The sequence below is a fragment of the Eschscholzia californica genome, unplaced genomic scaffold, assembly GCF_041429995.1.
Source record: "Eschscholzia californica isolate CP2 unplaced genomic scaffold, dmEscCali1.0.p SCAF_3, whole genome shotgun sequence".
NCBI lineage: Eukaryota > Viridiplantae > Streptophyta > Magnoliopsida > Ranunculales > Papaveraceae > Eschscholzia > Eschscholzia californica.
The window spans coordinates 25,805,778-25,877,866 of NW_028238420.1; the positions used below are offsets into that span (position 1 = coordinate 25,805,778).

The window sequence follows — 72,089 nt, forward strand, 5'->3', positions numbered from 1 at the left end:
TTCATGTTCTTACAACAAAGAATGTATTTTCCTCTGCTCCTCTAAATATGTGGGTCTTCTCTCGTCGGCTCGATTAAACTTCTAATCATGTGGTTTCTGCTTGCTGGATCGACGACCCTCGACAACATAAACTCTATCATTTGTTATGATAGATTGATATCATTATTCAATCAAAAAATCACATGGTAGTGTAAACAATGTTACTTGACTAAATCAATAAAATAGATCTCCCAACAAATTCTTTATGTATTTGGCTGATCATCCTTCACTAGAACAGAAATATAATTTAAGGGTGACATAGAGCCACTCAAAATGTAAACAAATCTGGGAGCTAATGTGAAATCAAAGACTAAGATTTTTCTGACTTGGATTTGACCTTAGGTGGCTCTAACATTTTCTATAATTTAATTCACTAATCAAGTTGAATTTAAAAATGTGGTTTTCTAGTCAGCAATACGTGGAGCCATAGTGCTGGAGCCATAGAAGTGGTGGCAACTGGCTGCTAATCAATTAGTGGGGATTAATAACTTCACCAGTATACTTACAACTCATTAAAAGCACCAATAATTCTAGTTTTGTCCTATTTGTCAAAGTCTTAGTTGAGATCTATATAATAAGTGCTCCTTCTCAACAAAAAAAAAAAAAATAGGGAAATGATAGAGTGACTTAGAAATTGGTACTTAGAAGGTGACATATTTCCTCATATAGAAATAAAAGCGGTCCCCACCGTAGTCAAACTTTGAAAAAACCTTGTCTTTTAGTGATTCCACATCAGCTGGGCATTAAAATGCCCAAAAAATTTGGGCTCTCTAGCATCTCCCAAAAAAATATAATAAGAGCTCCGATGCAAAACTTAAAAAATTCTTTGACTTATGTGTTGAGTCTCAGTTGAGATTCTCTTTCCTATATGATTAACTTGAGTGTTTCTAATTCAAGTCCTCCAATGCAACACTCTAAAAAAAATCTAATAGATACACATGTCACACATACATTCAATAGGAAAAAGTGGTTGAGAATGAAAAGCTTTCTATTGGTCCAAAAATTAAATTTGATGACTAGGACAGTTAAGACTCTCAAAAGATATCTCAAAAATAGAGTTTCTAGTTGAGATATCTTAGAGCATCTCCAATGGGACACTCAATCTCTAACACTTAGAGTGTCACGTATGACTTTTAGGAGTTTTTGTTAAAAAATCATCTCCAATGGAACACTTGGTTAGACACTTTATTATGAGTTGGACACATTTATTATAGAGTGTCTAGAGAGAGAAACTCTAAAATGAGAGTGTCTGCTTGAGACTCTCTAAGTGTTACTTTATAACTCCAACCAATAAAAAACTTTGCTTTTCAACTACTTTTTATCTATTGAATTGAAGAGGGACATGTGTATTAAGTAAGAGATTTTAGACATCTCCATTGGAGACCAAACAAATGTAGAGTGTCTCTATATTGACACTAGGAAAGAGAATCTTTATTTGACACTTGACAACTAGATTTTTAGAGTGTTTATTAGAGTGTCCCATTGGAGATGCTCTTAAAACTAAATGCTTCCACATCATCTTAAGATCTTAATTGAGTTTTGCAGTGGAGAGGTTTTTTCTCAAAAAATACTCTAAAGTCTTAGGTGGCACTTAAGATTTTTTTAAGATTGAGTCTTGCATTGGAGATGCTCTAAGGGAGGAGGGTATCTTTCCCCCTCCATCCAATGGTCAATATTTGCTCTCCCGTGTTTATCTCTAATGGTTGAGACTTACTCTCTTAAAGTTTGAGGGTTCAGATTTGATTAGAATTCGTCCAAGAATTGAGATTATAAGAAATAGCATCTTTTCAAATATCGCAGTTTTCTTTTGGAAGCCTTATCAACTGTGTGCATGCATAATAAGTTGTGTCTTTTCCTAGATAGAGAGTTTCAGATATTTTCAAAATATCGCATCTTTAAAAAATTTAAATTATTTAGATGTCTTTCCCTAGGTGGAGAGTTTTGTTTCTATATTGAGTAGACAATTAAGATCCTCAAAAAAAAAATTCAAATGTTTGAATTTTTTTTTAAGACATCTTAAAATTAAAGGCTTAAAAAATCAAAATGGTTCTAAGTGAGGCTTTAGAGTTTTTCAATTTGAGTCGTGCATTGGAGATGTTGTTGTCTATACTCACGAAAAAAAAGATCTACCAAAAATATCAAGTTGACCAAATTCTTTTGGGAGTATTTTTTTCTATTATTCAAAGCCACGTCACATATCCCAAATGAAAAAATTAAGTAGATAAAGGCATAAAGCACGCTCCACGGCCATCAATGTATCCAGTATAATCATTCATTAACATCACTAAAGAAAATCCAAAATTAAGTCTTTTTATATCTAAAATTTCGTCTCTTTGGTCTTATAAAACTAAAATGGTAAGTAGTGCATGGCTAAACTCTTTTCAGACCGAAGAGTTTCTGATATTTTTTGTCTTAATTCATTTTCTGTCGGAAAGTTTTATTATATTTGTTTACGAAGCGCATAATCAACTTTTTGCATGCATAATAAGTGTGTAGCGCCTAAAACATTATGTTCGAGTTAAATAAGAAGCATGAAAGGAATTCAAGATAATGCCATCTAAATGAGATGATTATTTATGATGTTGGAGAGTGGCTTTGCTAATATCCCTAAGAAACTAACTTTTTGTCCTTAGATTTTATTGTTTTCCGATGTTCGAATGGTGACTTGGTGGTAAGCTCCAAAAACATTGGGAAATTTGCACAAATGTTCCGATTTGGGTGACTTTGTGTCCTTCGATTTTATTGTTTCTCCTTGTTAGAATGGTGAGTTGGTGGTTCGGGGAAGTAACCCACAAAAACATTGGAAAATTAGCTCAAATGCCTCGATTTGGGTGACTTTGTGTCCTTGGATTTTATAGTTTCTCCTCGTTAGATTTGATCATTTAAATCCATAATCTAGTTCTAAAGAAGAACGAAAAAAGTGAAGAAAAAAGGAGGAGAAGAAGAAGATAACTCAGCTGTGGAGAAAAAAAAATGAGGGTAATCTAGAAATTATAAATTTTCATTTATATAAGGGTAAAAATGGAAGAGAAATGTCAAAAAACCTTAAAGATGGCATTTTTACAAACTTTCTTTAGGTTTTGGCAAAATTACTCGATTCCATCAAAACCGGGGTGTATGGGCCAAAGTACGTCACCAGGAGTGCCCCCAGAAATCCACGATTAATGGGCTTACACAGTGACGAAGCCCATGAATTGATGGTTGATGGACCCCACCCATTTATCTTCGGGCACCCCGAAGCAACGCCAAAGTACGAAAACACATCCAACCCTGGATAAAGAGGTCTGCCCTTACCTCAGCAGCAGACAAAAAATACAGAAGCGCATCCAGCTCGTGATAAAGATGTCCGACCTCACCTCCTCGCCAAACCTCCCTCCGTATATCCGTTAGGGGGGGCGTTACAGTCATTCAAGATGTCAGTATCTGGTATATACCCGTTAAGGGGTTACAATATCCGTATTAATGGAGACAACTCCATGCGTTACCACATTGAAGACGATAGCTCACCGTCAGGTTACAGTCGATCACCAACACTATAAATTGAGCAAGAAGAAGATGATACAGATCATCTGGCGATCAACGAATACACCCGACACCCAAACATTGGATCATATACAACACAACCCACTGAGAATCTACTTTCTCTCTCATACAGAGGGACCAGTTGGTCACTGACAAACAAACTGAGTACAGACTTAACACTATTATCCAACTTCCACTAAAACACTCGATCATCTGGTTATCACCGAACACACCTGACACTCGTCTAGCATTCCAATTCCCGAGCATCCAACCGATCACTTTCTCTTTCGTCGATCGTCCAAACCTCTTGCAAGATACATTTTTCTCTCCTGGACGACCAGATGACCATTCTATCAAGGAAGGGAGACCAGATGACCATTCTGTTAAGGAAAGGCAACCTATCTTTCTCTCTCCTAACGATCAAAGTAGGCAAGCTACTTTATCTCTCCTAGAGGTCATACCTTCTTTACATCACCCACGTGATTATCTACATACGAATACAAGGTCAGACCTTAAAGCTTTTCACTTTATTTATGATACGTACCCTCGAACAAGGCAAACCTTACCAGGTTGCCTTATCCAGAAGACAGACCTCACAAGCTGTCATATTATCTCCCCAACCAAGTCAGTCTACTCGCAGAGGTCGAGCTTCGACCACTCTGCCAGCTTGCCTAAACTCTGACCATTTTCCTCAACGGTAACATTTCAGGATATCACTCACGTATCTATTACTTCTCTTGCAAGCTTACTGACTTGACCGTCGGAGCCCCCTTAAGCCGGCACCATCCCGGTGTCCTAGGGATCTAATAGTCACGTGTGTTTTTGTCTCTTGTCACAGGTTAAGTCCAAAGACATCGTCAGTGCCCGTAAAAATATTAACAGGTGAAGGTTCGATTTCCGGTCAACGGCCCAGTCCTACTGACTTCATGACCCGCGATTTCGACCCCTCACACCAGGCAATTGAGAAAAATTCACAAAAACATTCAACCCTTAACTCGGTTAAATGTGCATGTTAGAAATTAATATTGTAGAATTTTCAGGATTGGGTTTAGATCCCTTTTTAACGAGAACAAGTGTTGTTTATATAAGTTTGAACACTAGTGGTAAATCACCGGTTGTAATTATACATTGATAAAACACGACTTAATGATAGCCACGTGGCCTGGCCGTTAGAAGATAATCTCGGCTTATCTGTTTATCTTTTGACATGATCGTATTTTCTAAACATAACGTCCACGGGAAAAAAAAACATGACCGTTTTTCCCTCCAATATTTTTCCTCATTTTATTTATGTTGGAAACATTTTTTTTCGTCAGGTTAATGTAACTACAGTTTGTCAACAACACAAAGCTGTTATTTCCATCGTTTTATTTTTTTTCCAATAAAGTTTTATTTCACTTTTGTAGCAAAAATGCAGGTGCCATTCACAAGCCCCAAAATTTTTAAAGGCACACTCTTTTATTTTGTGCTTCCAAAGGAACCGGGCCAAAAGGCTATTAGCGGGCAGCTATTTCATTGACTCGGGGTCAACGACCATTGACTCAAGTGCTCTATAAGCACCAGTTGTTAACGTGGGTGATGTTCACCTTCGTTTGCTTCTTCCATCTTATTCCAAAACAACAGGAAACCAATGTCCCCATCCTTCCCTTTTTGAATCCCCATTTTCACTCCCATCTGGATCAGGACCTTCCATTAATGGCGTCAATGTTTCTTCAATTGGCCTTAAACTTCCAAATCTCGAGATCAACGGCTCAGGATGATGATTTCCACCCATATGTTGCTTCTTTCTCCGAAGAAGTCTAGACATCGGAGAAGCACTTCTCGACTGATCCTTGTTCTTAACCTCGCCGGTGATAATACTCTCACTACATCTGCTCTTAGCGTTGAGAAAAACCCTTGTTTCCTTTCCATTTTCTTCTCATCCTTGCTATCTATTTAACTCTTACCCTTGTTAGAATCAATTAAGAACCAAATCTTGACAAACAAAAAAAACCTTCTTTTTTCTTCTTTTCAGATTGAAGTTAAGGAGAAATAAGAAATGGTAAAGACAGATTTCTTATTTCTTTCTGTTACTATTACTGCTATTACCACTCATTATCCCTCTTTCTCTCTCTTCTTTCTCTTTCTATCTCTCAGACTCTCAACGACAATAGTTCGTTAGCATGGGTTTCACTGTTGATGTGTTTACATTAGAAATCGATCTTGAAAACCCCTAGATTTCTGTTTGACTTGGATGACAAATTGAGAAGAAGGGGGGAAGAAAGAGTTGTCCGTCTGAGTCGTTCGAACAACTATTATGAGAGATGGATGGAGGCATTAGGGTTAACGTGAGTTGCACCGGTGCCTACAGAGTTGAACGGTGCTAATAGAAAAAAGAACTGCTGGGTCTGGTACTAATAGAGCCGCCCGCTAACAGCCTGTTGGCTCGGTGCCTTTAGAAACACCTTTCTTTTTTTTGGAAAGTATAGTCAGACTCTCTCATGAAATTGTTTACACATCGAAAGTAAAGTTTAACTTTCCTAAACCTTCTTTGTTGCTTCCCCAAAAGCAAAGGCAACTAAAGTACAAGTGTCCACGTATTTATAGCCGTTGGTTGAACACATTATATTCCCTAAGATATTGGAGTACAACCCATAGGTTGCCGTGGCCGAAAACCTAGCCAGCTAGGCTCATAACACTTACCAAAACTACCCCCAGGGCTACTGCTTCATATCAGTTTCAGTGAAGGGTTTTTCTGTCATTAGATATTTTATTCTTCTCGGATTCTCCCACAAAATCTAATTCAAAAGACAAACCTTCTCTTCTTTGACCTTATTCTAGGTTTCTTCTTCTCTGTTATGAAAACCTAGAAGAATATCATGGAGGATCTAAAACTTATTCAAAGGTTTGATTCTCTATGGTTCTTCTCCAACATCTTATCATCACCACCACCACCACCACCACCCAAACAATTTCTTCCACCACCACCACTGCCACCATTGCCTTCTTCTCCCCTTTCCAATGGTGAAAAAACTAATCAATCTGAACATCTAGACTTCTCCAAATCATCAAACCAGGAATCACCCAGAGTTTCAAATCCAGAAACAGAGTCATCTGATTTCACTAGCACTTATTGTCAGAGTTATACAAGTTTAGATTCTTATTCCGAATTTGAATCAGAAGCTGAATCAGAACTACAGGAAGCAGAGTCACCCATACCTCTAATGGATTGGAGCAGAGAGAAGTTCTTGTATGATTGTGAACTTAGTAGGATGAACTATATACTGGTTCCTGTAAAACCTAGATTTCGAAGAGGACGAAACGTATGTATGGAGTTGAAGATGCCTCCACTTAGTGATGGAATGGCTATGAAAAACCATCTGAAATTGTGGGCTCATGCTGTTGCCTGCACTGTCCGATAAACTTAAGCACTCTTGGCTATCTCCAACTGATAATCTTTAACTTTCTATTTGTTCTTGTAATTGGGAACAAAGATGAAGATCCTAATTCTATTCTTTCTTACAATTCTTTAATTTAATTTAACTTTTTTGGTTAGGGTTTGTTAACAGGGGTGTCAATGGTGGAATAGAAATATCTGTAACTAACCAATGATATGATCCAATAAAAAGTAGATTTTTATTTAATTTTCTTTCTCAAGCTTTCTGATTTGCTTTCATGATGTGATTTTACAAACAAAAGTGAAAGTCAGTCCTGAACAATTAGGGATTTAATCTAGTTTTCTTTCTTAGGGTTTCCTAATTGAGTTCACTGGAAGCTGCAAAAGAGTATTTGACCAAGAACTAAGCAAGAGAATTGTATGATTTAGGTATAATTTTCGAGTCTCTTGATGTCATTACATTATGGTAATTTTGGTAAAGTCACATTAATATAGACATGGGATGGGATTTTACATATGTTACATGATATAGAGCTTCATTACTATATTGGACAGCTAATACTTACACTTTATTAAGAATCATTCTAACAAGGGTGGTTGAGAAATTACTAAAGGTTTAGTCTTTATTGGCTATTGTCTCGGGCAATTTGAAGGTTGGAGGTCTATCTGTGCCCTTCCTCGAGTATTCCCTCCATCTCCTAGCCGCAGCTGCTGCTCGCTTTGCTCGCTCCTTTGTTTCCTCTTCTGCAATCAATGTCAACAATATAATAGCATCAACTACTACTGAGCGAATGAGTATCATGTTTCTGATGGAGGACATGAGTTTTGAACAAGGACAAAACCCAATCCGTGGGACAGAGGAAGAGTGTAAATATGTAAATAACAATTCTAAATTTTTGCTGCATAATGGTGAGTAACTAATAGATGATCATAGTTACTGTGTCTGGAGCTTACCTTCAAGTTTTGGGGATCTCAACTCATAATTGATTATGGTACTCAACTTGGCAGGGCAATAACATGGCCTTAGCCTAGAGACAGACTCTCAAGCCCAACTACTCGTAGAGCGACTAAGATTTCAATCAGTTAAAGCCATAAATATCAGGGTCCAGGGCAAACAAGTTCACAAGTATGCACAGCCCAGCGTCCCACCCCACATACAAGGCTGAATATTTTGCTAATATTAATACAGTATAATAGTTCTTAGAGAAGCTCCTACACTAAAGTAACTGGCTAACTTGTGGTACTTCTACCTAGAACAGTCAGGAAATGAAAAATTCGTAATATTATTAAGTTGAAGAGAAAAAACGATTATTCCTTATTTTGTTATGGGAAAAAATTTCAACAACACTGGACCAATGAAAAACTTTTTCCCCTTTTTCTCTTCTAATCTAGTTTCCTAAACAACAACATAACCGGAATTATTGTGTATCATGTGCAAGACCGACCAATCTAGAAAATCAGGGCAGAAATATAACATGTAGATCTATGTTAAATAGTTGCTGACTAAATGCAGAATAAGAATAAACAGTTGAAATTAATTTGATTGACAGAGAAGTCAAAGATATAAAACAAGAACAAAATGTACTTGAATTGTAAATTGAACAATCGTGGTACCTGAAGTTTCATAGTTTTTAGCCTTTCCCCACAGGTCACTCCAGTATGATTCCGATTTATCAGTGTCTTTTTTATTCATCATTCTTATTTTGGCCATCTCCTGCATTAAAGGTTATAGAATTCTAAAAATGAAAACTTCTCTATATGCATAAAATGCTTAGCTTATACTACTGATGCATGATTTGTAAATAAAAATGTGTCTGGGACACTAATATCCTACTAGTTTGATGTTATCGCAATAAACTAAAGGTACAGAATGAAGACTGATATGTCAAAGTAGGTATGAATCCAGTAAAGAATAGACAAATGAGACTGATACTAGTTTTAAATCCTATAATGAATGCTAAGCTATTAATTCACAAAGGTTAGATTTGCATACCAGGACTTTGGATTGGCGCTTTTGCCACCGAGAGCTTGCCTGTCACATTGGAAATTAATTGCTTTTCGTTATGCTACAGGTGAAAAGCATAACCCAGAAAATCATCTAAAACTGAATATCTAAAAGGCCTCTGAAGCAAGCCAATCCAATTAAGAAAGTATTGAGCATAAGTTCATCCCAACGCAAAAATATGTCTTGTGCTACTTAAAAGTGTGTTGGTACTTCGTGCCATATCAAACACTCTGAATTTGGTACTTCCTTACCATGGTTTTTGACTCTGATCCGTTTTGTTCATATTCATAGAAGAGAAGTTCTAACAAGTTATAGTTTGAACATACTGCCCTTTCAATAACAATTAGACAGGATATACATCACAACCAATAAGGTGAATGAAGAACTCCCATGGGATTTGACCACAAACATTGAAGAGTCTCTTCTTTGATGTTATCATTATTTACTTTTCTTTTCATGTATTTGTTTGTTGCTTTACTAATTTATAATTATTTTTTATTTCTTAATACTATGAGGTTCATAATACTGTTAGGAGAGTAATTAAGAACAATGTTATCTAGTACGCGGATTGCTCCGATTTTGGGGTACCGGTACGCGGTACGCTACCATGTGAGTATCGGGTACACTAGGGGTATACCTCCTCGGTACACCATTTTCTATCGCAGTACGTTTTCGACTATTTTCCTAGGCAATATATACTCTTTATGATGCATTTATAATAGATACACCTACTCCCAATCTAACAAGTTAATTATAAAAGTTCTTGTAGTTAAAGTACCCAACTAATCGAGTTTATAGATTTTTACAATGAGTTCGGGTTAATTTAGGCTAAATATTCCGGTAAGCTAATTTTGCATACTGGATCACAAACCCACCCAAGAAGGGCATGGGGTATCGGGAACGCGGTACGCAATAACATTGTTGAGTAAGTTAACTTATCTTATGCCCAAAACGAGTCCTACTGTAAAATCTTGGATCCCAAATTTTACTAACTTTAGTATGTTCAGAATAGTTTTCTATAAAAAAAAAAGAACATATGCCACCATGTTATGCATGAAAGAGCTCCTACTATGAATTTTAAATTGGATTAAATGACTTTGTTGAAGCTATTTGAAGATTTATGAATTTCAACTATGTACAATTCTAGTTGTGTTTTATCTATATTCTAAAGGTCGAAAACCTCTGGTTAATCTTCCGCCAACAAAATGTGTTTTATCTTTATTTTTATGATTGTAAACCTCCATTGAAGCTTCTATCACGCGTTTACATCAATCAGGGTCACTTACTAGCAATTATCGCAGATGAAACAAGTGATGCCACATGCAGTTAGTTATAAGACATGGATTTTATTGTTTGAACATAATGAATCAGAACAAATATTTGATTAACAGTGTAGCTATAAAGGCCCGCAAAACATTTTACTTCTCATTTTTATACAAATCAATGATGTTATAATTTAAAACCAATGTTCTCACGACACTTTGACTCTGGCACTTCTTTTATACCTTTCCCTAGGAATGACATGTTTACGGAGGATAAAAATCAAAACATGTTGATTCCCTCCCCTCAATTAGTTCAGAATAGTAAAGGTAAAAAAAAAAAATCAATGAACTTGATCCACAGTCCGGAGGCTAAAGAAGTTTGGGATGCCTGAAACCTTAGACAGGAGCCTAATCTAATGGAAGAGCCTGAAGTTCCTGAGCAAAGGGAGGGAATTGTGGAACATAATTCCTCATGCTATAGTATGGAGGATTTGGAAGGATAGAAACATCATATTTTGGGACAAAGCAAGCGATAAGAAGAAACAGTCGCTAACATACAAGACACCATATGCCACTGTCGTGGACAGCTGCAATAGGCTAATATTGTATTCTTTTCAGATTTAGTTTAAAACCTGGAAGCATTTAGTACAACTTTGCAATTTGGGGGTTTTCAGCTCGTTCTTTGTAATCAGGGTTCGTCTTTTATAAAGACCCGGTGGCTTTGTATGAATTTCTTTTTATTCAATCAAATTGTTCAGAAAAACAAGTCTGAGTCATCAGTCAATCCTGATAAAAGGATATAACAACAAGAACAGACCTGATAAAACCACTTCCATACAAAACTAATATTTATAGTCAATATCGGAACAAATGTGGTCTTACCATTCTGAAAACATCAGAAGAGGCTCCCATCCCAGCAAGCATCAGCGCGACCTAGTCATATAAAGTTCATGCTTTAGCCATGTTACCCTTAGCTATAATAAAATGCATATGAAAAATACTGAAAGCCTTCACCAATGTAATTTCCTTTCCTAATAATTGCTTGTGATCCAAGTGAAAACCTAACTGCAGTTACTAGTAATTGCTTAAGCGAATACGAGAGGGCATGTACCAGAACAGAAACACCTAATGGATATAATCATGTCACAATATTTTCAATAAGAAGGTTCGCGTAGTTTTTAGGAGCAAAATCTGATTCTCATTGCTTGTCATGAAGCTCCTGATTTCTAAACATGTCTTACTATGCTCCAGCAGCAACAAAATACTAAAAACAAGAAAGAGGAAGATTTTTTTTCTCTTTTTTCTTGGTTAATAGAGTTTTAGTTTATTAAGGAGGTATGGGCATAAAAATCTAGTGATACAAAAAAAATCAGGACATCCAAATCAATAATCATCAGTCATTTCAAGACACGAATAAGACTATGCTAACTAAGCCGAGTTCTTCCTTCTCTCCTTTATTTTTCGTACTTCAGCTTTACTTCTTATTTTTGGGCACGTAGAAGTTCTGGGGTTAAAATTCTAACATGAATCTTGGACCTTGGAATTTTTATAAATATAATATCTTTACTGTTAATCATGTCCACCTCTAGTACTAGTGCTTTTCATCTTTCCAGTTGTTTAGGAATTTGACTGTCCCGCTTTAGTGATGCAATGAAGTGATTTTGCGGTTCAGGCGTACACTATCCTGCCTCCCACTCTCTCAGGGACCACTCTCCTCTTCAAGCACTCTAAAAATAGTTGATCTTCTATAGCAGCAGTGTCATTCTAAAGTTTCGAGAAGTCTGACCGTGTTTCGTTGTTTTATTTTGCCTCTAATCTTTTGAAGACTATTGAGTTTTCGTGTTAAGTGGAGTGGAGAGAGCATTGAGTAGGTTCCTTACTCTAGATAAGAAGAAAAAGAACACACTAAGCATTATGGTGTAGAAGCGGTTATAAATCCTTTCTCCAGGCCATTATTTTTGGAAAATCAAAATAATTTTTCCACTTCCTCAAGAAAACCTAATATTTTACCAAACCTACTAAAACATATTACGGAATAACTTAAATCATATAAAGTAAATATGAAGTTCATTAGTATAAACTCTAACTTAATTCAAAATAGAAAAATTAAACAAAAATTTGAAACAATGGATGGATAAAATAGGCATCTTACATTTACTCTTTCTACCCGCCGCATTTCATCTTCAAGTAAAGATACTTGAGCAGCAGAAGTCCAATGAATGCAGTCAACTGGGCTGATAAAGCAGAAGATTAAGTTAATCACTTGCAAGGTTTTCACATACACATATGTTCTAACATTCTAACTAAACTGTTGATCCCTGTCGTGAACATGCCGCATTAGCTCAAATTGAAAGCAGTCGAAGTAACACAGGGGTGATCTAATGCATTAGCACTAGACTTGGCTAACGTGTATCAAACTTTCCAGTGGACAAACAGAACCATTAAAAGTTGCACAAGAAAAACAGGCATAACATAACTGCTAGATTTGCACACCGGTCTGGTTCCGAGTTTCGAGAAGATATATTAATTGTTTGATTTTTCAGGTCAGGACTACATCTGCTGAACATGTTAGCAATTATGCAGAAGGATTATGATCTCTGCAATGAAATTCCTATAAATAACATCGTGAGAAGAAAGGCAAACTGCGTGATATGGGTTCACTGTCTCTTCACTATGTTAATGCTATGTGGCACTGACCATAGATACCCTTTTTTTACCACTCAGATCCTTAAATACTAAGGAGCTCGTGTTGGAAACTTTGTTTACTGGACCTAAAGTGACATTTTGTACAGGCATCTTGTGTGATCTTGCAAGCAATCGTACTCGGAACATAAAATACAGCCTAGGTCAACGTGTTAGGTTTATAATGCAACAATGGTTGATCTAAACGTTAAAAAACAGTAAGTTTATAAAGGAACTAATAACTAAGACGATAAACAAGACATGTGTGACTCATCCACACAATAGATTTTTTTCCAGCCACCATATCCAACACCTCATACTGTATATCCATGTTGCATAGCTTTAGTGCCATTAAGAATTTATTCTCACACTCATACAACTTATGAGGTAAACTGAGACTAAGCGATGAGACATGTCAAATGATGAACATAATGAGATGCCTTCATCAATTCCACAGCAGGGAAACTAGTTAAAGATCTCCAGAAGTTGCGCCAAAATAGTTAATAAATGGATATTTACGATTCATCATTAAATAATTGTGCCAATTTCTTTGTGAATGGATATTATGGATTCATATAGTAGTCATATAGACATAGTATATTGTCTACTGATTTCCTGTCAAGAACAAAATTCGCCAAAAAGTAGTTGATTAACATTACACTATATATCTTCTAATTTTATTTACGTGAACTATAAAACTAAGGAAGACCTCTAAAAAAAAAAAAACACCGTGATCGTAGCTCAGTACAGCTAAATCCTGGACTTACCAGCTATCAATAGCCTGCTGAACCAACTCAGGATCCCCATATTGTTTGCAAACTCTAGCTCTCCCGAAATCTTCCTCGATTTCAAATACATCTGAAGCTACATTTGCGCAATTTTTGCAACCTGCGTACAAGGAGTATCAGACAATGATTTATAATCCATGTTCAGGATCTGTAACTGGAAGCACATAGAACATCTTATCCATCACACCAAGTAAGAAACATGGATTTCTATTTTTAATCATCAATAATGAAATCCAATGCAGGAGAAAATGAAAAGCTCCAGTGGTATTTGGTTGATACCAATGATATATGTTTCAAATGTATTTAATGCAAATAAAGTAATAGATGGAAACTAATCAACTACATATGTTATTCTACTATTAGGTAATTGATAGACGATGCAGACACTACATTTTCCATGGAAGCGTCGCATTGACAATAAAAACACAGGGTACTTTAACAATTGCTTTTGCCCCGCCAATTCCAAAAAATATGGCTATTAAAAATTGTTAAGCTAAAAAGAGAGGGCAATGTTAGTTGATATTAGAACCAATTCATACCTATGCAACTAAACTCATCAACAAATGCATGATCTTTCACACTGGTGTCATCCAAGAAAGGGTTTATTGCTGTCAATGCATATCCATGAATTTCATCATAAACTCTACGTTGCACGGGATCGCTAAGCACCTGCAAGATGATACTTATTTACTGTATTGGAAATAATAATTATAGAAGTACACCACCCAAACCCACCAATATGCTCACTGAAATTGCAGAGAAAACATATATAGCGTACTATCTTAGTAAGACGAGAGTCTGTGCTGCCATTAGTTATTTTTAGTTATGTAGAAAATGCAATACACGTGTATCCTCATACACCCCGCAACTTAACGCGATTAAAGGCGTGAGCTGAGGAATCAATCGAGAAATGGGTCGAACCTGATTAACAAATACATGCATTTAACACTCGTAAGTCGTAACTCCATGGGGAAAAAGATCTGATCAATCTCCACATATTTTCTTTGAAACAATACTATTAATACATCAAAATTATATTAAATTCCTGAGCATGCTTTCCTCTTGCTTGGTTCATGTTCCTCCGGATTCACCTCAAAACAACAAAGCTTAGTGGAGCGGGGGTGCAATTATGATCAATTAATGTGTCAATAATATTTCCCAAATGACCCCCTATTTTATGACCAGCTTCCCGTGTAGCCCCTTAGTTTATCGAAAATACACTGATAGCCCCTTTTTGACGTTACAGTAAAACGCCTTCAAAGTCAGATTTTCTATTCCAGAGTAAAGCTAACCTCGTAAACGTCATTGATGAACATGCAGAAGTTTGTGGTCTCTGGATCATTTCCACTCAAATCTGGATGACAAGCTTTCATGCAACTATAGTAAGCCTTCTTGATCTGCTCCGGCGTTGCATCTGGCAACTGTTTCATCCATCCAAAAGATTCAATCAAATCGAAATCTTGGCTAAACTTACTAATTTCAACTAAATTTTACAATTAATAATTCTAATTTGAATCCATTAAAGTAAGAATTCAGATGAACAGGACAGAGATTACAAGTTTAATTTTGAGAAACGAATGTTCAGGAAGTTTACCAGCCCTAAAACAGCATAATAATCATCTGCGATCGATTCATTTGAAATCGATGATGATTCTTCAGCGACTGCTCTTAATTTAAAGTCACGTCGTCTTCCACCACTTATTGCGGTGGTTGTCGTTGGTGGCCACCGGTGATTGTTGGTGGTCTTGGCTAAAATGCGCCAGGAATCGAAGAATTGTGAGGGGTTATGGAATTTGAGGGCGTCTGTACATACAGGAGTAAGTAATTGAGCCATAAAATGACGGAGAAAGAATCTAGAGAGAGAAATTTAGAGAGAGAGAAATTCAGAGAGAGTGGTATTGGTTTTATGGAAGCTGGAAACGGGAGGAGGAAAAGGAAGAGATATTTTTTGGTGTACTAGGAGGAAGTGAGGATGAGAAAATTTTGGAGGCTTTAGTGCTGACTTGGCAATCTATAAGCCACGAATCTTCCATGAATATAGAGTTTAGCTGATGAAGGTAGCGTGACACGTAAGGTCACGTGCTTGTTCGAATGGACACGTGTTTAGCATAGAATAGCTGTTCTCTCAGGCCACGTCATTCATCAATCAATTGAAATTTGGGTGTGGGGATTTCTCGTTTGAGCCGTGATTTAATGAGCTCAAGCTCATATTTCCACATATGAGCTTGAGCTCATTGACCGTCGATCTAAGAAGATCAACAAGGGCAAAAAAAATACAGCTGTAGTCCTTATTAACAAATAACTATAAGTCACACTTTATATATATAATTACATAATTGCCACCATCTTCCCATTCATCTCTCATACATTCGTCTCTTAACTTTATTTTCCTTCTCATCTCCACTGATGAAGAACATAATCCACTCTGCCTGGTGTCTGATGATCTCTCATGAACTCCTTTGAATAGTTTGAACAATCAGAAGATAATGAACTAAAAATACATCAATTACTCCATTTGGACTTCCAGGAATCGAGTCTTATTTGGGGGAAAAAGTTCTTTCTACTACTAGATCTAGTTCTAGAGAGAGAAAAAAAGTGGGGAGGGAGTAAAACAGTGTATATATCACTTGTTGATGGTGGTGGAAGGGAAATTAATGATTTTTGAACTTCGGTTCATCTGGTTTTGGATTTAGGGTTATTGTTGTTCATTATGGGCGGTGAGATCAGTAGGGTAATAATGGTGATGAGATTATTTATATCTTTAATGGTGTTGTTGTCGTTAACTTGTTATGGTCGAATTGGTATTTCAAGACAAAGAGAGATGATCTCTTTCTTCCTTGCTTCACTGTTGTACTAGGTTGCTTTTTTTTTAGGAGTTTCACATCAATGAGTTATGATTTTCCATCAATGAGTTGTGATTTTTCATAAGGGGGTTATGATTATTCATAAATTTGATTTTTCATAAATGGGTAGTAGTTTTTCATCAATGGGTTATGAGTATTTGATTCCTAAGTTTCTTCTGATTATGTTTTTTGAGTATTTGATTCCTAAATTTCTCCAAACCACACGATTCAGGTCTGATTACTTTCTCTCTCTAAAAAAAACCCTTACTTTTTGTTCCAGTTCTCTTGATTTAATGGTTTGTTTTTGAAGAATTTTAATGGGTTTTTCCAGATTATACCATTTTATAATCAATTGTCAATAAAGAGTATTTGAGGTTTAAATGATGATGATGATGATGATGAAGAAAAGAGAAGTAGGGCGAAGGAGGCAAAGGATGATGGAGAGTGGGATCGAGCATATGGAACGGAAAAGATGGTGGCAGTTCTGTAATTAAATGTACAAAGTGTGTCTTATAATTAATTGTCAATAAAGAGTACAATTGTGCTTTTTCTTTATCTCGTCGATCTAGAAAGATCAACGGTCAATGAGCTCGAGCTCATATAGGATATATGAGCTCGAGCTCATTGAATCACGCCTCTTCTCGTTTTGCCCTCACATTGTCAGTAGTTTGTTAGTTTGGCCCTCGGCCAATGATATAATATAGTGTTGATTGGTTACTTCAACTTGTTAACCAATCATTCAACTTTGATACCATCTTTGGGAAACGAAAAAAAATAGAGAAAAATTTACTCCGAAAAAATTTTTCACCAAGAAACACTATCTTCATGATATTTTTCGCATTTTCTATTGTTCGGTTTGTTAAGAGAAAAGAATTTAGGGTCCGTGGGTATATAGACCAAAATAATATTCAAAAAAGGTTTATGATCCAATCTTCCCAAAACATGGATATTTAGTCCTTTTACATTATGGACATAATAACCCATTCTTTATGAGAGAACTACCGTCCATGTCCCTCTTACAAAAATCACGGGATTTTTAATTTTCCAGGGTGAATTTGAAATGTTTCTAATGTGGGCGTGATTTAGGGGATTTAAAGCAACTAACGTATAAATCCGAAATTGATTTTTCTCTATCTTCTAACCGTTTTGGAAAGCAAATTTATTTCCAAATCAATTCAAAACAAAAATCGTAACCAAATCAATTTTATCTCTCTTTACAGATTTAGAAACCAAATCAATTTTCTCTCTCTTACTATGTAAATTTTTTTCGATTCAAATCAATTTTCTCTCACTTAACTTTCAGATTTGGAAATAGTATATTTTCTAGGATCAATTTAGCGTGATTTGGGGGTTAATATACAAAACATATATATCACTTTCCCTCACTTAACTTTCAGTTTTGGAAATAGTATATTTTTTTGGGAACATTAAAGCAACAAATGTTTTCGTTTTTACTTATACGTAAATACACATAGAATACAAATTATAAAACAAATACGTAAATTATGTATTAATTATGACGAGGAAACCATCATTTGTCAAGTATACAACATAATTTATCAAATGTATGTGGGTCTTGTTCAATAAATTACACATAATTTCTTTTACATTACATATAATTTCTTTTGCATTATACATCCTTTACATTCTGTTACAAAAAAAAGTACAAAATCTTCTTTGGTTCAAAAATGGTGCCCATCCATGTACTCTCCATTAGTTTCGTTGACTCACTTTGATTTGATGATTCTCTTTGAAATTTCATCTGGTATATCAAATCTACACACATAAATACACATACATTAAAGAAAAAAACTCATATATTGTATTATAAACTACATGTACAGTTTCGTAAATTATATATAATGTTTGTCAAATTTTGACAACATTTGAAGGTTTGGAGTAGTTTGGTAAACTTATCAAGGCTACTGTTTTGGGTGAAAAGTACACGTAATGGTAAATAAATGATACATAATTTATGTGCACTTATACGTAAATTATATACATAATGGTTAGAACATGAAGATATACGTAAATTATATATACTTTATTGCAAAGTACACGAGATTTGATAGTAAAACGAAGTATTTCTACTAATGAAATGAGTACTGTTTCGATGTTAAAGCACGGGTAATGTTCTTTAAATTACTCATAATTTACTATAAATTGTGGTAATTTACGATACAGTACATGTATTGTAAATTCTGTTATGAGTAACCGTACGAAAGAACAAATGTTTCATAAATCCGTACGGATTGAAAACTAGATCTGAAGAAAAAAAATGAGAATATCATTAAGCTTAAACTACAAATCTAAAGATATCTGCTATGATGATTGATTGTTATAATGTCAAACTCGAGTTGAAGGATTAAACATCAAGATCAAAAACATAAATGAAATTTTAAGAGAGAGAAAGAAAATAAACATCAAACATTCGATTGATGATTGATAATCTGATCTCACGAAATATCAGAAACAACAGAAGATTAAACATAGATCTAAAGAAATATGATATTATCACTGGATGCAAACATAACATACTAACTTTGAAGGAATCATTGAATAAGGAATAAACATAAAGATCTTAAACAGTTATGAAAATTTTAGGGTTTTAGTTATGAATCATTGAATAAGGAATAAACATAAAGATCTAAAACAGTTATGAAAATTTTAGAGAGAGAAAATAAACATCATACATTCGAAGTTAATGAATTAGTAAACAGATCTTAAAGATATGTATCATAAATCTGATACGTTTTATAATAGAGCGAAATAATTAGGATTTAGTTATAAGAAGAAATATTAGATACTAACAATGGTGTTTATAAAGATTTCGAAAGTATTAGACCTGGTAAATGATGAATTTGGACAGCAATATAATGTAGAAAAAGAAGATTTTCTGAGTTTAATGGAGGTTTGTCAACTAAATCGGGTTTAGAGAGATCAAATACAGAGTTTCCGTTACTGAATATAATGAAGATATTCTTACTTTGAATGGAAACGTGATTGGAGAGAAATATGGGAGATAATAATGAAGATATCCTTACTTTGAATAGAAACATGATTGGAGAGAAATATGGAAAATAAATATGGAAAAAGATATGCATAGATTTCGAAGATAAATCAGTTATAAAATATGGAAAGGTTAAATTAGGGATTATGAAATAATATTTATTCTAGAGATTTGTGTTTTCTCTCTAGATGAGACCAAATGGACTAGATATCCATTTATATTATTTTTTTGGTTTTAAAACCTTTTATAGGATTAGAGAGGAGTATATCTACTATTAGGACCCGATTTTTGGACTATAAACCCAAAAATTCAAGAATTTAATTGTCCACTATCTTCTATTTCCTTCGTGTAAATAGGTAACCAAAGAAAAGATTAAGAGAACTTATAGAGTGAAAGTACAAAGATAATGAGGCTACGTCTATCAATCAATTAATTACTTATTGTTACTTAGCTCAAATCACTATTACTTCACCATCAATCACTATTATTTCACCTTCAATCACTATCTAGAGCTCACCATGGATCCTTATCTAGGGCTTCTTCTCTTGTTCTACTTCTCAAGAGTCATGTAATCAATATTTTGTAGGTTCTGTAATCATTTTGTTCTTACAATTTGATAATACACTTTGTGTTTTTATTTCAGTTCATCCAGAAAGAAAATGAAATAATCTCAATAGAAACTCTAGTTTTATAGTGTAGTTCTTCTTTTAGAGGGAGAAAACCTACTCATAAAACTTCATTTCATTTCATATGTATATACTAGTTATAACCCGTGCCTCTAGGGCATGGACAATTGTGTCTTGCAAATCATAGAAAGTCAATGATTTTTTACCGATGAATACGAAGTACATCACATTTACAAACAATAAGACACAAAAGAACATTGGCGAACATAAGATCATAAACAAAAAATTAAGAATAAGTTGATAGTGTTTAATTCAAAAAAGTCTGAAATCGATAATTAGTTTTGGAAGCAGCATAAAAATTCACAGAAGTTTTCAGACCTTATAATGAAGGTAAAAATTCATTTTACTTTTATAAGAGGCAATTCGAATTGTTCTAAAGAATATTGATAAAAAAAATTCATTTTTATTCAAATTTAAAGAAGAAATCAAGAGAAAACTTATAACAAAGAAAATCCTGCTAAAAATTTACCGGCAAAGATATATATATATATATATATATATATATATATATATATATATATAGACGTATCTATCTATTTACATAATTTGTAAAGTCTAGTTAAAAGATTATAAGACTACCACCTAATTGACTCTTACTCATCTCAATTTTTTTTTTGAAAAGTAAAAAAGAGAATATATTTAAATCGTAAAATCAGAAAAAGAATAACAACTAACTCTTCAAAATAGATGTTTTTCATATCTTGTAGAAACGATACAAAAAGATTGAAAATCAAAACTTCAATAAAATAAATAAATTCTTCACTTTAGAAAGATTAACATAGAACGCGAAAATAAAGTAGATCGATAGAGAAAGAAATACATGTAGAGAGAAGGAGATTTACCATACAACAATTGTATTTACAATTAAATAATTCAGTAAACTTATTGAGAATGCACAATATTAATAAAAGATCTATATATACTGAATTTTATGTATTAATCATACATTACTAATTACATATTAACAAAATTAAGAAAAACTAATACTAAATCAACTAAGAAAAACTAATATTGAACCATCGACAAAAATTTTTTTTACTAACAAATGAGAAATTTAGTAAGAAAGAGGGAGATAGAAGTGTAAGAAAAAAAGATTGTAGGAGGAAAGTATATACTGTATAGAGAAAGAATTGGGAGATAAAATTCATTAATCTTCTTCTTTTATAACTGAAGACAATTATTTTTTGGAAAATTATGGAGATAGAGAGGTTATGAGAGAAATACCAAGGGTTAAGATTTTAGGGATTAAGATCTAAGGGTTATGTTTTCATAACCTAAAACACAATTAATACTGAAAAAGTTATAGAGATAATAAATTGTGAAAATGGTCATTAGTATAAAATTAATCTGTCATTAATTTTATGATGGTAGTTATAATTTGAAATAAGAATTAAGGGTTGAGATTTAACTGTGGAAATTGAACGGTCAAAATTTATCGTGGGGTTGTATAATAGATTTAGTGAGTGGGTGAACGAATTGTGTTTTTTTAGGTAGGTGAGAGATCTAATGTCTAATATCTTAGAAAAAACACCACAGACGGTTAGATTTATCTTTGGTTTGTCCCATTCAACAAAAAACATTGCGTTTTTATGGGGATGGAGAGGTTAAGAGGGAGATATGAAGGGTTAAGATTTAAGGGATTAAGATCTAAGGGTTATGATTTCATGACCTAAAACACAATTAATATTGAAAAAGTTATGGAGATAATAAATTGTGAAAATGGTCATTAGTATAAAATTAATCTGTCATTAATTTTACGATGATGGTTATAATTTGAGATTTAACTGTGAAAATCGAACGGTCAAAATTTATCGTGGGTTTGTATAATAGATTTAGTACGTGGGTGAAAGAATTGTGTTTTTTTAGGTAGGTAAGAGATCTAATGGCTAATATATGAGAAAAAACAACGGACGGTTAGATTTATCTTTTGGTTTGTCCCAGTCAGCAAAAAACACTGCGTTTTATATAATAGAAAAATCACACAGACGGTTAGATTTATCTTTTGGTTTGTTTTAGTCAACAAAAAACATTGCGTTTTTATGGAGATAGAGAGGTTATGAGGGAGATATCAAGGGTTAAGATTTAAGGAGATTTTAGGGATTAAGATCTAAGGATTATGATTTCATGACCTAAAACACAATTAAATATTGAAAAAGTTATGGAGATAATAAATTGTGAAAATGGTAATTAGTATAAAATTAATCTGTCATTAATTTTACGACGATGGTTATAATTTGAGATTTAACTGTGTAAATCGAACGGTCAAAATTTATTGTGGGTTTGTATAATATATTGAGTAAGTGGGTGAAAGAAATGTGTTTTTTTAGGTAGGTAAGAGATCTAATGGCTAATATCTGAGAAAAAACACAACGGACGGTTAGATTTATCTTTTGGTTTGTCCCAGTCAGCAAAAAACATTGCGTTTTATATAATAGATATATAGACTAATGAAAAAAGAAAGAACAAATTCAGAGCACTGCTGCTTTTATTCAAGAGAGAGAGATCATACACAACTATTTTAGAAAAAGAAACATTAGTTCTCAGAACTCTGGTCTTTGCTTTGGGAGGCATGAATGAAACAAAGTAATGATTCTCATTGATTCAAACTCAATTTATCACCCATAAACATGATTTTCTTCCCTTTCCATTTCATGAAGAAATTTATCCCATTAAACCTTCCAATTCAGATTTTAGGACACATAATCAACAATCACTAGCCATAATGTTAGAGAGAGAGAAAGAGAGAGATTGGGCTAGCATAAAGGTTTTAGAGAGAGAGAGAGGGCAGTAAGTGAGATGACTGTTAAATTGTTAATGTCGTCCTGCACCACTTGTCGTGCAATTTTTTTATCTGTTAAAGGGGTTAAAGTCAGGAGAAACTTTTTTTCTCATAAAACATGGGTAAGAAGATTCTCAACTTTTGAGGAATGTAGAGGAAAAATGAGTCACGTGCCCTTTTATTTTCTTTCCCTAAAAGAACTACCAAACATAAGAAAAAATGACATTTTTGAGAAAAAAATTTCCTTTTTCCCAAGAAAAATGTCTATCAAACACAACCTACAACTTCTTATAGGTGGCAACCAGTGTCTGGTAGATCTCTTTTCACTAAGGCTTTCGAGATAGATTATTGTGGTCAACTACGTCTTAGTGGTGCCCGCATATTGGAGCGGTGCATATACAGAGAAGTTTATGAGTCGCGAAAACAAAGTAGAACTGGCTAATTGAGATTATGAAAAAAATTCACTGTAACTAAAATAAATAAGGGTATTTAGCGATACCCCCTCATCTCTAATGTCCAATTAGGGATATCACCTTTTTTAATTGGATATTAGGGATACCCCTTTTTTTGGACATAAAAATACACAACTACCCTTATTCTTATTTTTTATTTTACGTTAAAATTGATGTATGTGACCGATTTGAAGAAAACCTCTTGCTATCTATTGTTATTTTTATTAATTATAACTCGTATACATTTTAAAAAATACAAATGAAAATTGAGATTATGAATCGAACAAAAAATAAAAAATTTCAAATGAAATTACTCAATGAACTTGCAAATGAGATTGCAAATTCCTAGAACGAGCGAAATTAGAGTGTTATCTTAGTCGTGAATTTACAAACTAGATAGAAAAATTCACGAGAAGACCAAAGTTAGAGTGTTATGTCGGTCGTAGTGATATGAAAGGAAGAAAAGAAAATATAATATGTCGGTCGTTGTGATTTGTCAATTTTAAATTTTTGATAAATGTTGTTGGTAAATTAAAAAAAGATAGATAAGAGAAAAAAAATTTTATGAGAAACGAAAATAAGAGTTTTTTTTTTGTTGAACTATCGAAAATAAGAGTTGATAAGCATAATATCTAAGAGGTATAAGATATCGAAGAAAAAAAAAGAAACAATAAGAATAAGTGTAATTTTGTACTTTTAAGTACAAAAAAGGGGTATCCCTAATATCTAATTAAAAAAGGGGTGTCCCTAATTGGACATTAGAGATGGGGGTATCGCTAAATACCCCCAAAAAAATACTAGTATATATATTGGTGAATCTTTCTGAATTCAAAAAAGCATTCTAAATTCATTATCAACTTTGACGTGATAATATGTAACTAAAAAAATCTATAGTAATATATATGTACGAACAGGCGGGATGCTACAAGAGGGTCTGTGGAGGTACATGTCCCCACAATGAGAACCCTGCTCATATAACAAACTAAGGAAGATCATATACCTACATAACTTATATAGGCCAAAATACGTCACCAAAAGTGCCCTTAGAAATCCACGATTAATGGGCTTACACAGTGACCAAACTCTTGAATTAACAGCTAATGGGCCATACCCATTTACCTTCGGGCACCCCCGAAAGAACATTAAAATGCGCAAGCACATCTAGCTTTGGATGAAGATGTCCACGCTCATCTCCTCAGCAGACCTCCCTCCGTATATCCGTTTAGGGAGACGTAACGATATCCCGAATATACCCGTTGGGGGAGGGGGTTACTATGTCCACTTTTATCTGATCATCGACAAACATATCGAGTTATCACCGGGTAACAGTTGACCCAAGACACTATAAAATGTCTGAACCAAGGTTGATACAGATCATCTGGTGATCGACTAAGACATCTGGTATTCTGATCATCGACAAACATATCGAGTTATCACCTAATACATCAAATTCTCGGGCAATCAACCAACTACTTTCTCTTTCGTCAATTGTCCAAACCTCATGTGAGCTACATTTCTTTCTCTTGGACGACCAGCCGACTGTTTTAACAAGGAAGGGCGACCTCCCTTTCTCTCGTCTGGATGACCGGGCAACCGTTCAATCAAGGAAGGGCGACCTATCCTTCTCTCTCCTGACGATCGAAGTAGGCAAGCTACTTTATCTCTCCTGGAGGCCAGACACTCTTTACTTTGCCCGCATGATTATCTACGAGGTCAGACCCTTAAAGCTTTCCATTTTATCTACGATGCATACCTCCAAACAAGGCAAACCTCACCAGGGTTGCCTCATCCACGGACATACCTCATAGGTTGTCGCACTCTCTGATCTCCAACCAAGTCAGTCTACCTGTAGAGATCAAGCTCCGGTCATTCCACGATTCGTGCCAAACTCCGACCATCCCACCAACGATAACATTCCAAGGATAATATCTACGTATTCATATTTCTCTTGCAAGCTTATTGACTTGACCGTCAGAGTCCCTTTGACAGGCACCACCCCGATACCCCCCAAAGATCTCACTGTCATGTGTGTTTTGTCTCTTATCACAAGTTGAGCCCAAAGACGTCGTCGGTGCCCATAACAATATTAACAGGTGAAGGTCAGACTTCTGGTCAACGGTCCCGGTCCTCTTGACTTCTTGACCTATGAGTTCGATTCCTCACAGTTTGACGCTAGAAGGAGGATCCGACAACTAATTACTGAGCTTATCCCGATGACACAAGAGACGGCCATCACTCCACTTAACGTAGCATCCCAGCTTGTACCATTGACAACTCAAATGCAAAAGAACACACGACCATTCAATGCGAGAAACAAGACAATTGCTCTAAAGCGAGAAACAAGAGAACCCTAGAATATAAACGGATAGTTGGAGAAGCGTAAAAGTCTTGAAATAGTCGTCTTCTAGAGAGAGAGAGAGAGAGAGTAATGGAGACGCCAAGACGACTGAAAGGTCACAAGGGCACCGTCACCTGTTGTATTGCCTCACGCGACAACCCTGGTATCATACTCACTTCAGGCGAGGTAGTTTCTCTTTCTCATTACTTTCTCAAACTCCTTTTCTCAATGTCTTGTCTATGCAATTCCAGATGTTTTCAAATGATATTGATATGAACAATGAGTAATTTATCTCTTGTATTGGTGAATCTAATGCTTGTTCGTTGAATTTATAATGGGTAGAATCGAATGAGAAAACAGGAACATTGATAGAGTTGAATCATTTAGATATAAGATGTCAATTTCATGATTGTTCAATAAGATAGTAGGAGTTGAATCATAAACCCTAATTGATTATAAACAAGAAATGAGGGAGGAGCTCAACTGAGCCACCACCTACCGTGTGTAAAAAACGACTTAGTTCCTAAAGGACTCGGCTTATGTGGATTGGCCATGGAAGTTCTCGATGGCCCATTTCCCTTAAATCTAAATTATGTTTCCTGATCTTGTTTCTTCCAGCAATGCTTCTATTTGTTGTGTTCTAAATCATTTATTTACAATTTCTCGTTTTAATTTTGTTTTGTTTATGTTAAGTTAGAACTAGTTCACTAGTTCATTATTGTTTTCACTACCCTTCTCTTCTTGAAAAGAATAATGCGATATCATATTCACGTCTCTTATTGAATACCACCTGTTAAAAAGAAAATAAAAGAAAGATTAGCAGCTGTTAGTACTTTGTGGCATGTCACTGGAAGTTATGGAGTCGAGTTCTTTAGTTATGTGCATTGAAGTTGTTTAACTAATGGCATGATCAAATGGAAATAGGACGGTTGCATTTGCTGGTTTGACATGAGGTGCAAGGATGTGGTGTCCGTCATGGATCTAGACAAGAACCCTATTTCGTCCATATGTTTCAAGCCTGGTAAGCTCTCATATCTTTAGTTGCCTTAGTCCTTCGGATTACATTAGTATTCTGATCTCGTGAATAAATCTTCTTTCCCTGTCAGACACCTGTTTAGGCTTTATATCATTTCCCTCTTTATATGAATTTCCTTTGTTCCAGGAAGTGAAGATGTTGTATATGCTACCTCGGGAACAGAAGTTACTTGTTTCGATGTGCACATGGTAGTCAATTTTGGTACATGTTTGTGCAGAACTCTTTTTTCTCTTCCGTTATATAAATTTCGCTTATTTTCTATTCCAACTATTGTTACCTTGTAGGCATCTTCCTCGAAACCTCTGCAAAGCTACAACTATAACAAAGAAGAGATAAACCAGGTAGTTATCATAGTTAAATAATATAATCCCTGAAAGCCATTTTTCCGCCACTTCTGCTACAATGTTAGAATACCTTTTCTTATTTAGTTTCTTTTTGAGTATCCCATCAAATATGGCTTTCTTCATTGTTTATCAAGGCGTTACAAAATTTTCATCATCAATAATCTGATATAGAAGTTCCTATGTCAAGGACAATGATCAGGACCCTATTACAGTCAAGTAATGATGTTTGTTGTTAGTCCTTAATAATAGTGGGAAGAAAGAAACAGCATTTCTCTCAGATCAGAAAATGGAATTTTACTGGTAGACATCTGAATCAATCCTTATCTACTTGTCCACATTCATTTTCAATTTTGAAGGATTCATTACGACGATAAATTTCAGTGATAATTTTGTTTAAAGCATATCTTTAAGATTGTAACTCTGAGGATTCTCTGTCTGTCTTTAGCTTGGAGAGTTCGTCTTCCTCTCTTTATGAGCTAAACCTTTTGTATCAAATAAACATTAATCGATTCCTTTATTATGCTCTAGTCAAAATGTAAAAAGAAGAAAGTGATTAGAAAACACATTTTACCTGTTATACTCCAATTTTTTCTCTTAAAGAGAACTTATTACTTTTTTTTTGTCTACCCATCCCTACCTTCATTAGAAGTTTGAGGAATGCAGTAGACTCAAGTTCTGAGTTTCTGCATCTACGCCTTTAGTACAGTAGTCAGAACTAACTAATCCTTTTGTTTTGTTCATGCCTTTCTTACTAAAGCTTTATGTACATGGAAATATTTGCAGATCGCTTGCAGCTCCAAGTCATCCTTTCTCGCTGCTGCTGATGATAGTGGTGAAATAAAGGTATGTCTAAGTAAACAAACGTTTTCTTTTTTACTGATATATTGTTTTGTTTTCTATATCTGTTTAAAGCTGACTCATATTGGATAAAGGGTCAAACAAATATTATGGACCTCCATGATATCCATTTATCAGCAAGCGCTTTTCGAAAGCTTAAACCATTTTACGAGGCATCCAGATAATAATATAACAATATACTTTTATATATAACAAGACTTTGGGGGTAAGAAGGAACCTATTAACCATCACCACACACAAGCACTCACAAGAAAACCATTAACCAGCAGTCCTCTTGGCAGTATGTATAGTAGGTTAACTGATGACTCTAGAGATTTGTGACTCGAATAACCTGTCAACTACCATTTAATGCAAACTTAGAACTATTAGAAGGAAACACAACAATGTATATAACAAAAGTCAATGAGTTTATGTCTACATTGATTTTGTTTGCTAATTAAAAATGGCTCTATTAGTTTCATTTTTATTTTTTCTCATCTTGCTTCTACTGCCCAATCTTTGAATGGTGAGTTTGGTGTTGCAGATAATTGACATTCGTCAGCAGTGTCTTTACAAAACATTAAGATCTGGACATACGAGTGTATCCTTTTTTAAATAATCTTCATGAGCATTACTAAATTTAGTGAGTATTTTATTAGTACAAAATAAGAACCTTATTTAAAAATAAGTACTTTGTTTTATTAGGGCTGCTGATTTGGTACAGATCTGAATCATTCTCTGATCAACTACTTTTGTCCTTGTTTTCACTTGGTTTACATGTTTCACAAACTTTCATTTGCTTTCCAAGTATCGTGTTTCCACTTAACTGTCTATTTTTAGATTTGTAGCAGTGTACAGTTTCTTCCTTGGAGACCTTGGGAAGGTATTCTTCACTGTTTAATGTTTATCTTCGTCAAACAATTCTAGTTCAGCAGTACTGTGTCAAAGAAGCTGTTGGCTCCATCAAAATCTCTAAATGATATCTTATGTTAATGTGTTTCCTTCCTCTCCAGAGTCTTGCTCCTGTATTCCGACCCCTCCATGCTCTCTGGGTTCTTGACCCATTACCACCTTTTTAATACAAATTCAATTTTCTCTAGTTTAGTTTTCTACAGATCGTCAACCTCTACTGGGTTACATTTCTGACTCTTCCTCTAGCTTCATTTGTTTGTTTACCGTCGATGATACAATTGAATCTTTCTTACAATGTTTTGACTTTTGAGTCTATTATGTGATATATAAGGCTGTAATTTGAAATCTTGGTTGCTTATGCTAGTAAACTTCTTGATGGTATTCTTATCCAATATATATTTGTTACTTGTGGCAGTTATTACTGGTGGTCTTGATGCAAAGCTTGTCATGTGGGATTTTTCAAAAGGGAGACCCTACAAAATTGTGGATTTTGGTACTTTCATACCTCATAACTACGTAATTATGATCTCAATATTATAACCTGCTTGCCCACAAAATCTTTGTGAATATGTCCAACATTTAATGTACCATTAAGGCATTAACGTGACAAGCCTACCTGGAGGACTTTAGCTGGAGAGGAATGGAATATATGTTGGGATGCACCTTCTTTTATGTCCTGCATCAAAATCTAGGCTGCCAGATACCATAGCTTTGTTATACTCCAAAATTCTTGACAATCTTATTGTTTGACTTATGCACAGGAAGTCCTATAGGCGCTTCTCATTATTCCTTTCCACATGAACAACCCACAAAATATGGCTGCAAGATGGCTCCTATAGAACTTATCTCTGAGATAAAGTACCCTTAGGTTTCATAGAGTCTTAAAAGTTCAACTTAGTGTAGCTGTCGGCTAAATCACTGGTTTATCAAGCTTGATTGAATATTGATAAGGAAACACGGAGGAGAAGGAGATGTTTAACCCTTTAAATAGGGTGCTTGGTCGAACCCAAACAGATGACCGTCAGTCATGTTTTTGTGTGTTATTTCAAATTTATGATTAAAGCATATTAGTTTAGTATAATTGTATAAACTGAGACTACTTCTGGTTGAAGTTTATTATTATTTAGATATGTAACATGACACTAAAACCACTGTTAGTGTCCAAGCCTCCAACATGTTAGTGTGTCCTGAGTACGGTTAGGAAAGAAGGCCTGTACTGATAGTATTCGGTCCTTTATTTTCACTTACAATGTTTTTTTCGCGTATGGACCAACCATTATACACTGAGACACATTAACTTAGAGTGGTATATGGTGGTCCTACCCCTAGCACACCTGTGTGAACATTCATACAATTCTCAGATTTTACCTACCAAAGTGGCTGCATTTGACAAGCGTATATTTGTCCCAGTATCGGAATATCTGGTACGATAGAACATTTTGGAAAGGAGTACTATGTTATATAGTTATATTATGCCTTCCTTATCATGCAGGTTTATTCCAATGAATCAATTTTCGGTTTCGGTAGAAATGTAGAATTTACATTCAACCTGCAAATGGAAGTAGTTCGGTAAACCTGAAAATGGAAATAGTTCTGTCAACGTGGAAATATTTCTTCACAATAATACCCAGCAATAACATATTTAGTGTTATTAGTTATAAACAGTTGATATAAAGGGCAAACATGTAAAAAGTTAACGAATTTTTTACAGAATCGGTTAGTTAGTTTGAGGGGATACCTGCTATCACATAGTTATATTAGGGGAGGGGTAAGTTCAATAATTTTAAGTAACTTAGGCCGTTACGGAAGGGTGTAAATTACTAAATTAAAATATTATACAGACTATAATGTCAAAACACAAGAAATATAAAAATGATGTACCTTTGTATATCAAAATATGATAAAAAATAGATTAAGGTTTCAACAGTCGAGACCAAAAAATTTCAGTTTTCTTCCTTCCTCTTTGGCTCCACGCTTTCTCATTACGGATTGAACCATGTTTTGAATTCTTCTCAAGATAGATCGAATTTTCTTGGGTTCCCATTGTGAGGACGAGAAAAATAAAATGCAAAGAAAACCAAGAAGAAAATTTAAAGAAACCAACCAGTCAACCAGAAAATGAAGAAGAAATATGAAGGTAAGTTCGTTTTTTCAATTTGATGGACCCTAGTTTTATAGATTTCTTATTGAGATAATGCAAAGTGAAATAATTGAATAATCTATACTTCTTACCTTTTCAATGTCAATAACTTTTGCCTTCGCTGTTTAACTTCTCCCTTTTCTGTTTAATTTCGGCTATTTAGATGCTTGAATCAAAATTTCATCCAATATCGTTGGAAATCCTGCCCGAAAGATTTGTTCGTAGGTTTTCGTCCACATGTTCTGAAAAACGAAAAGAGTTTAGGTCGCTTGGCGAAATTTATCCATTTTTCATTCCCTTTATTCAAATTATATGTAGGGTTGTCAAGTTAATTCAAATTATTCAAAAAATTTTTTCTTAAATTCTAGTTGAAGTTCTCTTTATTTTTTCAATATGAGTGGCAAAGAAAATTTTGACCGAAATTTTTTCGTTTTTCAAAATAGGTGGACGGAAATCTATTTCCAGATTTTTCGTGTAAGATTTCCACCACCTGGGATGAAATTTAGATTCAAGTTTCGAAATATTCAAATTAATTAGAAAAGGGAGAAATGAAACAGTGAAAGTAAAAATTGTTTTTTTTTTTTTGAAAAAAAGTAAAAATTGCTATATTATAACAATGTATAGATTCTTCAATTAGTTTGCATTATTGAAATCAAATTTTCTTTTTCTGAAAAGTTTGAAATAATTAAAATCGAAAATCTAGGAAACTACACTCATTAAATTGAAAAAGCTAACATACTAGGTTGCCCCTCAAAGGCTCAAACTAAACGATTACAATAAAAAATTGTCCCTTTCAATTCTTTGTAAATTGTAACTAGCAACAATAAATATCTTTTGGGTGTTATTGGAGAGAAATATTTCCACGACATATTTATGAGATTTTCATACTGACCGAAATATTTCCATTTTCAGGTCGTCCAAAATTCCACCGAAATTTCATTCCTTAATGTAAACCTCCCTTGTTGCTTCCACCTACAAGCTTACATTACATCAATTTGGACCCAAAAACCAATAATGATGTATATGTAAATTTTCATGTTTTATTTTGCTATTATATCTGGGACCTTGACACGTTGGATATGGGGTTTGATTCATAACCTGAATATGTAATCAAACCAGTCTTACCTTCCGACCAATTGCAGGACGTCCCGACACAGACAATAACAATAAAGCAGGACAATGTTTGAATCCTGCTTTTGTTCATGCTTTGGCAATTCCGGAGGTAGATATGCTGGAGAACTCGGGAAAAATATGTGTTGTGGCTAGGGGTGATGGTGTTGTTGACGTGATTGATATTGAGTCAGAGCTTGCTGCTGCTAATGCCAAAAGTTCCACAAGATCCTCTAAAGGTTCACAACCAAAATCTGGAAGCATTAAGGCAGGTACAAGTGCTGCAACTTGTGATCAAAACAGGGGAAAGAGGTTCCATTTAGACTATACTTTGGGAGGGCACACTGCCGCTGTCTCTTGTGTGTAAGTAGGAAAGTCTTGTATGGTTACCGAATACTGTTTCCCTTGTCTCGAGAGCTAATACAAATATTTAACAGGGCGTTTTCGTTGTTTGGGGAGAAAGGGAAGTTCATAATTTCAGGTGGGAATGACGCATCTATGAAGGTTTGGGATTGGTCTAAACATCTTAATTCCGGAGAAAGTAGCAGCAGTGATAGTAGCAACAATGATATTTTGCGGAAGAACATTAACTTGACCAAAAAAGTGAGATTTCTTTCATCACTTAAAATTCTTGAGATTTCGCTCATCTTTCTTGAAACATTAACTTGGACCTCTTAGAGTTCGCTTCGAATTCTATGATCTTCCTTCGAACCATGAATCCTAGTTCTGAGACTCATGATATGTTTATATGGTCTTTGTTTTACACACTCATGCTGAAGAATTTCAAAGGGGATACACGAAGTTTGATTAGCCATGTTTTTTGTATTTCTCGTATACCACGTGGAAGTTGGAGGTCCCTATCGAGTGTCGCTCAAATGATTTTAGATTTTCTAATCGAAAAATTCAACCTTTGCAGGTCAATTGGCTATGTACAACTCCAACAGATTCAGAAAACATTATCGTGTGTGACACGTCCAAGGTAGTCAAGGTTTATTCTGTTTCGTAGATAAAAAAACTGTGTAGCATATGGCTGTGTTATCTCACTATGCCTGTAGGGATTTCAGTTACATTTTTCTTTTTGAAATCGACTCCTGGAGTCATTACTTTCATGCATTCAATATGACATTAGTATATAATATTTATAGCTACCATCAACAAAAACATCTTGCGCCTGAAGGCGCAACATCTTGTTAGCTAAGGATGCATTTAATTTAAACTTAAACCAAATTAAAGAGATCACTAGGACTCCTAGTTGTATTGTAAGTCAATTGGCGGCTGATAGAGACAATATTTCTTTGAGCTCAAGTAGCTGATAAATTAAGGCATTAGCTTATTTTCATCAAAAAAAAAATCAATGCCTTGTAATGATTAACGTAAATCGTAGTCGATTTCTCAAAAAAACTAAAATTGCTTAAAAAATAACAAACATTTTGCAGGAAACACAAACGGATAAATTTTGTAGGATCTAGTTGTTTGAATAAAAAATATTATCACAATAACCATAAAGACCTTCTCCAAAAAAAAAAAAAACCATAAATACCTAACGTGTGAAGTACTTGGTGTGAAAATCATTTTTTTGTGAAAGAAAATCAAGTTTTTTTTATGTGATTTGAGTTTTTAAAGTGTTTAGTAAGGTTGTAGAAAAATTGTAGGGTGTTTTTTTTTTTCGAGGAAACTCATAAATACATTCATTAATTGAATCACAACATTACATGAGAGATTTAATTCCTCTGGGAACTACATGAGATAAGTAGTTCTACACAGAACTTCGAATGCAAAGTGCCTCATGAAGGGAAAGGAATGCACAAGACACTGACTCAAAACAAAAGACCCTTAAGGTTTTTTTTGTTGAACTAAAAGACCCTTAAGGTTGATAAAGAGAAAAAGATCCTTAAGATCGAGAATGAAAAGACCTTAAAGGCCGACAAAATAAAAGAACTAATACTAAAAGAACCACCGCCGTCATCACCGGAAAACCGCTTCCATCACCGGAAAACCGCCGCCACCACAGAAAAACCGCCGCCACTACGAGGAACCACAGTCACAACGAGGAAGCCATCGTGTACCAAACCACAAAACCACCACCATCTCATACCACAAAACATACCCCACCATCACCATTGAAAAACCACTCAGAATCCACCAAAACACTATACTGTGATAAATTAAGGAAGTTCTCAATGTTCTCATTTTCTTGATTCTCTTTGTAGTAGAGGGGATCGATTGAAGAGATAACCATTAGGTTGAGCGGTTGATTGATTCCGATTTCGGAGCATTCCTTAACCGGGAGCGATGAATCTTGGAAACCCTAGAAATTATTTACGGATTGATAACAAAACTACTAATAGAAAAGAAAAAAGGGTTCCGGCGAAGGGAGGACCCTTCAACGGAGAAAGACACAGATCCAGAGAACGGTTATCACCAAGGGAGTTTTTTAGAGAGAGAGAGAGAGAGAGAGTGCGTGAAGAATCAGGGTGTTTTTAAAAGTCATGTTGTTCTTTTATTCACAACTTCAGTGAAGGTGCCTCTAAAAAGTCATGTTCTTTTATAAACCAATTCACTAGAGATGCCTTATCGTTTAGAGAGGGAAGATGAAGCCACGACCCACGTTATCGTTTAAAGAGAGAGAAGATGGAGGATGAAGAAGAGAGAAAATGTTTTTTTTAGCTAAAGTGTCTTGCCTGATATTGCTTGCCCAAGATTTTTTTACCAGAAAAGAGGAAGATGGCAGATGGGCATTGCCTCTAAGAGTCTGTTTGTTACGTGGGGAAATAGGTTAAGAAAATCAATTTGCCTAGGAAAGTTGAACTGTTTGGTTGGACCAAAAGAATGAGAAAGTTGATTCCTCAAGGTAAAAAAAGGTGGGAAAAAGGAGTTGATGAACTTTCTCAACAAAAAGGTGTGAAAATGCTTTTCTTACTCACGCCCAAAAACATGCTCTCTCTCCTCTTGGTCCGTGACTTTCTTCCTCTGACTTGAGCGGTTCAACAAAACACTCTTTCTTTATCTCTTATCATTTGAAGCTCTCTCATCTTCTCTTTTTTTTTTCTCTCTACAGATGAGAATGAAATTGTGTTTGGATGACAGAATCATGAATCCGCGGATTCATGAATCCAAGTAATATTTTTTGGTTTATTTGACAACTAATAAGAATCCTATGATTTATTATTTTTTGAGTATTTTTAAACGTTTCTTTTAAAAAAATAAAATAGAAATTTTGTTCTCGAAAATCGTTTCATTTCGAAAACCCTTTGTGTTCTTCATAATTTTTTTCGAAAACCGTTTTTCCAATTTTTTAGGTAAACAAATTATTATTGGGTTATTTCCCTAATGGCCCCCTACTTTGTGACCAGCTTCCCGCCTGACCCCCTACTTTACGAAAAATACCCATATGACCCCCTTCCGTTATAACACCGTTACTCTCTCTCCTCCATCTATTTTTCTCTCTCTGCCATGTCACGCCACATCATATGTTACGCCACCTCATCACCTTCTCCGGCAGAGGTCGCCAGCCGGCAAAATTTCTGGCTGGCGACCTTCAAACTAAATTTTTTTTTTTTTTTTATTCTCTTCTTCTTCTCTCTCTTCTTCTTCCTCTCTCTCTCTCATCTTCTTCCTCTCTCTCTCTACACACTCCGGCGAAGGGTTTCCCTTCGCCGGAGTACCTCGATCTGTTCAAGGAACAGACCGGATCTGTTCTTTGAACAGACCGGATCTGTTCAATGAACAGACCGGATCTGTTCAATGAACAGACCTACTCCGGCGAAGGGTTTCCCTTCGCCGGAGTGTGGAGAGAGAGAGAGATGATATTAAAAAAAAAAAAAATTAGAGAGAGAGGAGAGAGAAAATAAAAGAAAAATGTTATTTTTTTAATATTTTTGAAGGTCGCCGGCCGGAAATTTGGCCGGCCGGCGACCTTGCCGGGGAAGATGATGATGTGTCGTGCTAAGATGATGTGGCAGAGAGAGAAAATGAGATGGAGGAGAGAGAGTAACGGAATGTTAAAGAGAACGGAAAAAGGGGGCCATACGGAAATTATTGCTGAAGTAGGGGGCCAGGCAGGAAGCTGGTCACAAAGTAGGGGGCCATTAGGGAAATAACCCATTATTATTTCAAAAATAGTTCTTCCCAAAAGCCGTTTTTTCTTCGAAAACCCTTTTTTTCCCGAATTTTTTTTTTCGAAAACCATTTTTTTCGGTAACCAAGATTTCTTAAGACTTTTTTTTCGCAAAAAATAGTTTTTTTTTCACGAAAGTCATTTTTGTCTCGAAAATCGTTTTTTTCTTGGAAAAAAACAATTAGAGAAAACCGCTCTTTATGAAGCAAAATAGTTTTTAAGAAATTTCAGTTACCGAGAAAACGGTTTTCGAGAAAAAAATCGATTTTTCGGTAAAAAACGGGTTTTGGAGAAAAAAATTTCAAAGAAAAATCTATTTTCGGGAAAAAAGTTATTTGGGAAGAATCGGTTTTCCACGGAAAAAACGGTTGTCAGATTTGAGTTTTGGGAAACAATGATTTTCGGGGAAAAATAGATTTTTTAAGAAAAAAATTATTTTTGAAAAAAAACAATTTTTGAAAGAAAAATATTTTTAAAATAATTATTTTGTAGAATGAAATATCATTTTTTTATTTTAAGTTTGAAATCTAGGTTTATTAATCTAAATCCTAGCAAATCCTAAGGGGTAGGGTGGAGTTTTAGTCTAATATCAGGAATCCTTAGGATTCAAGAGTCCTAGGGTTCTTGGTAGTTAAACAGAGTCCTAGGGTTCTTGGTAGTTAAACAGACCAAGGATTCTTGATTCCTACCAAATCCCACTTTTGATAGAAATCTTGTAACCAAACACACCTTCAGTTTAGTCTCTTTCAATCAACACCATCTTTCTCTAGAACGAGAACCCTTCTTCACTCTCCCTTCCTGCTCTTACATTTTCTCTCAAAACCATACGAACCAAACCCATCTTCATTTCTTTCTCCGATAAATGATACAGTTCCTTTACCTTCTAGTTTAGTTCGAAGAATATCTATTTCTTCTGAAATCGGAAGGGTTTCCAGTGAACTCGAAACAGGTGAAAAAAATAAAGATGATCAGGACAACTCTGAAGAAAAAAAGAACAAGTTTCTGGTTCATAACAAATAAGAAATGCACAAGATACAAACTAACTCATCTAAATTTTAAATTAGGGGTTTATGAGGCCCAATACCTTATCGGACGGGTATACCCCCTGAAAAGCGTATGTATCTACTAGTGCTGGCGGTAAAAGGTTAGTTGGGTAGTTACAAAGTCCCGCTCTCAACCGAAACCCTTACCTTCAAAAACCCGCTTCTACACGAAAATTCAAATGTTTTTCCTCTTTTCACCATAAAATAGACGTTGCTTCTCATCTTTCTCTGTATTCGAAACTAACACCCTAACCTCCATCCCTTTCTCACCAACCTTCTTACCTTCCTCTCTCTCTCTCTCTGAATCCATTACAAAATGTCACTCACAACTTATCATGAACACCAACAACAAGCCCTAGCTACTGACCTTAGAGAGATTCTTGAAAACCCCAAAGAATAGGGGGAGTTCTTTTAAAAACCCTAACTAGGGTTAAGTGTAGTTACCAAGATGATGCAATCTGGAGTTCCTCTATGCAATTCCTGTGGTGAATCTGTTGGATTTGCTTCTAATGGTGAAGTGTTTGTTGGTTGTCATGAATGTAATTTTCCCATTTGTGAGTCTTGTGTTGATTATGAGATTAAGGAAGGAAGAAAATTATGTCTCCGTTGTGGTGTTCCGTACGTTGCTACCCAGGGTAACTAGTTCTCTCTCTCTCTCTCTCTAGATATTTGCTTGGATTTCAATTTGGTTAAAACTATTCATGAAATCAGAAATGTTGTATATACTTCTCATTCAGGTTAAATTAACCTAGTTTGGGTGCCATTGTCTCATTTCATCTTTATAATTTGCTTTTTGTTGATTTTGCATTGAGTCCTACGTAGGAGTGTATTTTAGTATCCGAACAGACCAAACCAATCCTATCCAAACGGATTTGGGCGGTTTGGGGACCGAACCAAGGGGCAAGGGTTACCTGGATTGGCTCATAAACTGAAGGCCATAACAGAGGGGTTTGGTTTGCTGCATGGATTTGTTTGACTGGTAACCTTTGGAACGGCTTACGGATAGGGCCCGAAAGTCGGTTACCGATCCAATGTACAGACCTATCCTACACAGTGATGAAAGTATTTGCCACTATTTGTCTATTAAGTGACCTAGAGAGTGTGTGTTACACTTTTGAAAATTTGGTCTACAAATCTTGCATATGAGATTGGTAGGTTGAAAATTTTGCATTGGTAGTTTTCATTTCTTCTAATTATTTTCTAATGTTAGTCCAAACCCATTTATGAACTTTAATGATGAGGAGATTTTTATCCAGAACAGAGTGGGAGAACTTTTTGGTCTACACTTATTTGTTTTTGTTGTGATTCCATAAAGTTCAAAAATAGCTTTTGACTTAAAGCTTGATCGGTGATTTTTCAGGAAAACCAACTATTGATGATGTTGAAAAGGATTCAGTTAATCATTCATCAATGGCGGATCATCTCCAAAGTTATCAGGTAAACTCCTCCTTGTGCATTTCTTCGATATATCGGTTGCAAGATTTGAAATTTTTTTTGCCGTCGACCTATCGTAGTTTAAGTTTGGTTGACTGTTTGATGCGATATTTATTTACTGAAATCTCATTATATTAGCCTCTGATTGTTTGTTATTCTCCATAGGAATCTGGAGTTCATGCAAGAAACATAAGTAATTTCTCTGCACTTGAAAGTGGTGAGGGTTGTCTTCTTTGTGCACCATATGCTAGGTTACTTTGTTTCTTATTTCTGCCATTAAAGGTGTCTAACATTACCTATGATGTTTTTTAGAGTCAAATGCTGAACCTGGGAACCCAATATGGAAGAACAGGGTAGAAAGTTGGAAGGAGAAAAAGGATCAGAAGAAGAAGACGAAGAAGAAGGACAAGGGTGACCAGGAGTCCCAAGTTCCGCCTGAACAGCATATGGAAGAAAATCTGTAAGTTTTTTAATGACTAAACGTAATCATCTCAAAATCAAAACAGCGAGTAGCAAAATGATACTTTGAAACGTAAGTGGCAATAAAATTATTATTATCATTGAGACTTGTTGTTTGTATTCAGGGCATTGGCTGAAGCGCAACCGCTTTCGAAAACTATTCCAATTCCTTCCAATAAGATCACTCCTTATAGAATTGTGATTATTACCAGATTGATAATTTTGGGGCTCTTCTTCCATTATAGAATCACGAATCCTGTTAATAGTGCATTTGGTCTGTGGCTCACTTCTATCATTTGCGAGATATGGTTTGCTGTTTCATGGGTATTGGATCAATTCCCTAAGTGGTCTCCCGTCAACAGGGAGACGTATGTCGACAGACTTTCTACAAGGTATACCACAAATCAAAGTGTATCAAGTAAAGTTAACAAGTGAATTCACAATTTCTATTGTTTACTGTTAACAAAAGAATATTTATCGTCAAACTATAACTTTAAAATGGATATTAGGTTGAAATAATTATAGGTTCGTTTAAAGCTTAAATGAGATAATAAGTTTCGCTAATATGATATCAGGTTTGAAAAGGAGGGTGCGCCGTCTGAGCTTGCTGCAGTAGACTTTTTTGTTAGCACAGTGGATCCATTAAAGGAACCACCATTGATCACTGCTAATACAGTGCTTTCAATCCTTGCTGTGGACTACCCTGTTGACAAAGTCTCCTGTTATGTGTCTGATGATGGATCTGCTATGCTTACATTTGAGTCACTTGTCGAGACGTCTGAATTTGCAAGGAAATGGGTTCCCTTCTGCAAAAAATATTCAATAGAGCCACGCGCACCGGAGTTTTATTTCTCTCAGAAGATTGACTACTTGAAGGATAAAGTACAACCATCTTTCGTGAAAGAACGTAGAGCAATGAAGGTAAGGATCTACACTTTACCTAGCTTTACTTAGAATTGTTTGTCATATACTTTTGTTCATATTTGAAGACAAAAAAGTGTGGTTCCTAGTTGAAGTTGTCTATTGCCTAAATTAATAGTTGGTATTCGGTAAGAGAAGGCATTAAATTTTTTTTTTTCAATTTGCTACAGCGAGATTATGAAGAGTATAAAGTGAGAGTCAACGCTCTAGTAGCAAAGGCTCAGAAAACACCGGATGAAGGTTGGACAATGCAAGATGGAACATCTTGGCCGGGAAACAATTCCCGTGACCATCCTGGCATGATTCAGGTAATATCAGCTTAGTGATTTACTGATTTCACATTGGAGAACAGTTTCCGTTCCCCATAATTCATTTATTGAATTTTAAGTATGATCAAGATACAGTCATATGTCAGCATTCATGGTGTACATCAAAGTTATTAGTCCACTTTAAAGTTCTGCAGTAAATAAAGAAACTTATAAAGGGATGAAAATAAAGTAGAAGAACACAATGAAGATTATGTAAGTTATGGGAGAACATTAGGTGGAAAACTGGAAACTGGTGGGACACATTCATTAGAGGGCATAAGTTCCCTTCTGAAGACAATGATATCTCTCCCAATTGACAGCCAATTAACAGTTTGAATGATAGGGGAAATTTGGATCTAACTGCACTTGAGGGGTGTAGCATGAAAGTTGATACACATTAAAGAAACTAGAAAGCCCCCCAATATCTAGTTGACAAACAAGTAAATCAGCAGGTGTATCAAAACTTCGATCCTTTTGAGTTGAACTTGTACTAAACTGTTGAACCTCCAGACACGGTATATGCTAGCTTCAAATCTTAAGCCCATAGTAGGTTGTAGGAGTGCAACCATTGGACTATATAAGAGCACCTAAACAGTCTCTTGTATGCAATTGACAACATGATCTCTGCATTTGTTGCTACTCTATTTTCCACTTCAAATCTGCGGTTGGTTGCAATATTATCATTTTTATTTCAAATTTTCTACAAAGCTTTGAATAAATTACATTGAACGAAGAGAAAGTATAGAAAAACAAGAAGGAGGCTAGGTTACATGTTACGACATCCAAGCCTCCCAGTTGTGAACAAAATCATTGTATGACTTTGTTTTGCAGTATTTAGATTTCTAGTCCAGTGGAACAGCTTTTACATCCTATTCCGCTATTCTTTAGATAATTGGTTAACCATATTACACGTATGTTTGACCCTGGTGCAAGATATGCGCATAAGAGGAGTATTTTTTCCTATAAAACAGAAGATCATCTGTCTCCTCAGAGATTCCAAAAGTAGTCTGTTAACTTATAACAAAAGCATACCATTTTCTCGTAACTTAACTCCATGTTGCATTTTGTCAACTTTTAAGGTTTTTCTTGGACATAGTGGTGCTCTTGATGTAGAAGGAAACGAGCTTCCACGTCTAGTGTATGTTTCAAGAGAGAAAAGGCCTGGTTACCAACACCACAAAAAGGCTGGTGCGATGAATGCTTTGGTATAGTAGCTATTAACTTAAACTCATTTTTCAATATAAATTTTTTGCATATACATTCTTATTCATGCCTTATTATTTCTTACAGGTTAGAGTATCTGCAGTTCTTACCAATGCTCCTTACATTCTTAATCTTGACTGCGATCATTATGTCAACAATAGCCAGGCAGTTCGTGAAGGGATGTGTTTCTTGATGGATCCCCAAGTTGGTAAAAATGTCTGCTATGTTCAGTTTCCTCAAAGATTCGATGGAATTGATCGTAGTGATCGATATGCCAACAGAAATGTTGTTTTCTTTGATGTAAGCTGTAAATCATCCTGCACCCCTTTCACCAGTACATCTGGAATCACTTGACATTAGATTTCTTAGAATGCTTGAACTTCAATTTTCAGGTTAATATGAGGGGTCTGGATGGTATTCAAGGACCGGTTTATGTTGGGACCGGTTGTATGTTCAATAGGCAAGCACTATACGGATACGGACCTGCATCTCTGCCAAGCCTTCCTAAGTCGTCTTCATCTTGCTCTTGGTGTTGTTGCTTCTCTTGTTGCCGCTCTAAGAAGCCTTCTAAAGATGTCTCAGAGATGTACAGAGATTCTAAAAGAGAGGATCTTGATGCTGCTATTTTTAACCTCAGAGAAATCGATAGTAAGTCTGGTTTCTCAAGACAACAATTTTGGCAAGTCACTGATCACTGATGTGTGTAGAGTACTAATGACTTGTACGTGAATCTATGCAGACTATGATGAGCATGATAGGTCACTACTAATTTCGCAGATGAGCTTTGAGAAATCTTTCGGCTTGTCTTCTGTATTCATTGAATCTACACTGATGGAGAATGGAGGAATAGCAGAGTCTGCTAATCCATCAACTCTTATCAAGGAAGCAATTCATGTCATTAGTTGTGGGTATGAAGAGAAAACTGAATGGGGTAAAGAGGTGAGCTTTGCGCTATAAGATTTTTATTTTAACTCATCATTCACCTCGACAACACTGATGATGATTGAGTGTATTTTTATTTCACACTACTTGTGTTATTACTTATCTTGTTCTAATCCTGAACATAAGTAATTCGAAAGTTCAGCTGCTATCAATGTTTATAGTTTACATCAACGAAACTCTTCATTTTCTTATTTTATTAATTGCTGGAAAATTTCGCTATCTATATCAGATCGGTTGGATATATGGATCTGTAACGGAAGATATTTTAACGGGTTTCAAGATGCATTGTCGAGGGTGGAGATCTATATACTGCATGCCCCTGAGACCTGCTTTCAAGGGATCAGCTCCCATCAACTTGTCTGATCGTCTGCACCAGGTTCTTAGGTGGGCACTTGGATCGGTGGAGATATTCCTTAGTCGACATTGTCCCCTCTGGTACGGATTCGGAGGTGGGCGCCTCAAATGGTTGCAAAGATTAGCATATATAAACACAATTCTCTACCCATTCACCTCCCTTCCTCTCATTGCATATTGCTCATTGCCTGCTATTTGCCTTCTCACTGGAAAGTTTATCATACCAACGGTAATTTCTCTTGCCATCCGAAAACTTATGGTTGTTACTGCTGTGTTGTTGCATTTCAGATTTTATTTAAAGATTAAGTATATAATTGAGGATATCTCATTGGAGAAAGTTTAGGACCGATGCTCTATCATTCACATTAGTTGACCAGATGACACGGTAGCTGATTATGTACATGTCGTGACAGATAAGCATTATCGTACTTGTCCAATATCCTGTTGATAATCACTTCTAGTAGGAAAAAATCCAATAGCATTATATACAAACCTGACGTTGAATATATTGTCAACTACAATGCCGCATAGCCGTAAACTTGATCCACAGTTCGTTTCTTCCCCTGTATACTCGCCCAATCTGACGTTCTAGTTCTTTTCAGTTATCAAACATAGCAAGCATATGGTTTCTTGGCCTTTTCACTTCCATCATCTTAACAAGTGTACTCGAGCTTCGGTGGAGTGGTGTTAGTATTGAAGACCTGTGGCGTAACGAACAATTTTGGGTTATTGGAGGAGTTTCAGCTCATTTATTTGCTGTCTTCCAAGGATTCCTAAAAATGTTAGCAGGTGTTGATACCAACTTCACTGTAACAGCAAAAGCTGCTGATGATGCAGAATTTGGAGAACTTTACATGATCAAATGGACGACTCTTTTAATCCCTCCGACGACTCTTCTCGTTGTAAATATGGTAGGCGTCGTAGCTGGATTCTCCAATGCGCTTAACAGTGGTTATGAAGCCTGGGGCCCACTCTTCGGCAAAGTCTTTTTTGCGTTTTGGGTGATTCTTCATCTTTACCCCTTCCTTAAAGGTCTCATGGGCCGTCAGAATCGAACTCCAACCATTGTTATTCTTTGGTCAGTTCTTTTGGCTTCAGTTTTCTCACTTCTTTGGGTGAAAGTAGATCCGTTTCTAAACAAAAGTGACCCATCGAAGAGCACCCAGAATTGCATCTCCATTGATTGTTAAAAGTTATCCATATGCTACTTATTTCTCTTTTATAGTGAAGTATAAAAGAATGATAATTTTGATTTTTGATTATGGTCTCGTCTTTGTATCTCTGATGACTGATATATCATATGTCTATAGCTGTGGAGTGATAAGTTAGTTCAACACTACGTAGCAAGGGATCTTAGTAGGTTTTGTGAAGTTGCAGATTTGTGTAGTAAAAATGAATATCAAAGTTTGCAAGAGCTTGCAGTTTATAGTTATGGGAAAATGCTCACGAAGTTAAAACCGAATATTTTTGATAAAATTTGAATTTGTTAGAACATTCAGTTTTTTTTCCTTTTCTTATTTGGTCAATGTTGATGTCGAAAAATGTCACCTCCGGTTATCAGTTACGAAATAGAGATCTTGATGCTGGATCGTTTGATTGAACGATGCTCCATTTGGATGAACGATACTCCTCCTTTTGATTCCCACTCCTCGCTCCAAGAAACCTGGGGGGAAAACCTGCAAAGAGTTCGGAAACCTCTCCGACTCTCACGACAGTCAGATTGCCCTTTGCAGTTAAAGTATGAGTATTGAGTGATCCTTGTGGAACGCAATGAACTTACCTTGAAGAAGGCGATGATGTGCCTTTTTATAGGCTGCTTAGGACTGACTGTGAAAGACGGTGTGGATTAAGCGGTTTTGATCCACCGTTCGGGATTAAGACTACTCTTCAGTAGTTAGGAGATTTAGGTGTTTCCTTTTGAATTTATCTCGTATTTAGGATAATTAGAAGTTCCTATGTTCAAGGATACTTCGTAGATATCCTACCGAGTTGATAGATCTTGTTGGAGATGTTTCCTCCTTTGAAACTCTTGAAGCCCAACTTCGTTAAACACTCGGGATAGTAGCCGGGCAGAGATTCTTAAGAAGATTCAGGATTAAGTCGGTAAGCGTGCGATGTGCTTCTGCCTTCCTATGTTCAGGGTGTAAGGCATTGACCTTGCTTACGTGGAGCCCCCTATACTTCTTGCGAATCCCAGGACAAACCTGGTTGTGTTTTAGACGGAACAGGGTTGGAGCTCCTTAGATGATTCAGCCCACCCAGTTCTAGGCTCAGGTGACAGATTTCTTTGGGCATATCGGTCTTGTTGCCTTGAGACGGATTGACCCGTTGAACTTCTGGTCTAGTCTTGACTTCTTGATGCCCAGTCAACAGTTGACTATTTTATGTATCATCAATTAAGAAGAGTTGGAAAATAGATGAAAGAAGCTTTCTATCTTCAAGTTGGTGTCAGTACTATTTTTCCTTTCATTTGAGGAAGCAAAGTTCTATAGATATCAAAGCGCTAAAATTGCAAATTTCTTTTTAAAAAATAATTATTGGGTTTGGGGTCCAAAAAACAATACCTAATTCCTCGTTTAATCCCCTATACTATCAATATAGGATTTTAAGCAAAACTAAAATAGAAATCTAGTCCAAAAGTTTCCATCTCGATACAAAACACAAATCCTTATGATATATATTTTATCATAATACCCTTTATGACCTTTTATATAAAGGATCAATTCTTCTTTTGAAAACCAATGCCAAAGAAAATCTTCTCATTTTTCTCTGTCCTCTTCAAATCGCCCAGAGTTCCACTTTCTCACTCTAAAACGCTTTTTGCTGTAAATGAAACCCTAAACTAGAAGGCTGCAACATCTTCATCTTCTTCATTCAAAGACTATCAAATACGAGTTTTCATACAAAGATCTTTAGTTGAGATCCCTACTTTCTCTTTCTATAATTTTCAATGGTATACCATCACTATTTTCATCATCATCTTCAGTTTCAGGTAAGTTTCCAGAATCTTGTTATGATTTTTGCATCTTATTTACCATCTTCATCATCTTCTAAAGCAAAAATCCATTATAAAATAGGAGTTCTAATTTTTCACATAAAGTATAACATATTTTGATTAAAACCTCTTAGATATTTTTTTGATGTCGGAGTTACTAACAGATTTTGAATGTTACCATATGTATGATACACAACATATTTTCTATATAACAAAACTCATTTTGTTCCATAGAAAAAAAATGTCTACTAGATCAATTTTTTTTCATAAATAACCATTTTATTTATCCATATAATATCATTTGTGACTAACATTTTAATATAAGCTTGATACATAACAAATTTTGTATTAACAATGTCATACCTTTAGTCTCCATAAACATTAAAATCCCGTCAATAAATATAAGGTATTCCATTTACAAGAAAACAAATTATTTACAATGAACATTGGACAGTTTTTGAAATTTTCCATATTTTAGAACACATAATTCATTTTGTAGTAATGCTTTCTGTTACCATCATTATTCATTTTTATACATGGAAGTTACAATAGCGGTCATAAATTTTCCTACGGAATCATCAAACTCGGTAGGGAAGACGATTCATTTTGTTTACCATCATTATTTATCATAATGCTTTCTGTTATCATTACTTATTTTGTATTGGGAATGTTTTATCTTTCGTATCCATAAATATCATGACACAGACAATAATTAACACAACTCCTTTTTTTTTTTTTTAGCATAAAACAATTTATGTATGTACCTTAAATATTGGACAATTCATTCAACATTTCCCATACGGTATGTTACATAACTTATTTGTAATTCATTTTCATATTGTCAAGTACAGTAGTGCTTATGGATTATCGTATGGGATCATCAAACTCAGTAGAGAAGACGACTCTCAAATCTGAAGGTCGTGATAAAATTTTCACTCGCGCTGGTCAGCTATTTCATAGGAGTACGGAGGCATTTAGGTTCGTCGTTCGTCAATAGAATATAAACACGAGTCACGATTTCAAATTTATGAAGAATGACTTAAAGCGTGTCACTACGGTTTTCTATAGAAGACTAGAATTAGCGAGTTCATGGTTGGGCACTGTTGAAATGTAAATCCATAGTTGGGCACCATTGAATTGAAAACGAAAAAACTTTTTATTGCTATAGTAAAACACATTATGTTCTAACTTATTCTTAGTACTTTTTATCTTTTGTATAACTTTTAGTAATCAATATCTGTTTGGCAAATTTCATAAAAAAATGTATGTTTGGCAAATGAAATACTCATTTTACTGCCAACAAAATTTATATTTTTCAGCTTCAAGTTTATCGTTTGTTTGGCTGAAAATATAACATAACAATGTTTGGCTATTTACAGAACCACATTTGTACATGAAAAACACACTTAAGTAGATGAAAAACACATTTTGCTTCAAACAAAATAGATAAGTTTCAATAACAAATTGTATTTGTTAAGAAAATAACATTGTTTGTTAGTGAAAAAATATGAAAAGATTTTCCATTTCCAATTTGCAATCTGGTATTGGTTCGTTTATGGATTCATGTTGAAATCTATTTTCCCGGGACGTTTTCAAGTAAGATTTGGAAGAAGATGGCATTAAACACGTGACCGAGATATTGGTTCTCGGGCAAGCCTAATGAACATTTACAAAACTCTCCTCTCTAGAATTCGGTTTTGTTATTTTTCTCTCTCTCTAGAATGTTTGAGGTGTTCTAATGAGAAAGAGAGAGATAAAAAGTTTTAAAGAGAATAACTATTTGGGGAAGATGAATTACAAAGAGTTTTTAGAGAGAAAGTTGGTTGATGTGAAAGAATTAAAAAAAGGTAACTTTGGAAGAGAAAATCTGACTTTAACGGTCAATGGACGGTAACGGCAAAAAGAGGGTCATCTGGGTATTTCGATAAACAAGGGGGCTAGGCGGGAAGCTGGTCATAAACTAGGGGTCATTTGAGAAATAACTCTAAAGTCTGAGTTTTCTCTTTAAAATTCCATCCATATAAACGGAAGTTCCGTCCATATAGTGCTGCTAAAAGTTCCGTCCAAATAGCCTCTTCGCAAAACAGAAGGTTCAGCCTTCTATTCCCTCTTCTTCTTCCCAAGTACGATCAGCCAACGGCCACCGCCGGTAAGTCTCTATCTTTCTCCGTCTATCTCTCTGATCGATGATGCTAACACCCGATTTATCATAATGTTGCTTCCATGCTGTTCGATTGATGGTATTAATGGCTGCCATGTAGTAAAACTCAACCATGAAACTGCAATTCTTGTTTTTCTAAGGTGAAATCCCTTTTTGTACTATTCACCAAAACCCTAGCTATGCGAATTAGTTGATTTCCCTAGGTTTCCTGCAACAATCTCTCCCTCTTTGACAAATAACTGATGAAAATTCAATCTTACCGTATTACAATCATTAAGTTTGGAATTGTGTTGGTAGATACTAGGGTTCTTTGACCAGGTAGGCATTGTTGGATATTATGGGTTTAGGCTAATAAGTAATTAAATTGTGAAGCAGAGAAGGTAGCCGAACTTCTGAACATCCACAACCATCCAAAGTAATTATCTTCCACACTTGTTTGCTTATTGCACAACGTCCGCCCACCAACGGTCAATGAAATACGACTTCAGAGATGGAGGAGGAAGACATTATTGAAGATTCACCATCAATGGACATTGCTTCCAAAGATTCTTTTTCAGTAGTTATTACAGATCCAGTTAAAGACATACAACCAAACACATCTGAGGTACCACAACTTGCCATTTCCATTTATTGCTCTCGGCTCTCATGTCATTTTCGTAAAATTGCATAGCCCAGATCCCAAACAACCACGTTGGATTGTAATATATGGGAAGAAAAGTCGACTAATTGTAGTTGCTATAACATGTTTAGTTCAACTATTATTGGTCGGTCTGCATTTCTTACATTCCCTTAGGACTAAGCGACCGCTCTTTCTGATGGAACTCATGTGTGGTCTTTTCTGTGTTATCTTATTTTCTGTTTCAACCTTATACACTGAAGGTGGATAAAATGCCCCTCGAGAATCTTGCTACAAGTGGATGTAGTTCAGAGGACACAGTTGCAGTTGATGAAATAGACTGGAGCAAAGAATTTGAGACAAACATGGTGTGACTTTCTCTTCTTGCTTAAGTTCAGTATGTAGTTGTACTAAGTCATTTAACTCATCAGTTTTATATGTATATAGGAATTTGAATCACGAGAAGCGGTTCTCCAATGGTGCCAAGAGGTTGGAAGAAAATACAACATGGTACTTGTTATATCATCTTCTAGGACTACCCAAATAGGTAAGGGGTCATCAATTGATATCTCATGCGAAAGACGTGGTTCCTACTATAGCCACAGGAGAAAGAGCGAGCGTTTTGTGATTAATACTAAAAGGAAAAGGTCTACTGATAGGAAACAATGTGGATGTCGTTTTAAATTGCAAGGTACATGTAGAGTAGCTAATAAATGGAAGGTTTCTGTAAAATGCGGGGTCCACAATCACACGCTTCCGGATTCACTGACTGGAAATTCGTATCTTGGTCGTTTGAAAAAAGAAGAAGAAGACTTGGTAGTGAATTTGGCTAGTGGTGGTCTTACTCCACGACAAATACTTGAGGCCTTAAAGGAAAACAATAAGGAGAACCATTCTACAATGAGAACCATATACAATACCAAAGCTAGATTAAAAGTGTGTGACATGCAAGGGATGCCATGCTTGGAACAATTGATGGCCTTCTTGACACAGCATCACTACCTTGAATATAACAGAAAGGATCCCGAGTCTGGTGAAATGACAGATATATTTTGGACCCATCCAGAGGCTACTCTGTTGACCCAGTGTTTTCCATCAGTGTTAATTATTGATTGCACCAGTAAGATTAATCAATTCAAGATGCCTCTCTTTCACATAATAGGTATGACTTCTACAGCTAGATCTTTTACCGTGGCATATGCACTTCTAAAGATTGAGACAGAAGAGCACTATGCATGGGCATTGACCCAGTTGAAGAGAATATATAGGCCCCATGACCCTCCATCTGTCTTCGTTACACATGGAGAGATTGAATTGATAAAAGGGATCAATGTAGTATTTCCAGGAGTCAGCATTATCCTGTGCATGTCGCACATAGATAGTCAGATACATGACAACTGTAGGAAGTCATTTGACAATGAAGAAGAGTGGGAAAGTTTCTTTTCTGATTGGAAACATGTTTGCCATGCAGAGACAGAAATTGACTATAGTGAGGCTCTAAGTAACTTTGTTATGAGGTGGGTAGGCAGACATGGGATGTGCGTAACATACGCATGTGAAAAGTGGTTCATTCAGAAAGAGAAATTTGTATGTGCATGGACAAATAAAATAAAGCATTACGGGAATACAACGTCGAAAAGACCAGAGGGTGAGCATGCTAAAACGAAGGCGTGGTTGGATACTTCACATGGTACCTTCCTAGCTGGTTTTAAGGGAATGCATAATATGTTTCAAGACGAATATATCAACATCAAGGCATCTTTTGAGAAGAGCCTGACTCAGGTTAAGCAAACTCACCTCGTCTCTTCGTTTAAAGATATAAGACTCCATGTCTCACAGAAAGCAATGGACATTATAGTGGATGAGATGAAGAAGAAAGTAGGCATTGATTCAGCCTCTTGTAGGTATGTAATATGATGCAAATCCTTAAGAACCTTAACACATTAATAAAGTATTATTAATGTTGCGTAACTCTTGGAATTGTACCATTGCAGGTGTGCACTTCGCACAACACACGGTCTACCATGTGCCCACGAGTTGGCTCAATATGCCCAAGAGAGTAGGCCTATCCCGATCTCTAGCATTGACCCGCATTGGAAGCAGTTATCTTCTGTCCCTATATTGGAAAATCGAGTGGATTTTGATTTCCTTCCCGAGTTGCAATTATTGCGACACAGATGGATAGAAGCTTCAGAAGTAGAAAAAAGGTCACTGGTCGACAAGATGAGAGAGCTTGCAACTCCCATATGTTGAATAGACCTTCATGGTAAATATAATACCTTGTATTCTACTATGCCATTCGTTATGGTTTCTTTTCATTTGTTTTAGCTTGTGATATAGTAGTGCGGAAGCTTTAGAAAAATTTATTTTAATAACAAAATTAAACTAGAAAGCAACAAAATAAAGAACGAGAAACAAATTTTACATTGTAACTTGAACTACAATAGTTCCCAACTTCCCAATATGTGTAGTGGTTGGTCACTGCCACGGCTTTAGAAAGCGATAAACTCAAAATCCACTTTTCCAACTTGAACCAAATAAACATTCAAATGAAAAATATGATAATAAATTCAAAATCTCCTGAATGCATATTAAGTACTCTACCTTAATCCAAATGTGTGATTCCTATGGGGGCAATCACACCTGAAATATGAGAATCAGTAGAGAAGACAGTTAACAAATAAGAGAATGTAGATTGTTTTTTTGGGTCGGTTATGCTGGACTTAAGGCGGGCTAGGCTTGGGCGTTGTTCATGGATTCGTATGCTCCAAACGCATGATGCAAGCCTAATAAACAATGAAATCGGACAAGCTCAACTAGAATAATCTGAGAAGAGCTGTTGTGTGCTGTCATATAGGTGGTTCATAGTGAAACACCACGCTTTGAAAGTTGAATAGAAAGACATGACTTCTATTTGACTAAAAAATATCAAGTACTTCATGTGAATTGTGTTTGAATCGAACTTTTATAATGATGAATTCAATAAGGCTTGTGAAAGTAATTCTGTGATTATATAGATATTTACGGGTTATTTTGTCAAAACTTCTATCCATGACAAGTAGCAGGTAAAGGGCGTCTAATCCTCGATTGCTGTAATTATTAATGTTGATGTTGTGGTACCCTCAACTCCTCAAGTAGTAGTTGGATCGAGCATGTGTATACTTGTTTTGAAGTTGAGTTAATGTAATATATCATTTTTATGTTTTCGTTTTTCCTCTTTTAGTTTTTTGAATGAGTTAAAAACCCAATCACATTCAATTATGACTTGCTGATATTTGGTTCTCTATGTATTCGGTATTAATCATGATTCGGGTCATATCTTGATTGAGGAAAAAGGATCATGTTCAAATGTTTAAACCACAAACTGCACTTCTCTTCCATTAGTTAAATGGTTATCGTTCGATCTCCCATCGAGAATACCTTGAAGAAATACTAACGGATCTAGTGTGATATAACCAAATTATAAATCTCTTAGTCATTTCATGCAAGATATAACTTCTTCGACTTTTCAGAAGGAAAGGGAACTCTAAATAGTGTTTAGATCATATTAGAATCTTCAGCAGCAGTTCTTCGGCAGTTTATACATGGTGAATGGCAGAATTGATTGCATGTTTTTTTTAGCTCAATTCATTCCTATTAGTCTAAACAAACTCTGATGAAGTGTTTTATGAACCTCACTGACTAATTACCTCTCTTTTTTTAACCATAAAGCTACTATACTTGTCAAGTAACTAATGGGATTCTTGGTGATTTGTGCAATACTTCCATTTGGAAAACTTCAACTGATATCATCTGAAACTCAAATTTTTTGTGGAGCTGAATAATCACTAAAGGAAACACACATGTTTAGTTTTGTTAAAGGCACTCTTAGGTGCTGCTACGATTCCGTGGTTTTGGGGGCTGTCTATTTTTATGAAATTACAGTGTCTTTCGTTATAGCTTCATATTTTTTTGGTTGATTTTGTTGAAAAGCATTTCCATTTAGTTGTTTACTGTTTCATGTTTTGATTAATTTTAGCAGGCCTGATAGAATGCCAGACCACAATTCCGATTTTGTTGTTTACTTTCTCTCTCTGAATATCAACCCGCCACATACCCCGGCTGCCACATACCTCGTCCCGGATTGTGGCGAGGCATTGCCCCATTTTCCTAATTTTACTTATATTGTAATGTTGTGTAAATACACAAGTTATTTTTTTTCGGTCCCCTACTTTGTGACCAGCTTCTTTTTTGACCTCTTGTTTTTTTTTGTAAATTTAAATTTGACTTCCTGTTGTTAATGCCGTCAGTTAATTTTAATGGTAGTTTTTTTGTTTCCGTAATTGTCTTTCTTATAAAAGTAATTTTGTAAATTCAAAATTTGCTCCCTTTTGAATATTGGTTCATCTCCAATCTAACTATTTTATAACAAACTAGGGGGTTAAAATAAAATTCACTTAAAAAAAAACACAACTCATCCCTCACTGACTCCCCTTGTCTCCTCCATTTGATCACCTCTCTCTTCCACATCACCCCTTACCACCTCATCATCTTCTCGACGAAGGTCGTCGGTCGGCCAAATTTCCAGGACACCTTGAAGATCGTCTTCTACCCTGAGAAACATTAGAAGAAATACTCAGAGTTCCCATAACTCGCCCCCCAAAAGGATCAATCAATATTCATTCTTTTATTGTAAAGAGCACCCTGATTGTCTTGAGCGTCGGGGCGGTTTTCGAACCCTTTGCAAGCTTTCCCCCCTCGGGAATAAGACGAACACGAGCTTGGAGATTAGGAGCAAGGAGCAGGAACAAGGAATGGAGAACCAGAGTTGGAAGCAGGAACAGACGCAGGAATCTTACCTAACATAACACAATATGCCATCATAACGGAGGCTGTCATGCATCAACTCCTTTTTTCATGCTGATATAACGGAAAACCATTTTTTGACATCAGCAATTCTTACTCCTGGAATTCTATTTAAGGGACTCTTTAGAACATAAACAAGTGTAGAAAAATTTCAAAGATATCTCCTTCTCTACAAACATCCAGTAAAGAGAGAGAGAAAGAGAGAGAGAGAGAGAGAATAGTTCCTAGCTATCTGTTTAGACTAAAGAAGAAGGTGTTCTTCGTCTAACTGTCGGAGATAATTTCTAGCTAACTGAAAAGGCGAGAGATCAAGTCGACTACCCGGGCGTCTCAAGTAAAGGATCGACAATTGGAGCACTTAATCTTCGAACCAAAGTAGTCAATTCAGTCTGTGGGAATTAGAGATTCAGGTAAACCTCTAAACCTCTTAGTTAATCTTTAGCTTATGCATGAGATCCTGAGGATACTAGTGTTAGACATTAGATATATGAGATTTTTCATAGAGCACTAGGAGACACCATAACCCAACATTACTTTGCCGCTAGAGGATGAAGTTGTCACTTCAGCAACCCCATTCATTCATTGAACACAAATTCACAACTCTAAACACTTCGTTTTCACGAATTCAATAACAGTTTGTTGAATTACTTGAACTTGAAATCACCATGTCAGGAGAAGAAGATCAAACAACAGAATTGTTCATGTAAAAGAAGAAGAAAAAAGATGCATATCCATGGCGAAAACAAAGTAGGGATACAAGAAGAATTGGATCAGATAAAGAAAAAAAAAAACGAGGCAAGAAGAGAGCGTCTTCAATCATTGATTAGGAATTTATTTACCACTCTTGGCGATCCAACCACTCCCTTCACCAACACGGCAAAGATTTGAAGGTAATAGAAAAAGTTCAACATAAGAAAGAACAAACAACAAGGAAGAAAAACATAGAGAGATGGAAAGGCCTAGATGAAACAGGAGGAAGCAACCTCAACTACAAAGAAAGATGAACGCAAAGGTCCATCATTCCTGTTCCAGAGTTAAACCATGGGAAGGAAAGGTCTTCCTTCGTGTAATTAAAGGTACAACAACTTGTAGAGATGGAAAGCAAGATAACAGAAAAGAAACTTTATGGTTGAGCAAGCTAACTCCACCTCCCTTCAGTTTAGAAAATTTGAATGTTGAGAGAGACTAAGGGACTTTAAGTGCTCAACTCTAGAGACAAATGACAGGTCTACTGACACAGAGATGTCCATAGACGACTATGTCACCATCATGAGTCTGGCGACCACAGCTGAGTCAACTATATGTCGAGTTTTCCCCATTTGTTGATAAAGTAAATCATTTAGCTCCATGGAAGTCAATTGTCGTACTAGAACCCCAAATATCAAATGTATGAGTTTAAAAGTCGAAGTAAATGACTATTAAGTCGAGGTGAGTAACTAAACCTACGATGTGTACTGAGTTCACAAGTTTCACACTGAAAAAAAGGAAAAAGGTAGTAAATCATGAGTGGATGGACGCAAATTGTCAGCATAAGGATGCCCCAGTCTCAATGTCGTTGAAAATGAACAAAGGAAATGTGCAAAGCAATAGACTTTGTCGATTGAAAATATGAGAGACCATTCCTCTCAAATCCTTCCACCAATCATTCTCTTGGTCATTACATCCTAAAAAACACAATATTCAGGATAAAAGATTACAGAACACTGAAGTAGTTTGGTAAGTTTACTAAAAGATAAGAGACTTGATGTTCCAAAAAATGGTTCTCAATTGACTGAGGTCAAGAGAAGACAAAAAGGCTAGTCGGTCAACTCACGTCAAATCAACATGGAGGTCGAATACGAAGGAGGTCTGCCACTTAAGTCCAGAACTGCTGGGTCGGCATGATTGTCCTAGGCGCCTTAAGTTCTTTTCTGACTTTAAGACAAACAGGTCTGCCCTGCGATTTGCGAGAAGGATAGAGGCTCCACGTATGTAAGGCTGATACCTTAAGCCCGAAATATGGGAAGGTAGAAGCGTGCCTCACACTTTCTGGATTAATCGAGAATCTGATCAAGGATCTCAATCGGTAAAGATCTTAAGTACTTTACCTAATTTGGGTATCAAGAGTCTCGAAGGAGATCTGTCATCTCGGAAAGATATCTATTGGGGATCCTAAACAGAGGAACTCCTAAATATCCAAGATACGAGATAACTCTAAATGCAAAAGGAAATCCTAAATGTCTTAACTACCAAAGAGCGGTCTCAATCTCAAACGGCGGATCTCAATCGCCGCATCATCACCGTCCATCAAAAGTCAGCCAAAACAACGTATAAAAGGTAATCAAATCACCTAAAAGAAGGTACATTCACAACGAACTCCAAGGTTCAATCAATATTCAATTTTTTAACTACAAAGACTATCTGACTGTCTTGAGCGTCGGAGAGGTCTCCGAACTCCTTGCAGGTTTTCTCCCAGGTTCTCAGGAGCTGGAGTCAACGAAGTAAATTGATCGATTAAGAAGTGATCTAGTATCAAGTCTTCTTTATTACTCCCTCCTTTCTATATTGAATGACCTAATTTCTATTTTGGGTTGTCCCATTTTAGTGTCCTGTTTCTAAAAATAAAGAAAAGAACTTTTCGCTCTTTCCAACAATACCCATTACTATAAATTTAATGACAACTTTATTTAAAAGTAAATTCAACTTTTTCATTGTAAATTACAAAAATTAATGAGGTTACAATTGGAAAAACAATGTTATTTTTTAAAGTCAAACTCCAATTAATGATATTCCCTTAAAAAGTTGAGTTTTCAAAATAGGTCATTCTTTTTGGGACTGAGGGAGTATGATTGAAAACAGATTGACAAATTTTGACATCAACAAGACTAACAAGAATATGAGGTATAATATATCGAACAAGGAAGAGGTTTATTTTAGAAAAAGAACAAATAACTCCTATACCACTAACTTCTGAATTGGTGTCGTCAGTCAACGTACCAAAGGAAGGAGTTGTATTAGTTTTGAGGTTTTGTGAAAGAGTATCATATGATCAGATGCTCCCATTTTGATTACCCATGGAGTAAAAGAAATAGGTTGAGGACAAGTGTCACTTAAGGCCTGTGAGGGCACATTGAAGTCAAAAGAAATAACGATTTTATATGCTATAAGATAATGACTTTTATTGATTCATAATAATTTTACCTACTAACATATTTATAGTTGTCCTCGACGAGTTTTCATCTTCTGAAATCGTTGCATAATAACTTCATTACTAATAGTATCAAATACATCCTTCTCAATGTACGCAAGTAAATTATATTCATCCATTCGTCTCCCATTCGATTCCGTAATCTGTTTTTCACAATACTTATACCAGAGAACACTATTTCTACTGTAGCAGTTGCAACTGGAAGTGTTATTGTCAATGTCAATAGTAAGTAAACAAGCGGGTACACCTTATCTTTTCTTTTCTCTAGTTTTTTTTAAAGATTAACGATCCCTTTCAATCCTATAAACTCATCTCTAGACTTAATATCAGTTATATAATTCTCAAGTTGGTCTTCAAGCACCATTAGATCTGTATTAGAAAAATATTATGGTAAAATTTAGCAAGACAGATCAAATTTTTCTTATCAAATGCTGTAAATGGGTCGAGTGAATTGATACTAGCTAGACAAATAAGCAACTCAGTGTTCACCTTATTGAATCAATTATTTAACTCATGAAGTTGCTTATCAACGACTGCATAAAAAAGCTCAACACGATAATGATGCATATGTAGTTTCCTGAGTATTACGCCTCAGACGACCTTCACGTCTGAACACATTATCCATATTAGGAACTTTAATGTTGTGTTTCTCACAAAAAGAAGTCACTTGAATAAGCAAAGAATCCCAACCACTATCCAGCATCTCTTGCAGTCGTAACTTGCATACTTTTATTAAGTTCGTAGCATTCACAATTTCCTGATCCTTTCTTGTAATGCTTGTGACAAATATTTGTGATTCCTAATATATTTTTTATTAGATGGAGAGATAAAACAAAACTGAATGTCAGAGTAGAACTTAATAAAACTGTTGTTGTAAATTTGTGGTCGGATTTGTTGTCAACGACCACAAACTCAATTCCATCTATTATAGATGAAAACATATCAATCATTCCTGATAAAGTCTTATGATGTGATCCACAACGTGTATTACCAGCTCGTGTAAGACTTGTTTTTTGATTCAGTCCTTGTCCACTAGAAAGTTCAATTATTACTTAGGGCCTCTAAAATAACATCAGGATGCTTCTCGCGAGATAAACACAATGTTTTGGTGATGCTCCAACAATATTAACAACATTAGCAACCAAAGTAAATAAATTGTTGGTTTCTGTATGGTTCTTCGTGTGAGGGGTCGAATTCGCGGGTCAAGAAGTTAGTTGGACCAGGCCGTGGACCGAAAGTCGAACCTTCACCTGTTAATATTCTTTGCAGGCACTGACGACGTCTTTGGGCTTAACCTTGGACGAGGGATAAAACACATGTGACGACGTCCGTAAGCTTGCAAGAGAAGTAATTGGTACACGAGTGATATCCTTGGAATGTTACCGTTGAGGAAGGTGGTCGGAGTTTAGGCACGACTCGTAGAGTGGCCGGAGCTCAATCTCTATGGATTGACTGACTTGGCGGAGAGAGGTTATGGCAGCCTATGAGGTTTGTTCTTGGTTAAGGCATCCTTGGTGAGGTTTTACCTTGTTCGGGGATCGTAAATAAATAAAGTGGACAGCCTCAGGGGTTTAACCTCGTAGATAATCACATGGGTGATATAAAGGTGGTATGACCTCTAGGAGAGATAAAGTAGCTTGCCTCCTTTGGTCAGTCAGGAGAGAAAGATATGTCGCCCTTCCTTGGTAATCGTCTGGTTGTCCAGGAGAGAGAAATGCAGGTCGCCCATCCTTGGTCGTCAGGTCGCCCAAGAGAGAGAAAATAGACAGACCCTTGATAAACTCCTGTACTTGGAAGGGTCCTGCACCAGACAAGGGTCCTGCACCCTTGCTAACTTCCTGTATCTCGTCTTTGGTAAGACCTCATACCTCGATGGATGACAAGGTCGTGTATCCTCTATGAACAATACTTGATAATGCCCAGTATCTAAGTGTAAGACCGTAATCATATTTAGGTGAGGGGAAGGAAGCAAGACTATGAGATGGAGCGACGCCCTCTCAAAGAGCAAGACTCTATGAGAGAAAAATAATGGGTTGCGTTGTATCTGATCCAATATTTGGGTGTCAAGTGTATTCGTTTATTGCCAGATGATCTTGGGATGCTTGACAGTGATGTCAGATGAATGTGGGATATGTTAGGCGATCACCAGATGATTGGGTGTTTTAGTCGGGAAATAGATGATGCTTTGTACGAGAGAGAAAGTAGTGGGGTTATTCGTTGATTGTCAGATGATCGGGTGTTTTAGTCGGAAAATAGATGATCTGTTTCATGTTCCTCTTGGTCCTTTTATAGTGTTGGTGGTCGACTGTCACCTGGCGGTGAGTTGTCGTCTTCAATGGTGGTAACGCATGAGCTGTCACCAAAAATGTGGATATCGTAACCCCTTAACGAGTATATCCAGGATACTTCCATCTTGAATGACTGTAACGTCTCTCCAACGGATATATGGTGGGAGGTCCGATCTGAGGGCAGAGCTCTTTATCCAGTGCTGGAAGTGCTTGCGTAGTTTGACATTGCTCCGGGGTGCCCGAAGATGAATGTGTCAGGCCCATTAGCCATTAATTCATGGGGTTGGTCATCATGCGAGCCCATTAATTGAGGATTTCTGGGGGCGCTCCTGGTGACGTATTTTGGCTCATACACTTCGCCACATCAACAACGGCTAACTGAAGCTGGTGAGCAAAGCAGTGAACGAAATATGCACATTTATTTTCATTTAAAATAAGTACTTTAAGACCATTAAACTCACCTTGCATATTGCTTGCCCTGTCGTATCCTTGTCCTCTCAATCTTGAAATACTTAACCCGTGTTAGGAAAAGAAACTGCCAATAGCTTCCTTAAGCGGGACAAATGTTGTACTGCTAACATGTTCAATACCAACAAAACGTTCAATTACTTGACCCTTATTCACATAACATAATACAATAGCCATTTGCTCTTTTATGGATATTGATGATGCATAAAATGTCCAGACGTTGACTAACGCCTGAAGAGTCAAGATCAGACCTGAAGTCTAATGGGTCAACCCGCCTTAAGGCAGCAGGACCGCTGAACCCTTGACGATCCGCTACACACTCCCCTAACTGGGAGGTCGACTAGAGGAAACCTGCCCTTTTACGCCCTCGGCATGAACAGATCAGCCTTAGGGTCTCCAAAGGAATGAGGGGGGTCCACGTAGGTTCGGTCGATGCCTTACACCCAGAACTGGGATGGCAGAAGTGCACTAGCAACCTACCGACTTAATCCCGCAATACCTTAAAGATCCTAGTCGGCTAACAAATCTTGAAGTGTGTAAGTAAGTTTAGACTCCACACGTCTAAGGGAGGAAACTTCACCGAGAAAATCTATCACATCAGCAGGATATCAATTGAAGATCCTTGAACTTAGGAACTTTCATCTATCCCGAATCAGAGATAAACACAAAGGAAAAGTTTCCCTCAACGCCAAAGACCGCCGCCTCTTAAGCCTATAAAGGCCCCCACAACGTCTTCCACAAGACATCTTGGGCATCGTCTTCTACCCTCAGAAACCCTAGAATAAATATTTAGAGTTCCCATAACTCACCCCTAAAAGGATCAATCAACATTCATTCTTTTACTGCAAATAACACCCTGACTGTATTGAGTGTCGGAGCGGTTTTCAAACCCTTTATAGGTTTCCCCCCTCGAGAATCAAACGAACAGGGGCAAGAACAAGGAATGGAGAGCCAGTGTTGGAAGCAGGAACAGACGCAGGAATCTTACCTAACATAACAGAATATACCATCATAACAGAGGTTGTCATGCATCAACTCCCTTTTTCATGCTGATATAACGGAATGCCTTTTTTTTGACATCAACAGATATGTTACGAGATTCATTAACAAGAATGGAAAATCTAGAATGACCGATTTCTCTAACAATTGCATTGATGATTTCAAATGAAATTGCATTCGCAATGTCTTTTTGAATAACAGGTGTTACCAATTTTAGATTTTCTGGAGCATTTCCATCGCGACAGCTTTATATCCTCGTTTTTATCCATATACCACTTTAACAGTTCGACAAAATTTTTCCGGTTGCTTGAGTATTCAGACTCGTCATGTCCACGAAATGGAAGACCTTGCCTTAAAAGAAATCGAACACAATTATCCGATGCATTCAAACGAGTTCTGTAATTCTTCTGAACTTCATCCGACTGTTTGCACAATGATATGCCTATGTGTTGTTTCTCTCGTAATAAATCTTCACCGTTTCTTATTATTATGAGCACTATTAGGATCTCCTACATGCACTTTTAACCTTTCTTTTTTCTTCCAATTCGAAAATCCCTCCACAATGAACAAATCACCACCATCAACAAATAGATAACAATACAAGCAGAATACAACATGTTTAGATATACGGCCTATTGGTGCAACAGTATAAGGATTTATTGCCTATTGGTGCAACAGACCAACAGTACACGGTCAGTGACTCGGTGGGCGTTTAAATTTTCAATGGAAGTTAATGATGTGTAAGTTGCCATGTTGGAAAGTGAAGATCTTTTAAATTAAAGTAAATATTAGTGGTGGCCATTAAATCTTTTATTCAAAGAAGATTGTAATTACTATTAGTGGGTTGGTCTTTTGAATGGGTTAGTTGGTTGTAATTTAATACTAGAGGCACCCTTGTTCTATTACTACTAGATGAGCTGACATTTGGGTCGTGGGGCACATGCCCTTATGTGGGCCTGCCCCTGGCCAGGAGAGCAGCAACAGAAGAGGATGAAGGGGGATAAATCACACCAATCTTCAATCATAGACTCATAATCCTCTTTACAGAAAGTTATTTGACTGGAACTAGCCTCAATAGCTTTAGAATTAGCATCTTTAGTAGTAACATGATTAGCCCATGATTTTATAGGCAATGACTTTTATTTTACTAAGGGCAATGGATTTTGCAAGTTTGAGTTGGTAAATTCATCATGACCAAGTTTGGTTAAAGGCTATGCTACCCTAAAAGTTGAAGTTCACCTACCCCGTAAAAAGTCAGCGGCCGGCAAGCTACGACTGACAACCTTAATTAAAAAAAATCTTCATCTTCATTTTTTTCCTTTCTTCTTCTTCTTCCCTCTCATCTCTATTTATTCCCAGCAGAGGGGAGGACCCCCTATGACTGCTATCTGGTAAACCAAGTCAGCTTTATCAGACGAGAAGGTAATCGTTAGTGAGATCTGACTGCGGAAACACCATCAAGAATCATTTAATTAGTTTGTGTTCTACATCAAGGAAAACAACAAAGATATTTATGAGATTACTATTGAAGAACCATGTATGAGATCATTAAACCTTGCTATGACTAATTGGATTTTGGAGTTAGGAGCAGAAAATTGTATACTAAAGACACCATCCTCATTGTTCTCTTATTCATTCTCGACAATTGGGTTATCGAAAGTTCAAATATATTGCCCAATGATTGCCATGAACATCAAAGGAAACAACAAAGATATTTATGAGATTACTCAGATCAAATATTGAAGAACCATGGATGAGATCATTAAACCTTGCTATTACTAATTGGATTGTGGAGTTAAGAGCAGAAAATTGTATACTAAAAACACCATCCTCATTATTCTATTATTCATTCTCGACAATTGGGTTATGGAAAGTTCAAATATATTGCCCAATGATTGCCATGAACTTTGAAAGTTCAGGTAACAGTTCTGCGGATGAAATATTACAGTTCTCGCTAAGGCATCATCAATTGGCAAGTTTTTCTGATTTGTTACGGAGATTGAAGAACCCAAGATCCAGAAGAACAAGAAGAAGAAGAAGAAGAAGAAGAAGAAGAAGAAGAAGAAGAAGATGAAGAAGAAGATGAAGAAGACGACAAAGGAAGAAGAAATGAAGGAAGGAAGGAAGAAGAAGAAGAATATGAAGGAAGTAAGAAGAGAGAGAAAGAAAAAGGAAAAAAATTCAGTCAAGTTCGCTGACCGATGTCGTAAGTTTAAACCTTGGTTGAAGCATTATCTCTTATACACACATTGCCTTTAACCAAACATTGGGCATTGCCTATAAAATCCTCCTACAAGCTAGTTTTCCATGTAATGCCCAACAATAATCAACTGTGTGGTTCCTATGACCATAATGGTGAAATGTTTTGAGGTTTCTCTCTAGACCATGAGTTGCAAATTATCCGAGTGTAGAATTAGCACAAATAGTTATTCGGTCCAGGTGTTGAGGATCCCACTTGTGTCCCACGAGCATAATTGCTTTGTCAACAGAGGATACCAAGGCCCATAGTCAGATCTAGTGTGGTTCGTGACGAATAACATGTTGAATGCATGTGAATTCCTCACATGCTGAAAGTATATCCTTATTTGATAATATTCACGACCCAATAAGAGCTAAGTTAGGACTTAGTCTTGACAAGAATTTGGAGACTCAAAATTCTTTACCTTGTTTTTGTTGATTTTCAATGTCATTAGTGAGAGTTTGATAAAGATTTAACTCCTCCAACAAACCCTTAAGTTCAGAAAAATACTCGCCAATTGGTCTTTCATCTTTCTCAATAGTGAAAATAATTTGAAATAGTTCATATGTACGAGAAATATTACTATCTAGTGAGTTAGATTATGTAGACTATCACAAATTTCCTTTGTCGAATTTAAGCAGCTTACGATTTCAAAAATCTCCTTCTCCAAACTATTCAACAACTACGTCATAATCTGAGCATTGTCCTCTTCACATGCCTCAAGTTCCTTCGAATCGATTGGCGTGGACGATGAAATGTGCGACAAGTTTAAGAAACAAACTAATATGACTAGTTTCAAAAAAATATTGACTAAGGATTGTGATAAGATTGAACTTGATATTTTGCAGTATATTGTATATACTCTCTCCTACTTTATATATTTTCTTTCATCTCTTATGTAAATCTATCTATGTCAAATACATGTTTATGTAAACTGTCTACAAGACCTATATAACAAAACAGATTAGGTTTGTGGTGATTGGGACAACATAATTGAAGCTGACTGGGACAAAGTTAATGCATTCTCATGCTTATTGGGCAAACTTCATGCTTACTTGGCCAAAATCTACCAGGTGTTCCCCTTACTATGCTTGGGTCGGTAAAAGTAATATGGAAGGGGCGCTTTAAGACAACCCCATTCAGCTACTATTACTGCCAGTCTTCTCCCTTGCGTTATTTCATTCTTCTTCCTTTATCTTTCATTAGTCTTCCAACTATAAGTACCTTTAACTTCATAACAGTTACATATCTTAATATGCAATTCATTTTTTTTTCCTTTCATTTTCCTTACCTAATTTCTCTTTTACTATAAGATGTCTCTTTGGTATCTAATGTCCATTAAGAAATATCAAAATGTCTCTCCAAATTTCCTAAACAGTTACATATCTTAATATGCAATCCAATTTAGTATTCTGGAATCCATAATTGCCCATTAAGAAAGTACAACAAAACTACCGTTAAAGAAAATGAAGAATCGGTTATTCCCTCAAATCAATTCATTTATGTTGCTCATCTTAGTTGCTTATTAAGGTTTGTTTTTTTATAGAAACTAGTTAACTTCTTACCAACTGTTTGATAAAATGTCTAAGAGACATAACTTTAAAATTAACTACTTGATTACACATGTTTTACTGATAAAAAAGTTTTCGTTGTGTACAAAATACTACTGCCACCATCTCCCATTCTAAATTTATGGAGAAACATTAAATTTGGCGCAATGACTTTCTCACCTATTGATTTATTATAGGCGCAATTTGTATATCTATATAACAAAACTGTTGTGAGTAGGACAAAATAAATGCATCATTCTGCTTACTTGGACAACCATGTGGACATCTGACTAGGATGAAGTGAATGAGCAGGATTCTGCCCTCTAATGTAAGGTGGATCCTAACCCTTGGTGTAATCCAATGCCCTACATGATGTCGTGTTTCTGCATGAGCTGAAATGCCAAAACCCCTCATCTCCCTTCGTGTCCGATGGTGTTCCTCCACGAACCTGCTGCTTCATCATTATGTCTTCCATTTATTCTTCTAATTCTTATGTCGAAATCTTTACCATGAATTCAAAAAGGCGGAATTCAGAAAAGATTTTTAGCTGTTTGATGAGCTTTACCATTATCTTCATCATTATATCTTTCATCTATTATGCTAATCCTTATGTCGAAATCATCACCATGAATTCAAAAAGTCGGAATTCAGAAAAGATTTTTAGTTGTTTGATGAGCTTTACCATTATCTTCTTTGTTGATTCCATATTTCTGAATTATTCATAAGGATTACTGGTTGTTCTTCTTAAATGATGGTGGAGACAATATATATAAAAGATGTTAACTTTTATTTTCCCGTTTGTCATTCTAATATTCTATTTGCATTTTGCTTCCTGCACCAAAGCTTATTATAATTTACCCATCCAATGAGAATTAGAGTTTCACTAGATGTTCTTATAAATTACAACTTGTAAATTTGAAATTGGTGTCAAGATGTTTGATAAAATGCCTTAACTAGAATGTGGGAAAGACGAAGATGTTATGAAGGAAAGAGAATTAGTGGTAGTATTATTGCTATGATTAAAGCGTGTCTGGAGATGATAATAGGAGAACCAATATAGGTTCTAATACCTTCATAAATAAAGGTAAGTTGAGATCAAAGTAAATAACATTGATTTTGATTTTTGGTACGTTATGGGGATTTTTTGTTTTTTTGTTCGTTTGCTAATGATCAAATTATGGCTGCATTTCTTAAAATTTAAAGAACAAATGATTATCTTACATGTAAATTAAATTTTCTTCGATTCCAATTTCAGAGTTTACAGATAGTCTTCAAGCACTGATTATTAAGCATCGTTACATATATATCTATCTACAAAACATTCATTGGACATAAATTTTAAAAAATGATTTTCATTTTTTCGACAATAATTGACTATTGTTTTGTCTCCATCATTTGATTTTTTTTCCAAGGTTGCAATTTGTTTTTTTGCTTAGTCTTTTTTTTTTTTTTTTGTTAAAAGTATATATATTACTAAACTACAAAAGAGTCGCATTACAATACATATGTAGAAGAAAATACGGAATACAGTTCAACTTTTTAGATCTTTCCTTTCTACGCGCCCATTTCGCTAGCTTGTCCGCTTGAGTATTCTTATCTCGCTTGATGTAACTGAATTTAACCTATTGCATCTCCTGCTTTACGTTCCTGATTTGCCGAATGTGCATTAGTGATTGCCATTGAACCTGATGCTTTGAGTTATTCAGATGTTTGATCAGATTTATATTGTCGCTTTCAATGATGACCTGCATATAATTGTTTTCTTTTGCCCAAATTATACCGTTGAGGATGGCTAAAGCCTCTCCTTCCTCACTGTTCCTTGCTCTTCCAATTTTCACACTCGCAGAGATAAACTTTGACCTATAATCATGGACAATAAGACTAGTTCCTATAATTTGAGCCACATTAACAAAGGATGCATCCACATTAATTTTCACAAAAGGCTGGGTAGGAGGTTGCCAGTTGGACTTAGTAACGTTATCATGATTTAATTTTTCTGTACTAATTCTAGGAAAGGTTTTGATCAGTTCTATGATTGTATCCACATTATATAAAGATTGTTGAAAGCAGTGGTCACATCTAGTTTTCCATATGTACCATAATATTGTAACAAAATGAATATTATCGGTAGTACAACTGGTTTGATTCGGATTTTGCCACGACATAATCCATTCAGTTAGCGATGGGATGTGTTTTGAAATAATATTAAAGTGAAACCAAATCCGCCCAGCTATGGGACAATGCAAAAGAACATGCTCTATAGATTCAATTTCAGTACAGTTTGGACAATTAGTTATATTCCCAATGTATTTACCTATGCGTTGTCTGACTGGTAGGGCTTTCGTACATATTTTCCATATGAATAGTTGGATTCGAGGAATAGTGGGTAATGACCAAATGAAACTCCAATTAACTTCTCCTTGAGAAGAAGATTGTTCGGCTGAGCTAAGATGCTGATACATAGATTTAACCGAGAAATTACCAGATTGCGTTAAATTCCATTTCATTTTATCTATTCCTTCATGTTGAATCGGAATTGCTTTTATCAGATTACAAATATTTTCAGGGAATGTATAACTAAGGATGTTTTCATTCCATTTATTATTGCTTATAAGTTCAGAAACTTTATTCAAACCTGAGTTATTGATGTTTTGAAGTCGTTGAAATTCACCAGGTATCCAATTATCTTTCCAAATATTGATGTTTTCTCCTGAATGAACTTCCCAAGTGATATGATTCTCTATGAGATCATAGTGCCTTCTAAGAATTTTCCATATCCAGGAATGATGAGCTTTCTCCGGGCCTGGGTGATCAGTCTGATGGAAATACTTAGCTTTGAGGAACTTCACCCAAATGGCATCTGAATCAGTCTTTAGACGCCATGCCAGTTTGCTAAGCAGGGCTTGATTATCCAGTTGCGGATGGTGAATGCCTAACCCTCCTAGCTTCTTAGGCTGACAAATATATGACCAAGCTTTGGTACATATACCTTTGGATTTTCCCCACCAGAATGACTTTTGAGAAGTCGCTATGCGTTTGCTTATGCTCTTCGGAAGAGCAAAGCATTGCATCTGATATCGGGGAATGGCTGCCGCTATGGCAGAAATGACTACCGTACGCCCAGCCTGAGAGAGGAATGAATGATTCCATTTCGATAATTTATTATTTATTTGTTCTAGGATAGAGTTAAAAACTTTCGTTTTCTGAGGACCTATGAAGAGTTGAGTTCCGAGGTATTTTTCCGATGTGGAAGCATATTTCACTTTTAGAGTTTTCATTATGATTCGCTTGAATTTTGGATGTGAATTTTTGGAATAAAAGATATTAGATTTGTTGTAATTTATCATTTGGCCAGAAGCGGAACAGAAAGAGGACAAGATTGCTGTTAGGTTGTGCACATTCTCAATAGATTGCTTTTCAGTTTGTTAGATCGTGTTGTTGGTGTTGTCATTTCTCCCGAGTCACCCTATATGGATTTCTTACCTTACAATTTTCTTTTGTTGTTGTTCCAGTATGAATTTAGGATCAAGATTCAATTTATAAGAACTGTGAAGTTGTTAATACCATAAAATATATTATTTGGGTTCTGTAAATATTGATCATAATCATTTTCAAGTTATAATTTCTAACAAATTGTTGCTAGCTCTTTTGTTTATGGATAAATTTACGTTTTGGGGAGGCCCTTTTCGATGCTCCCCACCACGGACTATCAATTGGTAGTTAAATTCGTTAGTTCTGTTCTTATGTACCTCCATAAATCAAATGATGAGTTTTTCAAGGTTGGTTGTTACCCTGCAAATTTCTAACAAACTCACCTCTCTCTCTCTCGATACTCTCTTCTCTCTCATCTTGCTCCGTTATGAGTTTAATGGAAATCATTATTATAGGTAATCTTACTTTTAGTTGATCATCAATTATTTATTTTAATAGTGTTTCTTGTATAAAAATGACAACGGGTATCTGAAATATCTAAATTAAAAATAATAAGTAGATAATAATCTAAATAACACTTAAATATGGGGTGAAACCGATCCGGGTGGACCGATTTTTTGACATATTTCTATGGGCATCTGTTATAATGGTCCAGTTTTTGTATGTAAAAAACCCTGACCAAAAGTCCGTAAAGAAAAAAATTGACCATTCATTTACAAGTCAGTCTTTTGGTCTGATTCTTCGATTTAAACTTTATTTAACCAAATATTAACAATCAACAGATTATATTGAGGCTTGTTGTGTGCAAGAGATCAAATGAATATATTCCAACAAGGACAGTAATTTCGCTCAATAGTGTACCGAAACAAGAATGAGAACGAAAACAATTCCATTGTAAGATATAATACTTAGTTATACATTAGTATTTTACCATTAATTTTATGCGTAATATATATCATTTAATCCGGTCCGGTTCGAGGCCCACGGACTTGTCAAAAAAAGGACCGAACCAGACCTAAAGACCAATTCAATAAAAAAAACGACCATTATAGACCGGGTTTTTTGTCATGTTTTTTGTGGTACGGTTTGGTTTGGTTTTCGCTGATCTCCACGGTCTTCAATTTCACCCCCAACTCTAAGTTTACATATCTTCTGTATAATCAATAACAATGATTTAATAAATGGGAAACAATCGATTATTTCAGATACCCTTTCACCCCATATTTAAGTGTTATTTAGATTATTGTCTACTTATTATTTTTAATTTAGATATTTAAAAAAATAAGGTTTGAGTACTTATTATTTTATTAATTATTTTATCTTTCATTATCTATTTATTTAAGTGTTTTTTATTGTTTGGTTTGAGTATCAATTTTTGACCCAAATGTATTAATTTTTGGTCGGCTATTTACTATATTTGTTATGATTATATTAGTATTTATTTTGATTAAAAACTAATAAATAGAAATAAAACTTAAAAAAACTGATACCTAGAACAAAAGTTGAAAAAAAATTAAAGTCTAAAGAAAAAAATTGTTAATAAAAATTAATATTTTCTTACAAAAGTAAAAGAAAATAATTAAAATTGTAATTAATAACTCAAAAATTTGATAATGTAATTTAAGTTTAAGAATTTGATTTAGAAGCAAATGATTATTTTACCATTCAATATTATTGTTATTCGGCAATGATTCAACTCCTGAATTCGACACTACCACTGTTAGGATAATAACCAACAGTGGTATTTTTGTGGCTTCAGATGGAATGACTTGCAGAATGTACCAGAACAATACAGACACTCATCATTGGGCTTTAGAGTCCTCAATCAACTCAAACTCAAAGTGAGTTTTCATACTTACTTAAATTGTATGAACCAACCTAAAGTGTATGAAAACTATTAAAATAATAACAGGGAGCCGAAACGTATGAACACTATTAAAACAATAATGATAGAGAGCCGAAGTTATGGTTGATTGAAGTGGATATGAAGAATGTTAGCAATCTTTATATACAGAAAAAAATAGAAATGGTGGTTTAATAATTCCAAAGACTATTTTACCGTTCAATATAATTATTATTATATTTTAATTACTTTTTTATGTATCAATTTTGTAAGTTATTTATTTAATATTTTAAATATTGTTTCTTTTTTTTTTTCTAGCTTCTTCCAAAAATATTAATATTTATTTAATATCTTTATTTTCTTGAAACTTTGATTATTTTTTTAAGTTTTTGTTTTAGGTATCCGTTTCTTTTTTAACTTGTAATTTTATTTATTATTTTTTAACCAAAATAAAAACTTAATCTAATTATAACAAATAACTAACTCAAAAAAAAATATAAAACAATAAAAATAGGCTTAACATAAATAGGTAATGAAAGTTAAAAAGAAATTAACAAAATAATAAGTAATCAAACTTTATTATTTTTTTTTTACATTGAAAACTAAAACAATAAGCAAATAAATAATCTAAATAACATTCCAAGTTTTTATATTTTTAGTATAATGTAAGACCGACAATTGTAGACCTTCTTACCTCCATGACACAACAGTTGTTGTAATCAAAACCAATTATAGCATTTTTCGTGTCACCAAATGAGATGTTTTGTCGTGCCTACAAGGAAACTGTTCTCTTTGTGCAATAGGAAGATAATAAATTTTTGAGTTAATTCCTATATGGCCCCCTACTTTGTGACCAGTTTCCTTTATGGCCCCCTTTTTTTTTTTTTTTTTTTTTTTTTTTTCTCGTAAACTCACTTTGAGTTTGAGTTGATTGAGGACTCTAAAGCCCAATAAATTTAAAACATTAAAAAAAGAATATTTCCACCTCGCGCCTCTCTCTCCACCTCATCTCTCCCTACACCTCACCCCCTCTATCTCTCCACCTCATCTCTCCCTACACCTCACCCCTCTCTCTCCAACTCACCCCTTTCTTCTCCGGCCGGCCACCTTCAAACTTAAAAAAAAAAATTTCTCTCTCCTCTCTCTCTCTAAATTTTTTTTTTTTAAAAATCTCTCAACTCTCTCTCTCTAAAACTCCGGCGAAGGGGGTTTCCCTTCGCCGGAGCCGTGAACAGACCTTTAAAGGTCTGCCGTGAACAGACCAGATCGGTCTGTTCACGGCTCCGGCGAAGGGAAACCCCCTTCGCCGGAGTTTTAGAGAGAGAGAGAGAGAGATGAGAGGACAATTTTTTTTTTTTTTGGAGGTCGCCGGCCGGAAAATTTTCCGGCCGGCGACTATAATCGGAGAAGATGAAGGTGAGTTGGAAAGAGAGAGAGGTGAATTGGAGAGAGAGAGAGGGGTGAGTTGTAGAGAGAGATGAGGTGGAGAGAGAGAGAGGGGTGAGGTGGAAATAAGTTTTTTTAAATGTTTTAAATTTAGAATTAAGAAGGGTAGTATTGACATTTACTTGAAAATAGGGGGCCATATTTGAATTTACGAAAAAAAGGGGGTCATAAAGGAAGCTGGTCACAAAGTAGGGGGCCATATAGGAATTAACTCTAAATTTTTCGACCTGTTGGACTGAAGGTTAGCCCTCAATGCAGGGAGGACTTCGAGGTAAGTAAGTTTGTTTCTTTCTCTTAACATGGATGATCAAACTGATAATTAGCCAATCAAATCATGATTCATGAACATCAGAGGATATAAATAATGTAGTTGGGATTATTAGGGAATAAATAATGTAGTTGGGCTTTACGTCATAATTTAGTTAGGCTGTAGGCTTGTTCTTGTTAAATTTGGCACTATCATGCTTATCACATCTTTGATGTAACAACGTCATTGTAATGACTATCGTACTTTGTAGTCAATTTCCAAAAAAAAAACTATATAATATAATACGGATAAGTGATACTCATTTTCTACATTGTTTTGTTGTGTACTTATATTTTACATTGTGACTCTTATGTTACTGGATCCGGGGAGCTAATGTGAGATGGGATCACATACCAGTTATTATGCAAGATGAATCATAAATGGCTCGCTGCATCGAAGATAGTAGTAGGTGAAGAGGAAAATTAAAAGGTCGGCTGTTGAAAAAACTATAATTAGTTTTTAGATCTTCTTTTTGTATATTTTCATTTCTAAAGTTTTCATATCTTTTTGTATATTTTAATTTTGAAAATACTCGACCGAGAATTTACTTTCCTAGTATCTAGTCTAGTACAATACGTGATTATGATTCGGTTATATAATGAAGATTACAATGTGTGATTGTAACCCATATTGGCATTTCTCTTCTACAAGCCGCCTTCTACATAATTTTATGTTATGGCGACCGCAATTGAATATCAAATGTCTCATCATCGTCTCATCTTCATCATTCTTCAACCAGTGTTCATCACCAATATCACTAAAATTTTTGGT

At 35.6% G+C, this 72,089-nt stretch overlaps 3 protein-coding genes across 9 annotated transcripts; 2 read left to right on the forward strand and 1 right to left on the reverse strand.

Annotated features, from left to right (window-relative positions):
- Window positions 1-7,341: 7,341 nt before the first annotated feature.
- On the reverse strand, window positions 7,342-15,631 carry LOC147549201 (DNAJ heat shock N-terminal domain-containing protein). Its single transcript, XM_086670235.1, has 9 exons — window positions 15,269-15,631; window positions 14,967-15,095; window positions 14,214-14,343; window positions 13,654-13,774; window positions 12,357-12,438; window positions 11,087-11,137; window positions 8,931-8,969; window positions 8,552-8,651; window positions 7,342-7,681 (listed from the first exon to the last, which is right to left on the reverse strand). The coding sequence occupies exons 1-9, from the start codon at window positions 15,506-15,508 to the stop codon at window positions 7,554-7,556; spliced, it is 1,020 nt and encodes a 339-aa protein (XP_086526361.1). The 5' UTR covers window positions 15,509-15,631; the 3' UTR covers window positions 7,342-7,553.
- Window positions 15,632-25,671: 10,040 nt separating this feature from the next.
- LOC147549202 (cellulose synthase A catalytic subunit 8 [UDP-forming]-like) lies at window positions 25,672-44,418 on the forward strand. The gene is made up of 24 exons (XM_086668258.1): window positions 25,672-25,968; window positions 26,707-26,803; window positions 26,945-27,006; window positions 27,103-27,159; window positions 27,946-28,005; window positions 28,544-28,600; window positions 28,840-28,882; window positions 29,327-29,404; window positions 32,194-32,524; window positions 32,599-32,764; window positions 33,078-33,158; window positions 37,746-37,956; window positions 38,682-38,758; window positions 38,921-38,972; window positions 39,068-39,215; window positions 39,340-39,606; window positions 39,790-40,135; window positions 40,306-40,443; window positions 41,523-41,648; window positions 41,734-41,946; window positions 42,039-42,294; window positions 42,386-42,585; window positions 42,818-43,171; window positions 43,545-44,418. Exons 1-24 carry the CDS (start codon window positions 25,873-25,875, stop codon window positions 44,130-44,132), a joined length of 4,104 nt encoding a protein of 1,367 aa, XP_086524384.1. The 5' UTR covers window positions 25,672-25,872; the 3' UTR covers window positions 44,133-44,418.
- Window positions 44,419-47,899: 3,481 nt separating this feature from the next.
- Window positions 47,900-53,036, forward strand: LOC147549203 (PKS-NRPS hybrid synthetase cheA-like). Of its 7 annotated transcripts, none has more exons than XM_086669791.1 (6): window positions 47,900-48,086; window positions 48,474-48,702; window positions 48,978-49,082; window positions 49,162-50,618; window positions 50,709-50,980; window positions 52,204-52,500. In XM_086669791.1, exons 2-5 carry the CDS (start codon window positions 48,589-48,591, stop codon window positions 50,965-50,967), a joined length of 1,935 nt encoding a protein of 644 aa, XP_086525917.1. In that variant the 5' UTR covers window positions 47,900-48,086; window positions 48,474-48,588; the 3' UTR covers window positions 50,968-50,980; window positions 52,204-52,500. The 7 variants fall into 7 exon arrangements, with proteins under 7 accessions (XP_086525917.1, XP_086525918.1, XP_086525919.1 ...); XM_086669792.1 differs by lacking the exon at window positions 52,204-52,500 and adding an exon at window positions 52,733-53,036 and having other exon boundaries at window positions 47,964-48,086; XM_086669793.1 differs by having other exon boundaries at window positions 47,964-48,086; window positions 52,190-52,500.
- Window positions 53,037-72,089: the final 19,053 nt, after the last annotated feature.

Coding starts and splice junctions, on each gene's coding strand:
- LOC147549202 (XM_086668258.1), top strand. CDS start 25,873: ATGGAGACGCCAAGACGACTGAAAGGTCACAAGGGCACCGTCACCTGT. Junction 38,973..39,067: donor TTTCTCTGCACTTGAAAGTG/GTGAGGGTTGTC, acceptor GATGTTTTTTAG/AGTCAAATGCTGAACCTGGG. Junction 42,586..42,817: donor AAACTGAATGGGGTAAAGAG/GTGAGCTTTGCG, acceptor TATCTATATCAG/ATCGGTTGGATATATGGATC.
- LOC147549201 (XM_086670235.1), bottom strand. CDS start 15,508: ATGGCTCAATTACTTACTCCTGTATGTACAGACGCCCTCAAATTCCAT. Junction 8,970..11,086: donor CTTCTGATGTTTTCAGAATG/GTAAGACCACAT, acceptor CCAATGTGACAG/GCAAGCTCTCGGTGGCAAAA. Junction 7,682..8,551: donor TAAAAACTATGAAACTTCAG/GTACCACGATTG, acceptor CATTGATTGCAG/AAGAGGAAACAAAGGAGCGA.
- LOC147549203 (XM_086669791.1), top strand. CDS start 48,589: ATGGAGGAGGAAGACATTATTGAAGATTCACCATCAATGGACATTGCT. Junction 49,083..49,161: donor AAGAATTTGAGACAAACATG/GTGTGACTTTCT, acceptor ATATGTATATAG/GAATTTGAATCACGAGAAGC. Junction 50,619..50,708: donor ATTGATTCAGCCTCTTGTAG/GTATGTAATATG, acceptor GTACCATTGCAG/GTGTGCACTTCGCACAACAC.